The 68,978-nt window shown below is 35.9% G+C and overlaps 4 protein-coding genes, 1 long non-coding RNA gene and 1 other non-coding gene across 17 annotated transcripts; 5 read left to right on the forward strand and 1 right to left on the reverse strand.

Moving 5' to 3' along the window:
- The first annotated feature begins 480 nt into the window (after positions 1–480).
- On the forward strand, positions 481–560 carry TRNAL-UAG. The gene has a single exon. It is a non-coding gene; the product is annotated as a tRNA-Leu (tRNA).
- Positions 561–11,573: 11,013 nt separating this feature from the next.
- Positions 11,574–18,844, forward strand: LOC121264920 (cold-regulated 413 inner membrane protein 1, chloroplastic-like). Of its 3 annotated transcripts, XM_041168292.1 has the most exons (7): positions 11,574–11,890; positions 11,990–12,115; positions 12,785–12,880; positions 16,623–16,687; positions 17,196–17,265; positions 17,381–17,509; positions 18,429–18,844. In XM_041168292.1, the coding sequence occupies exons 1-7, from the start codon at positions 11,733–11,735 to the stop codon at positions 18,499–18,501; spliced, it is 717 nt and encodes a 238-aa protein (XP_041024226.1). In that variant the 5' UTR covers positions 11,574–11,732; the 3' UTR covers positions 18,502–18,844. The 3 variants fall into 3 exon arrangements, with proteins under 3 accessions (XP_041024226.1, XP_041024228.1, XP_041024227.1); XM_041168294.1 differs by lacking the exon at positions 12,785–12,880; XM_041168293.1 differs by lacking the exon at positions 18,429–18,844 and having other exon boundaries at positions 17,381–17,647.
- On the forward strand, positions 14,680–15,815 carry LOC121264921. The gene is made up of 2 exons (XR_005940578.1): positions 14,680–15,131; positions 15,408–15,815. It is a non-coding gene; the product is annotated as an uncharacterized LOC121264921 (long non-coding RNA).
- Positions 18,845–19,261: 417 nt separating the features above from the next.
- On the reverse strand, positions 19,262–21,736 carry LOC121264919 (carbohydrate-binding X8 domain-containing protein-like). The gene is made up of 4 exons (XM_041168290.1): positions 21,573–21,736; positions 20,338–20,874; positions 19,855–19,897; positions 19,262–19,766 (listed from the first exon to the last, which is right to left on the reverse strand). The coding sequence occupies exons 1-4, from the start codon at positions 21,631–21,633 to the stop codon at positions 19,556–19,558; spliced, it is 852 nt and encodes a 283-aa protein (XP_041024224.1). The 5' UTR covers positions 21,634–21,736; the 3' UTR covers positions 19,262–19,555.
- Positions 21,737–27,663: 5,927 nt separating this feature from the next.
- On the forward strand, positions 27,664–41,749 carry LOC121266066 (putative uncharacterized protein DDB_G0277255). 6 transcript variants are annotated; one of them, XM_041169773.1, is made up of 10 exons: positions 27,664–28,114; positions 28,923–28,966; positions 29,243–29,360; positions 29,458–29,584; positions 36,156–36,796; positions 37,226–37,508; positions 37,583–37,862; positions 39,149–39,307; positions 40,485–40,943; positions 41,226–41,749. In XM_041169773.1, exons 1-10 carry the CDS (start codon positions 27,907–27,909, stop codon positions 41,511–41,513), a joined length of 2,607 nt encoding a protein of 868 aa, XP_041025707.1. In that variant the 5' UTR covers positions 27,664–27,906; the 3' UTR covers positions 41,514–41,749. The 6 variants fall into 6 exon arrangements, with proteins under 6 accessions (XP_041025707.1, XP_041025705.1, XP_041025706.1 ...); XM_041169771.1 differs by having other exon boundaries at positions 27,666–28,114; positions 36,156–36,829; positions 39,152–39,307; XM_041169772.1 differs by having other exon boundaries at positions 27,666–28,114; positions 36,156–36,829; positions 39,152–39,307; positions 41,229–41,749.
- A 1,344-nt stretch (positions 41,750–43,093) lies between these two features.
- On the forward strand, positions 43,094–57,766 carry LOC121266067. Of its 5 annotated transcripts, none has more exons than XM_041169776.1 (9): positions 43,094–43,240; positions 43,446–43,599; positions 43,790–44,746; positions 46,512–46,700; positions 46,997–47,088; positions 55,423–55,482; positions 55,568–55,637; positions 56,992–57,195; positions 57,327–57,766. In XM_041169776.1, exons 3-9 carry the CDS (start codon positions 44,030–44,032, stop codon positions 57,708–57,710), a joined length of 1,716 nt encoding a protein of 571 aa, XP_041025710.1. In that variant the 5' UTR covers positions 43,094–43,240; positions 43,446–43,599; positions 43,790–44,029; the 3' UTR covers positions 57,711–57,766. The 5 variants fall into 5 exon arrangements, with proteins under 5 accessions (XP_041025710.1, XP_041025712.1, XP_041025711.1 ...); XM_041169778.1 differs by having other exon boundaries at positions 44,030–44,746; XM_041169777.1 differs by lacking the exon at positions 43,446–43,599.
- Positions 57,767–68,978: the final 11,212 nt, after the last annotated feature.

Consider the following 68,978-nt stretch of genomic DNA (forward strand, 5'->3'; position numbering starts at 1 on the left):
AGGAACTCCATTTAGGGCTGGTTTGTTTACAAATATTCTCATATCATCTTATTATTACAATTTTTTCAAAATTTTAAATAAAATACAACAAAAAATTCAACTTTTTCATATTTCATAATAAAAATTATATTTTAATAATATTTTATTTAATTTTCAAGTTTCATTTCATTTCATCTATATAATCGAATGAAGCCACTTTTAAGATTCTTATATGAAAATAATGAGACTTAGGTTACATTTGAGTATTGAGAATTTGAGGTATTCTCAAGTATTATGTGAATAATAGTAAAAAAAGTAATAATATAATATTAAATAGTAGTAAATAATAATAATAAAATAATAAATAGTAATTCAAACAGTTCCCTAATCTCTTCACACTGTCTGCGCTCTAACAGGATGGATTATCGTATCATTTTTTAGTTAAATGTTTTGAACACATATATTTAACTGTATTAATATTAGCTTATAAAACTCGCACACGACAGTTTGGCCGAGTGGTCTAAGGCGCCAGATTTAGGCTCTGGTCCGAAAGGGCGTGGGTTCAAATCCCACAGCTGTCAATTGTAATTTTTGCCTCTAGTTTTGCCCTCCAGTTAAATGGGCTCCCGTTTTGCCCTCTGCTCGATCTTTTTTATTTGCATTGTCCGAGAAGAGCATCCCAATTAATCTTGTGAGTGTACAGATCTTCATAGTTTTCTACAATTACATTTTGGGTAATTTAAAAAAAAAATTTCGAGTTCGAAGACTCTAGAGGTCATTTGCACTCAATAGGATTTAAATCTGAAACCTGAGAGAAAATATCTCAAACTCAAAACTTTTATCTGTTTGGGTTGAGAAATCATTTCAACTCATCTCATCATTACAATTTTTTCAAATTTCTACACAAAATATAATAAATAATTTAATTTTTTTAAATTGCAAAATAATAATAATATTAAAAAATAATATTTTAATAATATTTTATTCAACTTTCATCTGAAACCATTCCATCTCATCTCTAAATCCAAGTACTTATGACTTGCCACTTGAGCCAAGGTTTTTATTACGTTGAGATGAGCTCATTTCAGATTTACGTGTCTTTTTATGAAGAGCGGTGCTACTCTGCCGCCTGAGTAGCACCGCTCGTTTCTACCTCTTGTTGCTTTTTAGTTTTTTTTTTTTTAATTTTCTTTTTACATTTTTAATATATTTAAGTATTTTTAAATAATAAAAAAAATATATTAATATACTTAAAATTACTTCATTAATCATTAAGTAAAAAAAAAATTACAGCAGTATACTAGAGCGGCATATTTTGAGCGGCATACAAACTTTTCCCTTCTACGAAACATAGAATCAAGTTTTGTTCTGTGCTTAACTTTGTTGGGGTCTTGTCATCTTTCTATCCAAAATCAAAATACCTCAAAATCAAAACTTTTATCCGTTTGGATTGAGAAATCATTTCAACTCATCTCATCATTACAATTTTCTTAAATTTTTACACAAAATATAATAAATAATTTAATTTTTTTAAATTTTAAACTAATAATAATATTAAAAAATAATATAGAATCAAGTTTTATCCTGTGCTTAACTTTGTTGGGGTCTTGTCATCTTTCTATCCAAGGAATCAAGCTGAGAAGTTCAGACTGAGGGCTTTAATGCTTTTAGGAATTCCATCACAGATGACCCTAGTTTTTAAATCAAGTTCCCCAGGCAATCAAAGTCAGTAAACGTGACACCCAACTCCAATATCCTAGAGGTAAGAACTTCACTGATAAGCACTTTACATAATGTGCGATAATTTACTGTTGTCTAAAATATTTATAAAAACAATAATAAATATTGTAAAATTTATTTTATATAGTTATTTATCTTCTATTTAAGATTTTTTAAATTTTATTACTACTTTAAAGCCTCAAATTTAAATATATCAATACTTGAGATCCTCAAATTCGCACGATTATCACTAGATTCACTACAACTTAGTGATACTTGCTATCTTGCCTTGTACCAATTGTAATTGAAAATGGCAATGTTAGAGTGATCGAGAAAGGTAATTCCTGCATTGTATTGATAATGCAAAATGCATATTTATTTTTTTAATAATTTTTAAATCTTTTTAAATATTTAAAAAATTATAAACGTATTAAAAAATATTTTTTTAACTATTAAAAAAAAGAGTGAGAGAAAGAGTGAATCGATAGCTTCTAGCTTGTCAGTGAGAAAATAAGATTCCAATTGAAAATGCAAGCTTTAAATGAGCTTGGAAATTCCGCTATTTACTCGTTTGTTTTTAAAGATAAAATGAAATGAGTTAAAATTAAAATTAAAAAGTTGAATAAAATATTATTATAAAATATTTTTTAATATTATTTTTATTTTAAAATTTGAAAAAGTTGAATTGTTCATTTTATTTTATATAGAAATATAAAAAAATTATAATGATGAGATGAGAGGCTTTTAAAATTTTTAAAATTTTAAGTTTTAGTCTTGAAAATAAACTAGGAAAAAAACTTATTTCAGTGTATTTGACCCACAAATTGAGGCGCAAAGCAATCTTATGCACGCCACAAACTCATGCCACTTCTAAGTGAGAATCTTCTTCAGGAACACATGCAACTTGCAAGTGGCTGAAATATTATAAATTTTGGAAAAACGAAAAATTCATGAAATTGTCATGTTAAGAATGAAAGTGGTGGAATGAAATTTATTAAAAATAGAGATTTTTTTTTTCATGAAATAAATTATGTTATGCTTACCAACTAATATAATATTCAAAAATGATAGAATGCATGACAGGAGGAGGGCACGAAACAAGGACGGTTCAACCAACCCGACTTGAGTTTCAAATATTCCGACCCAACCCGAATGAGTGTACTTCTGAAAAAGGAATTCCGTAGTTATTTCCGTTATCTGATTACTCGACCCGGTTAATATAAGTGAAGAAAAGAGAAACAATGTTCAAGCCAAATCAAAAAAAATAAGAATACGAGCCTTATTCTTGAAAATATGAGATTTGGAGTTTCATTCTACCAAAAAAAGTATGGATTTATTGGGACTAGTGGAGGGAGAGCTAATTTTTGTGGTTTCCTTGCAACTTGATTTGTTGAGTTTCAAACATTGTTTTAAATATCATACCGTACTGGTCACTAGTCCGGTACAAGTATAACATATATTTCGTACTGGCCGATATTTAGACATTTAATTTAATTTTTTTTTTTATTTTTTCAAACTACAAACTCATTTTTTGACCCACAATTCAGACTAACCTATTTATAATTTATATATATGTATTTATATATAATTTATTCATATATAGACTATTATTTTAGAATATATTTTTTATATATTTATATATATAATTTATTTCATATATCGACTATCCCGAAATGGTATCGGTATCGAAATATTTTGTTTCAGTGCCTTGACCGGTACGGTATTCAAAACTTTGGTTTCAAATTCGTAGCTTCCTTTATCGATTTGAACCCAGCTAGTTGCAAAGGACCAGGACACAGAGTAGCAGGTTGTTGAGGGACCCAGATTTCAAAATTGAGAAGATACGAAATCGAATTTGCAAAGTTATTGGTTTAATTCTAAAACTGAAAATTTCAGCCCCCAATTTTCGTGTTGCCTTATCGATTGTAATTCCTTTTCTATCTTCTCTCTCATCACAGTTATTTCGGCATGAGAGATATTTCCAAGGACACCAACATGGTGGCGACACTCAAGAGCTCTTTGATTGGCGATCGCGACTACTCCTTCTGGCTTGGCGTCTAAGAAAGCAAGGCTGGTCTCGGTCTGAATTTTTTCGGATAATGGGTAATACCCTATGAAAAGCTAAATGGGTGCGGAAACTCTGTTTCCAATTTTAATTTTGAACACAAACGGGTCGGGTGAGTTCGGAAAAAAAAAAAAAAAAAAACCGGGTCGGGTAAGCGGGTTTTTTGTTCACCCTTACACGAAACGCACGAAATCCATGTCAACGCTATGAAAAGTCTGTTTTACCCTTATATAAAAAAATCCATTTCAAATTTTCACAAACAAAATCATCCAACGAGTTAGGAGGAGGAGCTTGCCCACAAAAGACTCATGGAGGAAGAGGATGAATCCCTCGCTCAGGAAGAGGGAAAGAACACGTGAGGAAGAACTCTACCAAGAGGAAGGAAAGAACATGGGAGGAAGTGGATGAATCACTTGCCGACATAAGACTCACCTATCAGTGAGACGCGACGAACAAGTGACGATTTTCCTTTGATATTCGATTTCTCGTATCTTGTGAACATTGATGAGATCGTATTAGGTTCTCTCATTATGAACAATTAGGGTTTCAGACCACAAATTTTGATATTTCTCATATTTTGTCTATAATGTTTTTTGCCCATCGGGGGTTTTTGTATAAGAGACAATTTTGAAGAGGTTTGTACGAGAGAAAGGGGAGGTTATATACGAGAGAAGGGGTAGTGTTCTGTATGAGAGAAAGGAGAGAAAATTTGGAGTTGGTTTTTTTAAATCCAAGTCAACATTTTGCCATTTTTCATGTGGTGTATTTCACTTAAAGGCTTCTGTGTAATACTTTGAAGCAACTTTTTATTTATTATCTATAATAGAGTTTTACTATCATCATCCTCACATACTACATGCTATACTTATTTTTATTTTTATTTTTTGGTTTTATCCTTTTTAAAGTAATTGTTTCTACTCATCATCCATATATCACACATTTACTAAGAGAAAAAAATAAAAAAAATTATGTGTGGTGTGAGGATGATTAATAGAATTTTTCTATTGATTATTTAGAATATATCATATCAATTAATAAAATTAGAAATAATAAAATATCAGATAAAGATTTGGATTGCAAAAGTATTTTTAATTATATTTTTTATTTAAGCTTGAAAATGTGGATTCTATTAAAAATAAGTTAAAGAAATTTAATTTTATGATAAATAAGATTGAATAAGCATAAATAAATACGTCTAAATTGAGAGTAAGGAAACTATTTCACTCATCTCCCAAATTGGACTTCGTATTACTGGGCTTTTCACTATTAACATTGCCACCGTAAAGGAAACAATGACCCTCCAAGTGTTTGTGAAAATGCCATACACAGAATATACAGAGGAAACAATGGAAAATGTTTTACTGTTTTCATTAATGTTCCAAATACAAGATATGCCTCTATTTATAGAAGTAATGAATAACAAACCAGAATAGTCTTTCCACTTAATACATGACATCTGTCCATTCTGTTACAAAGTAGCAGTGTTCTAGAATATTACACACTTAGTGCTCTGTTGTTGTGGAATTTGTTGCTGTGACGCCCCAACTCCCACGTACAAAAACAAGGGAATCTTGACGTCAGGATGGTGACAACACGGTCACGCATCCCAACGAAATATGCTCAAGTGTGTGTGCAACATGCAAAGGTACACAATAAAAGTCGCAGCGGATAATATAAATAAGTCAACTAAGTACCAGAAATTTAATACAAATATTCAACACAATTTATCTTTAAAAATTATACAGTCATCCCAAATATAATACAAAAGGTAAATACAGTAATTGATAAAAACATAACTCACTAAACAGGAGCAATCCCAGATCACTCCTCCAACGGAGCCAAGCTAAGGCTCGTCATCATCATCTGCATCAAAATCTGCGATACCATAAAATGGTACCACAGGTAAGTATAAATCAAACAACTCTCGGGATAAAAATACATTAATGCAACCAACAATATGACAAAATACATTTGGTCATAAAATATCATTTTTTCCAGAAAAATGATTATTCCAACACACGCCGAAAATCTCATTTTGGCCCAAAAATATAGTTTGTCATTTTCCCAGAAAATGATTCACACAAACAACTCATTTATCGGACACTGTAGGCGGGAATCGCAGGCGGGACTCTACCACCGTCCCTGCTTACCACCATCCCTACCGCGTGCACCGTAGGCGGGAATCACAGGCGGGACACAACCACCATCCCTGCTTACCACCATCCCTATCGCGTGCACCGTAGGCGGGAATCGCAGGCGGGACTCTACCACCATCCCTGCTTACCACCATCCCTACAGTTCCTTTACACACAATGAATACTTAACAGAGCACTGTAGGCGGGAATCACAGGCGGGACACAACCACCATCCCTGCTTACCACCATCCCTACAGTCTCTTTTCCTTTTACTCACATGAGAATCCAATTCCAATAAACACATGAACATGTATGCAATCATGCGAAAACCCAATTTTCTTTACAAACATGATCATAAGTGCAATATGCGATGTACATGAACAAGCCATAACCAACAACCAACAACCACAATTCACAATGCAAACAAACACACAACTCCGTCCACAATCCATCTGACCCCCGAAACTCCTCGGACTCAGTCCGGCAAAACAAACCAATTCACAGATAATATGTATTAGTGCAAAAATATATTTAAATCACGAAAGTTCTTAAGGAAAATACTTACAGTGCAATATAACAATTTCCGAAGGATCACGAAGTTGAAAAAGGCGACGTTTGAGCAACACCACAGTGTAAAATACACTGTGGCCGTGGGTCACAAATACCAACTTTCAAACGGAGGCAAACGAAGACCCAAGATTGATAGGGTAGGGCTTAGGGAGGTCGGTGAAGCCAATGGTGGTGGTGGTTTGCCGTGGGTGGCGGTGGAATGGGCGGTAGAAGACCAAAATGCCTAAATCGGAAATGTAGATGGTGGAGCTTCACCGGTGGCGGATCGGAGCTGGGGTTGGGTCCAATGGGTTGGCAAGAGGTCGGGGATGAAGTGGTAGGAAGATGGTGGCCAATGGCGGTGCGACGGCGGCGCAACGGCGGAAAGAGTGCCGCGGCTTCGTGGGCTTCGTGGGGGCTAACGGCGGCACGAATGGAGGTGATATTGGTGGGGTAGGAAGGCCGGCGGCAGGGGAATGCAAGGGACCGGACCACCGCCGACGGACAGCGGCGCTGGGAGGGGACGTTAGAAACGGGCAGAGGAGAGGAGAGAGAGAGATCGCACGGGAGAGAAGAAACCGAAGGAAAATAAGGAGAAAAAGAAAAAAAAGAGGAAAAGAAAAGGAGAGGAAAGAAAAAGAGGGGAAAAGAAATGAGGTCCAATCCTCATAACTTGGGTCACAAAAATGATCTAACGGAAACGATTTTAAAACCACAAGTTAAATAAAATAATTTAAACGTAATGGTAAAGTCAAACTGAAATAATTAAATCCCACGGTAATTAATTTAAATATTAAAAGTAATTTAAATGCATAACAATAAATAAATATTAAGAAAGCACATAAAAATAATTTTCACCAAATTAAAATCATAGAAATAAACTCACTAAAAATCCAACCAATTTTAAAATAAGAGGATAAATTTTTGATTATATAAAAATAATTCATTCAGTAAAAATACACTAAAATAAGGGGTGTTACAGTTGCTTGCATTTGTGATGCCTTAATACCCTCCCGAAAGTCAAGCGACACTGTTTTAATAGTGAGGCTTGACCAAAAAAGATGAAACCGTGCAGCTGAAACTGAGAGTGGCTTGGTAAGGATGTCTGCAATTTGATCCTTGTTGGAAATGAAAGATACCTGAAGAGTCTTTGTTGCCACTCTATCACGGACAAAATAATAATCCAAGTCAACGTATTTGGTGCGAGAATGAAGAACTAGGTTTGCCAACAAGTATGTGGTGCCTAGGTTATCACACCAGAGAGTGGAAGGTTGTTTGAGAAAAACACCCAGTTCTCGTAATAATGATTGAAGCCAAAGAACTTCACACGCAGTATTTGCTACTGATTTGTATTCGGCCTTAGTGGAAAATTGAGCTATTGTTGGTTGTTTTTTTGAACCCCAGGAAATGAGGTGAGTCTCAAAGTACACACAAAATCCACCTGTGGATCTGCGATCATCTAGGCAACCGACCCAATCAACATTAGAAAAGGCTGACAACATACAAGAAGAAGATGGAGAGAAACACAAGCCAAGATTTTGAGTATTATTCAAGTAACGTAAAATCCTTTTAACATATTACCAGTGGGGCAGCCATGGACAATGCATATATTACACATGATTAACAGCAAACGAAATATCTGGACAGGTGAATGCTAAGTACTAAAGACTACCAACCACACTTCTGTACAATTGAGCATCCTCAAATATACAACCATCTAAAGCAGTTAGTTTGGTAGAAGTTGACATCGGGGTAGATACAAGTTTAGAAGCGTGCATTTTGCCATGGGTAAGCAAATCACAAATGTACTTGGACTGAGATAAAAACAAGCAAGAGGACTTACGAGTTACTTCAATACCTAGGAAGTAATGTAAGCAGCCTAAGTCCTTGACTGAAAAATGTAAACTAAGGGATGAAATAAAATCAGAGATGAGGACGCTACTGGAACCCGTGACTATTATGTCATTTACGTAGATAAGAAGATAAATGCAACCATTCAAATTGTTCAAGATAAATAGAGAGGAATTTGACTTAGATCCATGAAACCCTAAGGAGACTAAAGCATCATACAGTTTAGCAAACCAAGCCCTAGGGGCTGTTTCAAACCATAAATGGATTTAAGCAACGTACATACGTGAGTAGGATGTTCTGGATGTACGAACCTGGGTGGTTGGTGCATGAAAACTGCCTCCTCAAGATCACTGTGCAAGAAGACGTTTTGTATGTCCAATTGGTGGAGTGGGCAGTTTGAGGTAATGGTGACGAAGAGAAGCAAGCGGATGGTAACGGGTTTCACGACTAGGCTGGAAGTTTCTGAGTAATCCAGGTCGAATTGCTGATGAAACCCCTTGGCACAAGGCAGGCCTTGTGGCTTTCCAAGGAGCCATATGCCCGATGTTTGGATTTCAGAATCCATTTGGAGGCCAAGACGTTATAGTGAGGGGATGGAGGAACAAGTACCCAGATTCGGTTTTGAATTAAGGCTTGGAACTCAAGATGCATGGTTATACTCCATTTTGAGTATTTGGAGGCTTCATAGAAGGAATTAGGTTCTTCATGTATGATTGAAGAGGATGAAGGGCTGAAAATCAAGGAAGTGGTGAGGGAAAGACTCGGTTTTGGTGGAGGCCATGGTATTGTTCCATCTGAGCAAACCAATGGGCGATGTATGTTAGACTTAGCTCTAGTGACCATGGGATGTGGAGTACAAGAAGAAGAGGTTTTTGAGATGAGTGATGGAGTAGATGAAGGAGAGACAGGGGAGGATATTGTTGTCGAAGGCGATGAGGAGTTCGTGTTTGAGGGAAAGGATATCGAAGCCCTAGATGAAGTAGATGGGGAAGTGGGTCTGGGCTGAAATGGGCTAAGAGCAGGAAGTGGGCTTTGTGATGTACTAGAAGGCGTGGGTGAAGTATGAGGAATTAGAGGGTAAGACAAGGATGGGCCGAGATGAGGGATAAGAGGCCCATGATCTGAGGAAGACTAATTGGCAAACAGAAAAATAGTCTCATTAAAGGTTACATCATGTGAAACATAGATGCAGCCTGAAGGGATATGCACACAAGTAACCTTTATGATCTGGGTTGCAGCCCATGAAGACATACAGGTTGGACCTATAGTCCATCTTATGTTTATTGAAAGGTCTTGAGTTGGGCCAGCACAAGAAACCAAAAACTCTTAAAAAAGAGTAGTCTGGTGGCCCATTAAGACCTCATATGGAGAATTATTTTGAAGAATGGGGGTGGGCATCCTATTTATGAGGAATGTGGCTGTTTGAGAAGCCTCAGCCCAATATTTTTAAGGCATGGAGGAATGAGCTAAAAGAGAGAAGCTTGTTACAACAATGTGTTTATCTCGACGTTCTACACTCTCATTTTGTTGGTGAGAGTAGGGGCACATGATATGGCGAGAGATTCCAATTTTCTAAACGATATTATGAAGTGGTTGAAACTCACTTCCCCAATCGGATTGCACTGAAATAATTTTGGATGAAAAATAATTATTAACATAATTAGAAAATGCAAGAAATAAAGTGGAAACACTAGATTTTGATTGCATAAGAAAAATTCAAATATACTTGGAAAAGTTATCCACTATAGAAAGGTAAAAACAACATCATTTAGAAGATAAAATTGGAGCTGGCCCCATACATTAATAAAAAGAAGCCCAAAGGGCTTAGACACTTGGGTGGGAGAAATAGGATGAGGCAGGGCATGGGCATTAGCCTGTGCACACGCTGAGCAGGGTGGAAGAGCATGGTTGAAGCCTTGAAGGTGGGAAGATGAAATCGATTCAGAGTAAGTGCCATGACCCGAGAGGAAGGGTGACCAAGTCTGAGGTGTTGGAGGAGAGTGGTTGTTTTTGTGCTGATTAGTGCTTGAGGTGTGGGAGGAGATGATGCAGCGACGGTGGATGATGTAAGAACATACAACCCTCCTTCAACGCCTAAAGCACATTACCTGGTGCGAGAATCCTTCATAACAAAATGATCAAAGTGAAATTCAAAGAAAACATTCTTGTCTTGACAAAATTGTTTAACTGAAAGTAAATTTCTAAATATTGAAAGAACATGAAAAAGTTGAGTTAAGAGAAAATTGCAGCTGAGGAATGAAGTTGAGCAGAGCAGACGTTTTGAATGGGCAGTGAGGAACCATCTTCGATGCTTACTTGGTCGGACCCTTGATAAGAGACAGAATCAAGGTTGAGATTGTTGTAGTCTAGGGTAAAATGATGTGTAGCTGCGGTATCAGGAAACAACTCGAGTTCAGTGGCATGGATTGAGGTATTGCAGTGAAGTGAGCAGCCAAATTCGATGGTGGTGAGGCCTGGTATGAGTGATTGAAACATTGATAACAAATGAGGGCAGTGTGCCCTAGTTTATGGTAGACCTGACATAAGAGCCGAGTATCAGATTGATCGTTGAAAAAAATTTGAGGATGGACCTGAGCCACGAGAGGAGTTGTTTTCCCGACCAAAACCACGGCCTCAATGACTACCACGAAAATTATTATGACGGCCTTGTCCAGGTGAGAAGAGGGGTCAAATGGTTGTATTGTTGACTGAAAAGGAAGTATATGAGAGAAGAGAGTTGGTTTGATGAGAGACTCTTGACTCATGATTTATGAGGTAGTTGTAGAATTGCTGAGGGGTAAGTGGGTCTAGACGAGTGGTTAAGGAGGTGACCAATGAATCATAGTCTGTCCCTAGCCCGCTAAGAGATAGATAGTGAATTCCGAATCAAAGAGTGAATGACTTGCAACACCAAGTTGAGAGGTAAGATTGTTTACTTTATTGTAATATTCTCAAATTGATACGGATCCTTTCTTAAGGATAGCTAATTGAAATTTAAATGTTAAGTTGAGCTGAATTCTTTATGAATAGTAGTAAGTTGAGTAGGTAAAGTGAATTATGTGGGACTTATCTAAAATAAATTTAGACGTGTTTATATATTAAGATGAGAAATTAAAAAAAATTATAAATCTCACATATACAAATGTATCGAGTTAAAAAATATTATAGTTTCATATATAAAATTATTTTAAATTGAGATAAATTTAATAATTTAATAATTAAATATTTAGATATTAAATTTAACATAAAGTTAGTCGGAACTGATTTCATGTCAAATCATTGCAATTAAACGGAGCTTAGTGCTCCATCTGTACATTCTCTTACACAACAGCATTCTAGAATATTACCGACGTGCTCTGTTGTTGTGCAATTTGCTGTTGCGTTTGTGATGCCTTTATACACCGACACTGTCTTCGATCTCCAGCAGTAAGAAGATGGCGCCTCTCTCTCTCTCTTCATCTGCGCTCAGAACTTTCTCTCCCTTCAACAACAGCACCAAGGGATCTCTATCTCTTGACGCTCCGCGTCGCCCGCTCAAGCTCTTCTTCGATGTCTCTCGAAGCTCTGGCTCACTCAGCTACAATCCCCTCAGGTACAGGCTTATAGATTTTGGATTTTCCAGAATATTACATCAAGTTTCCTTTTTTTTCCCCCGGAAAATAATCGAATTCGCTCCTTTTATTTGTTGCAGGTTCTCGGTGGATTATAAGGGAATGGTGATGAAGACGGAAAAAAGGAAGAGGGGACTCGGTGCGATTTGTTACTCTGCGCCTCTTGCTCGTCATACCCTCCAGTGGATCTCCACCGTTTCGTCTGCGTAAGCCTCTAAACATAGTCTCGTACACCTTTCCGTATACTCATACGTACTTCTGCGTACATATGTACGAGTATATATCTTACCTGACATCATTTCATCTAATCATTATAATTTTTTTAACTTATGATACAAAATAAAATAAACAATTCAAAAATTTTAAATTCTAAAATAAAAATAATATTAAAAAATATATTCTAATAATACTTTATTCAATTTTTTAATTTTAATTTTAACTCATCTCATCTGCGAAATCAAATGAGACCTTAATGGAGGAATTTTGATTTGCTGAAATTACAAATTGTTTTTTTTTTTTCTCATCAGAAAAAATATATGATTTCCTACGAGTTTGTTTTGTCGTTGCATGCAAGCTTGATTTATTTACTGTTTTCGAATGCAGCTATTTTACATAAGAAATACACGACTGTATTTGAAGTAAAATCTTGGCGTCGACCTGTAAGCAAATGCTCTTGTTGGCTACTTATCTTTGCTTGTGAAAAGCAAGTTACAATCAAAATTATGGTCCTGTTATAATTTTCTCGACTTGAAGTGCTTCAAGAAATTATACGTAGCACTAATGATTAATAGTTTTATAGTTTGAGCATTTCCACAGAAATATTAGCATGTACTCGCTTCCTTTTTTATGCTGATGGATGTTAACTACTTTTTTAGGGTGTTATTGGTTGCCAGTGGCACTGCTGTTCAGAAATCGTTTATTGTTCCTTTAATTGCTCTGCAAGCTCCAGCAAGTATCATCTCATGGATGAAGTGAGCCTTCCAAAAATTTCAACTGCCTTTCTCTTATTAAATAGAAACACTACAATTCCGATGTTTAATTGATTCACTGAAAGTTAATTGGGTTTGTGCTTGCTGGTTCTTAAGTTTTCTCCCATATCATTACTAAAGGTATTACCAAAGCTATGTCTGAATTTTCAGAACTCATTCTTGAGTTGCAGCTGATTGATTTACCTATGGCGGGATGGGATTTCACGTGGTCAATGGGAGAGCATGGTCCCGTTTGGACAGATTCTTGGTTTCGGTCTCTTGGGAAGCATTATTTCCGGAGTTAAGTTAGAAAAGATTGCAGAGAATAGCTTCTGATCATTATCCTATTTTGATGGATTGTGGGGGCATTATTAGTGGGAAAAGACACTTTAAATTTGAAAATGTGGTTGGAGGATGAAGGTTTTGTTGAAAGAGTAAGAAGGTGGTGGGCCTCATATCATTTTACTGGTACTCCCAGTTTTATCTTGGCTGGAAAATTTAAGGAGCTCAAAAAAGACTTGAAGAGATGGAATGCGGAGACTTTTGGCAATGTTGAAAATAATAGAAAACTTCTTATGGAACAATTGCATAGTTTGGAGGAAAAGGAGTTGACGGGTTCAAAGGAGATGAAGAAAGGGGTGGTGGCAGAAATTGAAAAATTAACGTTTATGGAGGAAATTTCATGGAGGCAAAAATCTAGAATTCTATGTCTAAAGGAAGGAGACAAATGCACGAAATTCTTCCATAAAATGACAAATTCACATCAAAGAAGTAATGCTATTGAAGTTCTTCATGTAGGTGATAATGTGATTTCTGACAAGGAGGAGATTGAAGATTATATTGTGAATTTTTATGAGAAGCTTTTTTGGGAAGAATTTTCATGGAGACCTAAGTTAGATGAGCTGGTCTTTGAAACCATTGATCATCTTACTGCAAATTGGTTAGAGAGATCCTTTGAGGAAGATGAAGTTCTTGATGTGGTTAGAGGCATGTCTAAGGATAAGGCTCCGGCCTGGACGGTTTTTCCATAGCGTTTTTCCAAGCATGTTGGGATATTGTGAAGGATGATATTATGAAAGTTTTTGAATAATTTCACTCCTTCATGAAATTTGAGAACAATTTTAATAAAAATTTCATTGCTCTCGTTCCTAAATAGGCGGGTGCTATAGAAATGGGGGATTTTCGCCTTATTAGCTTGGTAAATGGGGTGAGATCATATCAAAGGTGTTAGCTAACAGCCTAAGTGTAGTTATGGATAAGATTATAATGAAGTCTCAAAATGCATTTGTGAGGGGAAGACAAATTCTTGATTCAATCTTAATTGCTCACAAGCTTTTGGAAAGTAGAAAAAGGATGGGGCAATCTGGAATTTTAGTCAAATTGGATATGGAAAAAGCTTTTGACTATGTCAATTGGGATTTTCTACTCTACTTGCTCGGGTGATTTTGGTTTGGGGAGAAGTGATGCTCATGGATAAGACATTGCATTTCGACGGCCATATATTCTATTTTGGTGAATGGCTCTTTGGTTGGATTTTTTAATAGCTCCCGTGGTTTGAGACAAGGAGACCCTTTATCTCCTTTCCTATTTGTCTTAGTTATGGATGCTTTTAGTCATATGATTGAAGTGGCTATGGAAGGGGGTTTTGTGTTAGGTTTCAAGGTGGATGATGTCTCACGGGGCAACATTACTGTTTCACATTTACTCTTCGCAGATGATACTTTAATTTTCAGTGATACCAACGAGGATCATCTTCGAGCTTTAAGAGCTTTATTGGCTTAGAATCAATTTAACTAAAGTCTGAAATTGTTCCAGGGGGTACAATCAGAAATATTTTGGATCTGGCCAATATTTTAGGATGTAAGGTAACTTTGTTACCTATGAAATACCTTGGGTTACCTCTGGGGGCCCCTCACAAATCAGTGTCTATTTGGGATGGGGTGATTGAGAAGATTGAGAGGAGATTAGAAGGTTGGAAAAATTTTTATTTGTCAAAAGGGGGCAGAGTCACATTGATTAAAAGCACATTGTCTAATTGACCCACATATTTACTCTCCCTCTTTCCTTTACCTGTGGGGGTTGCTACAAGAATTGAGAGGATTTTTCGGAATTTCTTATGGGATGGTAATGGGGAGGAAAGAAAATATCACTTGGTGAGTTGGAATAAGGTTTGTATACCGATGTCATGTGGAGGATTGGGCATTCGGAATTTAAAGCTTTTCAATAAAGCTCTTCTTGGGAAGTGGCTTTGGAGGTAAACCCCAAGGGGTTGGCCCAAGTAGTGAAGACCTTGGTCTTGTGGTATCATTTCCTTCAAGGTCCAAGGGTCAATACCTCATAGGTGCAAACAATCATTTGGGGTCACACCCACTAGTGAAAACCAGTGATTTAACCACTTTCGTGTAAGGAAACTTCCGAGGGTGCGGTACACGGGACTGTGGTTTACTTTGCAGAGGTGGGTCCGAAGGGCCTTGTCTTGGAGAAGTTCCCTGACATTAAAAAAAAAAAAAAAAAAAAAGTGGCTCTGGAGGTACAACAATGAGAGTAATGCATTATGGAGGTAGATTGTGGATGTTAAATATGGGAGGATGTGGGAGAATTGGTGTACTAATGAAGTAAAAGGGGTGTATGGGGTGGGTTTGTGGAAGTCCATTTGGTCGGGATGGGGGGATTTTGTCAAAAACATTAATTTCAAAGTTGGGAACGGGACAAATATTAATATCTGGCATGATAATTGGTGCGGGGATTCAGCTCTTAAATTTGTATTTCCTAATCATTTTTGGATTGCTAGAAACAAAGGGGCTGCAGTGGCTGACTCTTATCAGTTATCTAATAATATGTTGCATTGGAATGTGGAATTTACTAGAGAATTACAGGACTGAGAAGTGTGTGAAGCTGCTGATTTCTTTGTAAAATTATATGTTACGAAGATCGATCAGAATAGGGACGATAGGCTATTGTGGGTGCATGATTATAATTCTAGATTCTCAGTGAGATCTTTTTACAAGGTGTTAAATAGTCATGGTGATAAAGTATACCCCTGGAAATATATCTGGAGAGCAAGGGTGCCTAGTAAAGTTGCATTTTTTTGTTGGCTGGTGTCTCTTGAGAAAATATTAACCACGGATAATTTGAGGAAAAGAGGATTATTTGTAATTGACTGGTGTTTTATGTGTAAAAAAGATGGCGAGTCTGTTAACCATCTTTTCCTTCATTGTGAGGTGGTGACGAAGCTGTGGAATGAGATTTTTGCAAGGGTAGGCATTGCTTGGGTGATGCCTTTGCGTGTGGTGGACTTTTTGGCTAGCTGGCAATTCAATGGGATGTGGAGGCAGTGCAGCAATGTGGAGGATGATACCCTTGTGTTTGTTTTGGTGCTTATGGTTAGAAAGAAATGGGAGGTGTTTTGAAGATTGCGAACGAAATGTGGGGGAATTCAGGGATTTTTTCTTTAGCACTAAAAGTTTGTGGGTGAAGAACCTTGTAAGGGATGGGAATATTTGTAATGTTTTCCCTTAGTTCTGTTCTGCGATAGCTTGTATTTAGGTGTACTCACTTGTATACATCCTGTGTACTTGGGCTATGGCTATTTACTTGGAAAAAATTCTCTTATCATCTATAAAAAAAAATAGTTTTCTCCCATAGCACCTAATAGCATTTATCTTATAGATCAACTGATCAGGGAATCCTTTTAAGTTTCAAATGTGTACATACCTTTTTAAACTTACATAAAAAAATTTTGCAGGGGAGAATATGGTATTTGGGCTGCATTCCTGGCACTTCTTGTCCGTCTATTCTTCTTCATTCCTGGTAGGTCCTGTTGATTTATAGACTACACAAAGTTGTTATGAGTTATTTCTCAAAACTTCATGATATGGTATTTCGGACATTAATATACAATTTTTTTTGCACCTAAGCTTTGGGTCTCTTTATGTTAATGTAAAAATAATATGTTTGAATATTCTTATGACAAAACTCAATCCAGTATAGTTTATACTACTTTGCTACTTCTACAAGATTCCCAACTGTGATTTGGGTTTTGGGCCAAAACATCTGGTTCAAGAACTATTAAAGCAGGGGTCATGGCTTAATCCCCGTTGAGAAAAAAAAATTATGAAAAATGTCACTGTATATTTTTATGATGAGAAATAAACTTGCCCAGAAAAACAGTTGAGGAATAAAAGCAAAGAATGAAAAGAAATTAAAATTCTTGGTTAAGTTTGCACTTCACATTTCTTGCTCTGTCTTTTACTCTCTGTTATTGTCTGATTTAGAGAAATTTCTAAACAGTCCTATATTTGTCTTCTTTTGTTTCTAGGTGAACTTGAGTTACCATTAGCGGCATTACTGTTGGTGATTGTAGCTCCTTATCAGGTTATGAACCTACGGTATGTAAAAAGCATTGTTTGAGACTAACTGAGATAGTAATCGGGCTTCCATAGTTTTTTCTTTCCTTTTAAGTGAGCTTTTACAGTTTTTATGTTGCATTTTTTTTATTGGCAGTGGAACTCAGGAAGGCGCTATTATTTCCTTGGTAATTGCGGGATATTTGGCTTTCCAGCATTTCTCACGAGCAGGCAGCATGCAGAAAGCATTTGACCAAGGTTCAATTGTTGCCACCGTAGCCATTATTTTCCTTACTGCTGTATCATGCTTGCTTTTGTTCTGAATTTCATGTAAAATTATAAATGCGTTATAGTCATCTGTAAATTATTGAACTTGTGACCCCCTCTCGCTTAAAATAACATAATAATCATATTTTGTGGACCATTCTTTCTGTTTTGTTAGATGTATGAGTGACATCTTTAATAAGCACAGTAAATATGCTGAATGTGTAATTATGTTATTTCAAATGACAAAGTATTCTTGACCCGTGTGGGATTGCTTTCAATGTTTCTGGGTTCTCTTACGCATTACTTTGGCTGAAGTCGACTTCTCCATCCCGGGTTAATTCTTGCAAGCTCTTGAATAGATTACAAAAAGATGTGGTTTCCTTATATTGGAGAGAACTATGCCTAAAGTATATCAGTATATTGTTCTCTCTCTCATGGGTGATAAGGCAGGCAGTTTAGAATGCACAATCCGTGCATATTCTCCAGAAGTTGGGAAAATCATCTAGTGGCATACGCCCTATGTGCAAGAAGTCTATTAATTTATTGCGCACTATTATATAAAACCTAAGCGATGGATTTCCTGAGGTTTATCACATAATCAACTTCATGGTTGTTGTGGTTGATCAAATTGACCCCTTAGCAGAGAATGCTGTCTAAAGGGACACAACTTTGTATTGGGTTACTGGTAGGTTTGACATATGAAATCAAAGCATACAAATTACGTATCAAGCATCTGGTTTGCATACATTTTGGGGCATAAACATATCCTCTTTAGTTGTGATACCCTATTCCGATAAGTGATAAGGGAAGGTAGTCTATTGTAACACCCCAATAGAAGGTTCAAAGCACATGCTCTATAATCTAAAATGATTAGTCAATGATACAATTGGAGTCTTATTGGGACTTTATAAAGAGCAAAAAATTTTCCTTCCCAACAAAAATGGCATCAGAGCCTTATCCCAACAAAAAATGTGGGACTTGAGCCGTGCTATTTACGATGGACTGGCCTAACGAGGACATCGGGAATATAAGGGGGGTGATTGTGATACCTCATTTTGATAAGTGATAAGGGTATGTAGTGTAAGGGATTCAATATTGTTTGGGAATGAGAAGTTCTTGCTCTTTCTAATGTTCCAGTGAGGCTCCAATTGTATCATTAACTAGTCATTTTGGAGCATAGGTCATGTGGATTGGGCTTTCCATTGGAGGGCATACATGCATAATGCTTTTATAAAATTACATGTTGTTTACCGTATGTACGAGTAAGGGTATGTTACATTAGTGTGTGATGCAATACCATTTGAATTTTGGAGGTCTTTGGTTGGTGAAGTCTATGAAAATTCTGTGGACTGGAGATACCGCCTGATCCTGAGCTAGTTCCTTTTTGTCTGTCAGAAATGCATTTGTTCATTTTTACCATTCCAAATGTAATTTCAATTTGCACCTTCATTTCTTGGGATCATTTCAGATCTAGTTTTACACAGTTTTGTATCTTGCCGACTCAGTAATAACTTTACAAGGCATAGGATTTGTTTAAAAAGAAAAATTGGAATTTGGAATTTTTTGTTACTATTGTCTATCCCTAGTCGTCCGTGTCGCAGCTACCTCAGTGTTTATTAAATAATCATATAAACTACTTTTTTCTGTTATTTTGAATGCACTGAACAAAATTGTCGTATTTCTTAGAAAATATCTCCAAGTTCTTTTCGCTCTTCTTGGTCTGTAAATTAACTGATGCCGTAGCTGATTTCGAGTACAGGCTCTTCACTGCTTGTCTAAATAATTTATTTTACTAACACTGCAGAGAAAGTGACTATGAGTCTACTAGTACAAGAACCTATATATTTCTTTGCTCTTCTGCGTTTTCTCCTGTGCTTCTTAGTCCACTATCAGGGATACATATGTAGCTAAGTAGAAATAATTTAATGGCGAGAATGAGGCGTTGAGATAACATAAAATCTCAATGTCAATTCCAAGTGCCTCCTTGGAATTCATGAGTATATGCTGGCATGCTGAGGGAATCGCCAGCTCGTTCTGGAGAGTAACTGAACTTGGTTTCCTTCAGTTAAAGATAATATGCAGCACGGGCCCCTACCAGGGCAGTTATGGTGAAGAGCATCAGTGAACAATAGGAGACTGAGCTGGCTGAGTTAGGGCTCTCTGTTGGTTCTGAGCCATATATTGTTGATCCACCGGGTATACTCATGGTCGGTGTGGGTGGGGTCATTGGGACTGTTGTTGGGGTTGGTGGGGTCGGGATGACCGGTGAGCTTATGCTGTTGATGGTAAAAAAAATGGGTTAGATTTTCCATTGCCTTAAGCTTTGACACGAAAAATGAAATTAGCAATGGTTATGAAGATTACCTGGGTGTTGTCGTGGATGATGCATAGTGACAGCTTCCACTACCTGTAAAACGCAGAAAGAGAGGGAAGTATTAGATGAATCATATTATAGGTATATGCGAGAACAATTTTTTTTTTTTTTTTGTTAACGAGAAGGGGAGCACTCATTAAGATAGTGCCAAAGTTGCAATTCAGTTTTAGGGGCAGAGATAAAAGCGTCGGAATTAATTAAATATGGCAAAGGAGTTGCAAAACTAAGGTTGGCCAAAATTTGTGAAAATCTTCACCAGCAGTATGAGAAGTCCGAGAAGAAATTAGGATGTGGAAAAAGTATTCAAGTTAGAAGTAGCCATCTATACATACTCAAGAATTCTGTGGATTAATTTTTAAGAAGGGAAGTCATATCATATATACCAATTAAAAAACAAAAGATGATAATCTGTTGTCTTTTGAGCAGAGATAAAAGACATAGATGGTGGTGATTATATGAAGAACATTTCTTACTCGGGTCAGTGTAGGTAAGTTGTGCCGTTCCTCCAAATACACAACTGGTAGGTGCTGGATTTTTATGGTAGTAGTCGTTGAAGGCATATGAAGCGTGATCACGCAGAGTGTTTGGGTTGTAACAGCTTGATCCTGGTTGAATTGCCGAACAGTCTGCTCCTCCATAGCCACAAGCATAGTCAATAGCCACCTGTAAAGCTGTTTCTGAAGCTGCTTGGCTTGCAATGCACCAAGTACCACCTGATGATGCTGGAGTTGTGGTGGTCGGGGTCGTGGGTGTTGTGGTGGTCGGGGTCGTCGGCGTTGTGGTAGTCGGGGTTGTTGGAGTTGTGGTAGTCGGGGTTGTCGGAGTTGTGGTTGGATCTGTTATCGGTGCCGGTGGGGATGTAGGAATTACAATAGGAGTTGGAGTTGTACCTGGAGTTGTTGGGTTGACAATGGGGACCGTATCCAGTTGTGTAATGGACACTGAAGATGGGAAGAGCATCCGGTTTTGTTGGATTGCTTCTGAAGGAGGTTTCTCTGCAACACTTGAACCTGAAGACATAAAAAAAAAAAAAAAAAAAAAAATCCAGGTCATGATATAAAGAATCTGCTAACTTTGAATCCAGGTCATGTTATAATGCTATATTTGCAGCTTTCTGTCTGAGATATCGGCGATGCAACTGAGGCAAGCTTTAGAATTACAGAACTCTCTCTCTCTCTCTCTCTCTCTCTCTCTCTAGGATGTATAGAGTGATAATTTCGTATAAACTGACGTGAAAATTTGATGTAGAATTATAGGTTCAACCTCAAATCAACAGAAGAACCTAGTCCATATGATGGATAGGTGTGAAAGTACATAGAAACAATTATCGACTCCATATTTGCCAGAATTAACGACCTTATTTAAAAAATGATAAATGCTAAAATGTGATAAAATCTCAACCACTTAATTTGAAATTAGTCGTAAAGATTTAAAGAATGTTGCGTGGTAGAGGACTATAAAAATTCTAGGTCTCTGTGTGTGTGTGTGTTTTTTTTTTAAATACCAAAAAATGAGCAGCAAAACTGCTCTTCTTTGTTCTTGCCATGGAAATCATTTTCTGCTGTGAAACATTTAGATTTGAGATTGTCTAGCAGTTCTACAACTTCACGAGGAAAATAGGCAAGCCAAGCAGCTTTCTAATTGCAACTAGAAAGAACATGAGAACCAAAGAAGCCCCCAGAACAATGCATGCATGCAAACAAATCACCTGAGCTGAGGAAAAGGCTGAAGGAAAACAATGCAAGACACAAAAAAGTGGTAGCACCCATCCCTCCAAACTTGTCTGGAACAATGACAGAGAAGCTTAAGATATATATTGGAGGACTAAGAGAGAAGACCCAATAGGTTTTATTTCAAAGAAGAGTTCCATCTTTTCCCAAAGCCTTAATTATATATATAAAACCCAGAGAATCATAGATTTCTTGGATCGTAGAGAGACGAAAAGAGAGAAGAAAGAATATAAGAAAACTTAAGAAAGGAGGCATTGGGTAGATGGAAGCTTCAAGCAAGAGAAGGTGCAAAAAAGAGCAAAAAAGGTTTCTGAAGAAGGGACAAGGGCAAAAGGGGTGATCTGTTTTGGAATTTAAATCTTAAATGTTTGTGCTCATATACTACTGATCCTCCTCCTCAGTGTGATGTTGTGCTATTTTCCTCTCTCTTTTACGGTTCTCTTTCTACTGTTTTTATGGTACTAAATCAAAAGCTAAAGGTGGAGAGAGAGAGACAGGAGTAGCTCTTATGTTTAATATATCTCATCGGCTGAATCAAACAGCCTGAATCAAACAGCCTCTTTCCCTCAGTTAAGTTCACTTCGTTAGTTTACTTTGCTTTGCTGTCTACAAATGCCAACCACCTGAGGTGTTGCCCCCACCCCCACTAAATTATTTTATTTTCTAAATGATGTTGTTCGTCTTGAATTTTGTCATCTCCAATCACACCAGTTGATATATTATAGTTTAAATGGCTTCTCATGTAAGTAGTTATTTATAGAAAATCAATTAAAATATGCCACATCAATTCGTATAACTAAAGATGATAAAATCAAGAATCAGTAAGACCGTAAGCACGGATGAGTTTATAAATTTTTTTTAAACACTTTATTCTACTGGTTGATTGTAATTGATTTTAATGGTATGAATGAATATTCATGAATTTCTTGTATCACTAGAACATCATGTATGAGAATTACTCTTGTATATATCTTGTGTACTTGAACTCTTGTCATTTCTTACAATCAATGAAATCTTATTTACCCAAAAGAAAAGAATAAGTAGCACCGCTGTTTTTTCCCCCGCCAATATATTATTAATATAGTAATTAAGTGGAAGACTATAGTACATTCGAGGTAGTTGAGTGACTATTTTAAGCTTCTAAAATCTCTCTTGCGCCTCCCTCTCTCTCAGTAGAAACCACTCCTCTCCCTCAAATGGTTACACACCCTCTCTCCCCTCTTCTCTTCTTCTTCCATGCACCCTAACCTCCATTTTTTCCTGACCCATCCTTCATGCTCTTGTTTTTTGGATCTATCGCCCTCCACTACACACCAAGCCACACGACCACCACCAGAAGCCCCTCCAACCAATCTATCCAAATCAATCAAAAAATCCTTCAATCCCCTCAATGCATGAGCTCCACGCGCAACCTTAGGCCATCTAAGAGTCGGTTTTGCTCTACATCCATCATCAATCTCTTATGTATGTTTGTTCTTTCTAATGGTATTTTACTTTGCTTTTGGCATTTTTCTGTATCACAGTTTATCCTAATCAGAAAGTGTAGGATTTTAGCCATACGACCGAATAATCTGCCATTAACCCTTTCCTTTGTCTAATAATCCCTTTGAGGAGTGTATAACATTGAGGCCCAAAAGAAAAGAAATCCACCAAGAGTTTCGGCTTGGGTTCACAACAACAACTGCTAAGTGGAGCTTGTAGATCAAAGAATTGGAATCGAAAAACAGACCCAAACCACTTAATAAGTTGACTTTATAATTTAGATTCAAACTTGATAAAGATGCCAATCGACATCAGCAACTTTCTAGCACATTGGCACAAGTAGCTAGCATCTGTTGTTTTGTTTCAATGCCTGCATTATTATGATGCTGATCAATTCCAACTCTCTCTCTGAGAAAAAAGCAATTACCATTGTCATTATCAAATAACAGTAGTTTCTTGCAACAACAGAGTTTATTTGATCATGAGTCTAACGTGCTAAAGTATTGTGTGGGCTTACAATCAGAAAATATACTCGTTTGAATTCAAAACTCACCTCAACTCATCTCATCTCATTATTAAAAAATTTTTCAAATTTCCATACAAAATATAATAAACAATTCAATTTTTTCAAATTTCAAAACAGCTTTTTCAAATTCTAACACAAAATATAATAGACAATTCAACTTTTATTATACTATTCACAAACTATCTTAATTCATCTCTAAATTCAAACCACTATATAAAGAAGAAATAATGCTCGATATAGTCATAAGGTGTGCAATTGAAGAAATTACCATAGAAGCAATATAAAATATCCAGAATACCGACAGATCTTCTATTGGATCGCATTCTAAAACAATTGGCCTCGTTTGTTTTCAGGAAACATCTCATCTCATCTCACTTCATCATTATAACTTTTCCAAATCTCCACACAAAATAAAATAAACAATTCAACTTTTTTAAATCCCAAAATAAAAATAATATTAAAAAATATATTCTAACAATATTTTATTTAACTTTTTAACTTTAATCTCATATCATCTCATCTCATCTCTGAAAACAAACGAGCCCCAATCAGATATCGAATCTTTGACAAGTTAGTCGAAAATCTAACAGTAAATACCAAAATGTTAAATCTAAAATGTATACTTATAGTAGAGAGAGAGAGTTTTGCATTTTATTCCCAGCCACGAAAAATAAAATAAGAAGAAAAGAAAACGAGCATCTTCGAAAACTAATAAGAGGATTTGCCTATGAGAGCATTGGTAGTAGTTTATACATCTTTATAAATAAAATCATATTTTTTGAATAATGATTTTGTATATGAAAAAAAACTCCTACATTGGTTCATGTATCTTTGAACTAAATAATAAAAAAATATTATTATTTTTTTATTTTTTATTTGTTTCTTAAAATTATTTTTTTATATATATTTTACAATTAACATTCACTGTGTATTATCAACTTAATACAAATTTTATATATCAAAATCATCTTAATATAAATTTTACAAAATTAATTTTAATGGATAAGAGAGAGAAAAAAATAGTAAAATAATGTTTAAAGAATGAATAAGCACTATTCATAGCTATGCAAAAATTTAGAGATACATAAATTAATATAGATGAATTTAAAGATATTCTTTAAATTTAAAAATAAAGATGAAAATGAAGATGAAGATGAAGATGAAGATGGAGAAGCTATTACCAATGTCATGAGCCAGTATCTGAACCTAATTGCCAAAAGTCCTTTTCCCCACAACCACAGCCCTACAATTAACACCATGCGGCTGCCAAAGAAGCAACTATCATTTGATTTTTTTTTATTTGATTTTTATTTTTTTTCATTCATTTTTTTTAATATTCTTACATTTATTATATGTTTTTTAAAAAAACACAATATCATTCAAAAACACTTTCTCAATCAGGACCCATGTGAAGCGCCCAAGGTGGACCTTTTTTAAAAATTAAAAAAAAATTGACAATATATTTTTTTTTTACTAATGCTATACACCACCTTCATTCCATTTTCATCTTATTATATAAGATGTGACATATTTATCTCTATTAAATGATAAAAATTATCTAATAAATGAGCCACATCTTATATAATGAGATAAAAATATAATAGTAGTGCACTGTCTAGATTTTTTTTTTTATCCAAATTATCTTAGAATTGTTTGGACCGTATAGGAAAACCCAAATTTTAGTAGGGGTTTCAAACCAATCCAAGGGAGGCATGAGGATCGAGGGTAACCCAAAACAGGCCGGAGATTTATTTAAGACAAACCCAAGAGCCTGATGTCTCCCTCTAAATGTCTTCTGATCACCTTGTTGAGTATTTATAGTACCCAACTTCTTAGGTTGTAAATGAATTAGTCTATTTGATAGTTTTTTCGGTACTTACTCAGTTAAACTTGAATCAAATTCGACTCGTGAAAAAAAAGTTCGTCCATAAAAACAGATACCCGCTCGATTAGTAAATGACACATACCTGAAAAAACTTGACTCGACTCGACTCGGCTAAGATTCGTTAAGACCCACTCGTTTATGCTCAAGTCGACTCATTAGCTAAACTCGATTAAAACTCTTTCATATATTGATAAATATATATATATATATATATACACCTATATATACATATATATATATATTAACTAATAATATAAGTATATTATTTTTATAATTAAATATATAATATGTAGCCTAATTACTTATATCTATATATTAAATATACTTCATAATTATGTTTTATAATTTGTACAATAATTAGTCGATAAAATTTAATAATTTCATATATTAGTATGTAAAAACTACATATGAAATAGATATATGCTATCATAATGTGTATGTATTAATAATATATGTAGGCATATAATATATTGTTATTATTATGTATAAATATATCAACTAGTTAGATATTAATCATTTATAAATTTATAAAATCTTATAATTTAAAAGAGGTTTTATTTGTTGTATAAATTTAATTTTAGTTTTTTTTAATTTAATTTATTAATTATTAAATCTTATTAAAAAAAGTAAATAAATAAATAATTTGAGTTTGAGCTCTAGCTCGTTTGTAGAATGAATTTAAATTTGAGATGGAATTGATAGTTTAGTTTATCGAGTTGAATTGAAACAAAAAATGAATAAAAAAAATCGAGTTCGGCTTGTCGTATTTTGAATCGATCTGAGATTAGCGAAAGAGTGATTCGGCTTGTCGTACAACTTCCTAATCTTGATTACTTTATTTTGATTATTTTCACCTATGCATTAATGGTGACACGACGTGTACAGTTTCTCTCGTATTATAAAACTTTTATTATTAAATTGATACATAAAGAAATACTCAATAAACCGTTTACATAATAAAATATGGGAAATGATATTCCCACATCCAAAAGTCACACACAAAAGTCACTGATTGGGTTTATTTATTTATTTATTTTTATTTAAAAAAAAACTTAGAGATAATGAATTTTTTTTAATGATTTAATGATCTTTTTCTTTTCTTTTTTAAAAAAGATTTTGTAAAGAGTTTAAAATAATAGTTGAAAAAAAAATTAGCCTTTTAGGTAGAGAATCTCGGTGGGTGTAGCATCTCACTCATAAAATATTTATATATAATAATTTAATTTAAAAGATAAATTTTAAAATATAAATCTTATAAATCACATCTTATTATTTAAAAGAAATAAAATACAATAAAATACAAAACAAAAGATGATAAAATATCAATAAAACCCCTAAAAATGTAGAAAAAGGGTTAAAAACACCAAAAATAAGGAGATAATGTGTTTTGCCTAGTCAAGATTGTGAAGTGATTGTGAGTTATTTAATTTCATTACATAAATTAATTTTTAAACTGAAATTAAAGTCAAATTTGGAGTTTCTCAGACCTTGGTTTAGAGTTTGACTCTAACAAACTTCGATTCAAATTAAAGTAGAAATAGAAAAAGAGATCAAAACGTCAATGTTTTTGTAAAATGGTCTTTCTTCTCAAAGAATCACCAACTAACTTAACCATAATAAGAAGATACTCTTCCTCAAATCAACCTGATGAGGTCATTTTTTTTTAAGCTGCTGCTTCTATTTCTTAGATATCAGTCTCTGACATTCATTCTATTACAAGGAATTGGGCAGACCATCTTCTTAGCTATTTGGAATTAGAAGGTTGGTTTTCACTTTTTTTGCAATATATATATTTTTTTTTCTCAAAAATTGCATTATCTTAATTTATTTCTAAAATTTTATTCTATTTTATTTTTGTATTCTATCTTTTTGGGTAAAAACAATTATTTATTATTTTCACGATTTCTCGGCCTAATTTGTTTTTACAATTTTTCTTAATTTATTTCATCTAATTATTATAATTTTTTTTAAATTTTTACATAAAATAGAATAAAATAAATAATTCAACATTTTTTTAAATTTCAAAATAAATATAATATTTAAAAAATATATTCTAATAAAATTTTTTTTAACTCCTAATTTTAATTTTAACCCATATCATCTGAAAACAAATGAGGGCTGAGTTTCTATCTTATCAAAAGTTATAATATTGCAAAAAAGGTTTAAAACAAAAAAAAACGGGGGGTAAGGGTAGAAAAGAGAGACACTGAGACCAGAGAGTTTAGAGCGAGCGAGAAAGGGTTTTCGGTGCAAAGCCAGAAGGAGATCATCATCATATAGTGACCTTTTTCTTCTTCTTGCCTGCGCGGCGGAACGTAATCCCAGCGAGGTACGAACCGTATCGACCTTTTTCAGATCTGAGCGTCCCAGAGAGAGAGAGAGAGAGAGAGAGAGAGAGAGAGAGAGAGAGAGAGAGAGAATGAGCGGGAGAGGAGGAGGAGGAGGCGGCGGCGGCGGCAATGGTGGGAAGGGAAATAATGGGGTAACGGCAATCCCGGCGGCGTCGAGGAAGATGGTGCAGAGCTTGAAGGAGATTGTGAATAACTGCACCGAGCTGGAGATCTATGCTGCTCTTAAAGACTGTAACATGGACCCCAACGAGGCCATTAATCGCCTCCTCTCCCAAGGTCCTATCTTTTCAATATCTACCTTCTTCCTTTGCAGTTCTTTTTTCTAATTTTTATTATATATAGATATATTGTTTTTAGGTTTTCAACGGGGTGGTATTCTTCCTTTTCTTTTGTTTGTTACTGGGAAAAAGAGACTTTGAGCTTTTTGTTTTATGGGGTTCTGCTCTCTGGATAAGGAGAAGTTTTTCATTGACGGAGCCAAACCGTTGTATCAGCACGACTCAATAATTTCTTGTTCAGAAAAAAATACCCTCTCACCCTCACTCCCTCCGAAGGGATGGAATTTAATCTACCATTCAAGATAAATCTCTATTCTTCTCGTGCGTTTTTAACTAATGGTTTTTTCTTTCTTGTAAGAAAACTAATGGTTTTTTTTTTTTTTTTTATCTTTAGTTTACTAATGCTTCCCTTAAATTTGCCCTTTTCTTGAAAACTTGCGTTGTTCAGCCATGGTTTGGATCTTTTTCCGCTTTAATAACATGCATGTCTGATTGTTACCTAGTTTTTCTCTGGATATTCTTTTTATATAAGGAGGACTACAACTTATCAAAATATATATATATATATATATATATATATAGGAGGACTACCACCCCCAGTTTGCTTTTTGATTCCATATGTTTGCTCCCTTTCCCATTAGGCTTCATCTCAATGTGATATTGGGATTTTGATATCTTATATCATTACAGTGGGATTTGGGAGGTTTGATATCTTATAGCATTACAGTGAGATTGGGGAGGTTGAGGTTAATGCATTGTTGTTGATAATCATACCCGTTTCTCATGTTAAGTTAATTGCTGTGTAGATCCCTTTCACGAGGTGAAAAGCAAACGAGGAAAGAAAAAAGAGGTGGGTGCATGGGATCTTACTTCTTGAAATCTGGAACACCCTCTTGCTTTGCTTCAAATTCGATACTAATGTCTTTCTGCACCGTAATGTTGTACTAGTGTCATTCAGCTGTTAATGTTTTTATTTAAGGCATGCTCAATGTGCTTAGCTTTTCACACCTATTGGGAGCTTGCTTTGGCTGATCAAGGAACTTTTAATCCTTCCTTTAGTTTTCACCATGGTGGTTTGCATGGTTCTTGTTCTTCTTGTTTACCAATCTTACTTTCATTGCTTCAGACTAAGGACCCAACAGATTCCAGATCTCGTGGTGCTAATAGTGCTTCCAATCGTGGTGGTAGGGGTGGCACAGACCGTCATGTTGGACGTGGTGGTTCAAACCAGTATGGCTCTACTGGTATGTGGATGCCACAAAGCAAATCCCATCACTTATTTTGTTGGAAATAGCTGTGAAACTGTGTCAAAGATTCTCACTTAATTTTTTTTTTGGTCAGAGTCTGGTAGTTTACATGGTAAACCTGCCTACAAGAAGGAAAATGGAACACATGCTTATGCAGGTTCTTCACCTTCTGCATCCAGTATGGCAGGAAATAACATGAGTCGGCGACCTCCATTGTACAGGTTCGCCTGGTTATACCTCTAATTTGATTTCTCTTTTGCTTTTGACAATTGAGAATTAGCATTGCAGCAAAATATTATGGGTTGTAATGATCATAATCGTTTCTTGATAAATAATATAGTTTTCATTAGAGAAGAAATGAAAAGGGCTTCCTCCTAATGCGTGGAATGGGTACAAGAGAATTTTACCAACAAAAGGAAGAAAGCTAGAGAAGATCTTAGATCTAAAAGGCTGCAAAGATGACCTACAATCTCCCCACATCTTTTGTACATACAACTCAGTCGGCTTTTTTCATATTTTGCTTCTAAATATCATTTACTGTCGAGGTTTTATCTTATTTATCATATATAGCTGTTCAAAGATGGGAAGATGCTATTTTGATACTATTTTTTTTTTTGATACTATTTTGGGTGTATCCTTTTATATACTTCCTGAGTGCTTGGGTTGCACCTCCTTGGGTCTTCAATAAAACTTACACTACTTATTGAAACAAAAAAAAAAAAAAAGAACCCTTCTAATCTGACCTCCAAGGGAAACTGAACCCCTATGCCTTCTTGTAAACCTTGCCAATCATATTTTGCTCCAAATTTTTTTATTCGTGTAGAGAGTTCATACCATTCTATTCACACCCATCCTATGTAGTGCTACGAAGGGTGTCATTATGGCAGGTAACCTACTACAATTGTTTCTCTATCTCCCACAGTCTTAGTACTTGTTAGAGTACCTCTTAGTGGTCAAAGGGCATACTTGAGATGAGTTGTAGAATTAGACATCCTAGATTATCTAATGCTATACTACTGATAAAAACCTTATATTACCTAAATACACGAATTTGATAGATGGGATTGTGTATTTTGGTTTACTCCCCAAGGGTGGGTCACTGTGTCTGAATGGCCTTGCCCAGGTGAGGTTCAAAATCTTCAAATACTCCCACACACATCATGGAATTGGAGTCTTGAAGGTATCTACACATGTTATAGATTATGTTGAAACAATATGTGGTTATTGTGTCTACTTTTAAAAATCTCTCCTCCACATTTGTTTTCATGAGGTCACCTTGTAGAAGTCTCTTGTTAATATAGAACACCTTTGACTCAATTCTGCACCATATTTAATCTTTACAATGTAGAATCCCCTTCAAATCTATTTTCGTGAAGTAACCTTATGGAAGCCTCTTGTTGAAATTCTCACTTTGTTTCATTATGTGCTCATCCAAAGATAAGCCCTGCTTCCCACCCCTTAAATCCAAAACTAAATATTCCTTGAGAGCTTTTTATTTTTATTTTCCTAACTCAACTCCTTAATAGACTCTTTATTCTACTTGATAAGGTCAAGATTTATTGCTTTCAGCTTCTCATCCTTGAAGCTATAGCTACTCCATTAAATCTATGTACAAACTTCGTCTTCAACCACATGTTCTTAATTTTAACCAGTCCCCTTGCTTGATCAAGGCCACAACTTTCTATAATGGTCGGGGAAAATGTCCAATATAGAATGAGGAATGCCTTGTTCTACATGTCATGAATGCTCCTAAAATCCAATGAAGCTAAATATTTTTCAATCATCGACATTGATGGAGGGCCTTGCAAAAGAATCAATACTTTGTCATTGCTTGTGATAACCACTTGCACTCGAATCTTTTGCAATGGAAACTTTTTTTTTTTGTTTTTTACTTAATGCAATAAAAAGCATAGAGAGGCACAAGCCAAGTACACGGGAAGTATACAAAATGATATACCCAACCAGCAAGAATAAAAGTCCCTTAAATTCTACTAGCATGGAGAATCGGGATCTGTTTGAGAAGTAATCCAAGTGTAGAGATTCTTGAAATTTATGGCTTTTAATCAAGACATTTGAAGGTGGCGTGCTTTCAAGGTTCTATGGGATTATTTCTTAATATCAACGTATGACATTTGATTCCACGATCTTTGAGATTACGGTGGTAGGAGCTAGTTCAATACGTATAGTAGAGAGAAATAGAAAGGGTGATGAAAGAAATGGTTATGGGAGCTTCAATTGTGAAGTGGCTGGAGAATACTTTGGAAGAGTGCATCTCCTGATGGAAAGGAAGGATTTTTATGCAACATTCTGTGCCAGTAGCAGTACTTTCCTTGCCTAGAAGAGTTCGAATTCTTATGGAAAATACCTATTATTTAGTGGAATATGAGGTTAGTGGGAGAGTTATTCTTGAAGAAGCGGAGGGGGAAGGGGACGAAATCGACCAGCTTTGGAACTACGTAAGGCTTGCTTCAGCATAACAAATGGCGGAGAACTTGGCTCAAAAGAATTCGAAAATTGCAAACAAATGTTGTTGGGCTCTAATAATTTATTTGCAAAGACAAAATTAGAGGCACTCTTGTCTCCAAGTCTAGCAGTTTCCATTAGAGGAGATCATAATCGAGGGAAGGAGGCGTTGGCTCAAGAGATAAAAGGGTAATGAAGCACAAGCAGGGGGCAAGATTGGAAATGTAGAAAAAAGGAGATGACCGTTGGTGAGTCAGGCCAGAAAAGACGTGGCGCCGTTTGCCATGACCTTGAGGAATGAATTCTTTGCTAGGGTGGGCTTAGCTTGGGGGATGCCGAGAAGGTTGATTGATCTCTTGGCTTCGTGGTAAAGGAGCCAATTTTGGTGTCGGCTGTGGCATTGAAGGTGGTTGGAGGTCAAGTGGTTTGTGATGCAACAACTTGGGATTATGGTGATAGGCATGCATCAAAGTGGGTATTAAACAAGGCTAGGGAGGTCCAATGGTGCATAGGGCTCTCATGTGAGGGTTTTGAAGACCAATTCATTGCTCTACTTACGGCAATTGAAGTTGGACAGCCCCCTTCATGCTCAGTTCCCGAATGTACCTTAGCAAAGGGGAGAGAGAGCGGCTTACCTGGTTGGTAAACTATGATGCAAAAGTAGAGAGTGCTAGTTGGGAAAGAACATAGGGTCGGGCGACAAAGGTGGTTTATGGAGCTCAAAAGTGTCTAATGGAATGTTAAGGGGGCTGAATAAGTTGGAGAAATGCCTCAAAATTCGAAACCAACTTTGCGATTTGAAAGTTGACACTTGACATGCTATGTTTACAAGAGACAAAGTTGGAAATTTATTGTTGCTTTCAGAACAATTTTCTTGGAGACCAATTCTAGAAGGACTTGCTTTTGACTCTGTTGACTCACAAGAAGTATGGTGGCTCCAATTCCATATGGTTTTTCTATGGCTTCCTTTCAAGGAAAATTGGGAAGTGATCAAAGATGAAATGGAAGGTTTGGAAAAGGCCTCAATGCAACCAACATTTCTGTCATTCCAACAAAATCGGGTGTGGTAGAGGTTATAAACTCGTCCCATTAACTTGGTGAGTGGGATGTACAAAATCCTTTCAAAGTTCTTGGTGAATAAATTGAGCTTGGTGGTGGAGAAGATTATATCAAAACCCCAAAATGCCTTTGTAAGAGGCATGCATATTCTTGACTCTGTGCTTATTGCTAATGAATGTTTGGACAGTAATCTTAAGGCGAGAGAGCTGAGGCTTCTATGCAAGTTAGACATGGGAAAAGCTTACAATCAAGTTAATTGGAGATTCTTGGATCACATGCTCGAGAGATGTGGTTTTGGTGTGAAATGGTGTGCGTGGATTAAACATTGTATCTCAACCTACTTATCCAAAAATAAAACCATTGCATCTCTACCACTTGTTTCCTTATCTTGGTGAATGGCGCGCCAATGGCTTTTTTAAAAGCTCCCAATGCTTGCGACAAGGTGATCCCGTAGCCCCATAAATATTTCTTTTTGCAATGGAAGCTTTTAGCAAAGTGATTTCAGGTGTCATGGAGGGTGGATTCCTATCTGGATTCTCAGCAGAGTCGGCCATTATTGGTACTATCAACATATCCCATCTTCTTTTTGCTGATGACAAACTTATCTTTTGTGGGGTTGCTATGTCATATCCAAGCTTTGAGGGATCTCCTTTGCTTTGAAGCGATTTCCAGATTGAAGGTTAATCTAGCTAAATCAGTAGTTCTAGTGGGGAATGTTCCTAAAGTGGAGATTATGGATGGAATATTTTGACCTCCCTTTGGGTGCTCCTTTGAAATTGAAATCTATTTGGGGTAATAAATTGGCTAGTTGGAAGAGCATGTACTTATCCAAAGTTGGTAGGGTCACACTTGTTAAAAGTACTCTCTCCAACTTGCCAACCTACTTCTTGTCTTTATTCCGCTTCCCACTAAGGTGTCCCATTGCATGGAAAAACTTCAAACAAGATTTCTTATGGGGGGATGGATGATGAATTCAAATTCCACTTTCTAAAGTGGGCCATGTTATGCTCCTCAATTTTAGAAGGTGGATGGTAATCCAGAATTTACAGATTTTTAATAGGGCCTTATTGGGTAAGTTGTTATGGAGATACCTACAAGAAGGGGGGCTTTGTGGAGGACTTTCATAGAATCAAAGTATGTTGGGGCATGGGGAGGTCCGCTTTGTGGTGGGTGATGGGACCAAAATTAAAATTTTGCATGACATATGGTGTGGCGATAGGGCCCTCAAGGATGCTTATCCATAAATATTTGGCATAGCATGGATGTAGGAAGCCTTGATTGCGGATCTTTTAGACATATCCAATGGCATTCCCCATTGGAATGTCACCTTCTTTAGAGGTGTGCTCAAGATTGGGAATTTGATGCCTTTTCAGAGTTCTAAAATTGTTTACTCCACTAGTGACGTGTTAATCAAGATAAGATTTCTTGGCATCCCTTTGAGGTAGGGAAATTCACCGTATGTTCCTTTTACAAGAACCTTAGCATGCATAACACAAGTCCATTCCCATGGAAGAGCATTTGGAAGATGAAGACTCCCCTAAAGGCAACCTATTTTGTATGGATTGCTGCCTTGGGGAATACTTTCACATTAGACAGCCTAAGGAATGGCTGAATGGATTGATGTTGCATGTGCAAAAAGAGTGGGCAGTTCATTGAGCATCTACGACTTCATTGTGAGATTGCTATGACCCATGGAGTGACTTCTTTGCTAGAGTGGGACTTGCTTGGGAGATGCCGAGACGCCTGATTGATCTCCTAGCTTCTTGGAGAGGCCCTTAAGGTAATTCATAGATTGCGGCAATGCGGGAGATGGTCCCGTTATGCTTATTGTGGTGTCTTTGGAGGGAGATAAATGAAAGAAGTTTTGAAGATCGTGAGTGGTCAATAAGAGAGCTTAGAACTTTCTTTTTTAATACTTCATCCATTTGTCAATTGTAATTGATTTTAATAGCATGTCCTTTCATGAATTCCTTTTATAGTGGGATCACCATGCATGGGCGACACATTTGTATATACCGTGTACTTGGGCTCTCGCCTATTCCTATTTCAATAATTTTTTTACCTTACCAATAAAAAAAATAATTAAGACAATGCATGGTCTTGAAAACTTTGAATGTTGCATTCTTGCCAAATGCACAACACTAAGCATAAAAAGATCATCCTCCAAACATCTGAATTTCTGTGACCACCACAAGGATTTCTTCAACATGCCTACAACTCCATCCTTTGAGGATGCAGTCAAGCCCCAAAGTGCTAAATATTGATGCCCATAAGCTCCTAGCCAATTCACAATGTAGCAGCAAATGATCAATGATCACTATTTTCCCCATTTTGCTGGCACATACAACTCAATGCTACTCCGACACTAGAATATGCTTTTGACACATTTCATTAGAATCTTGCCTAAGGCAGCCCTCCCTACAAAGAAGGTACCCTTAAAGCATCTTGTTTATCTAAATATAATTCTAGGAAAATGAGGAGGCAACTGGAGGGATGAGTACTTCAAAAAAGGACTTACCCTCGAAGTTGTGTCTTTTGTATGGAATCCTGCATGTTTGATCATCTTTGCCTTTTCTCCACCCAACAGAATACAACTGGCTGAAGAAATAGGTATGTAGGTTAGAGAGGGTCCTCAAAGTAACCCAGCCAAAGTTGCAACAAACTTTTGCAAGGGAATTTGACAACATTAAAATCAGCCTCCATGGATGAGTACTTTTTTCCCTTGTTTTCGTAATTATTTTGTAATCAGTTCTTGAATTTTATAGTTAGCATGCTTAATCAGCCTCCATGCATGCATACCTTTTACATCTTTTTCCTTAATCAGTTATTGACTTTTATAGTTGGCATGCTTTTGGAGCCTTAAAGTATTTAGTGAAATTAATTTATAAGAAAAGAAGATTTGCTTTTGCTTTCTAAATTTGCTTGTTACTTCTAAGGAGGCATGCCTATTGAACATTGACCCTATGAACTGGTTTGTAGGATTTATTGAAGGTATGCTTGTTGCATATAGCAGGAATATATTTTAAGACATTTTTTCCATATCCTGGAAGCTTGAATTTGTTGACATTGTCTTGCAGATCTCGTTTCTTTAGGCAGCAAGTCAAAATGTTTGATAACCTGTAAAAGAAAGATTTTGTTTACACATTTAAGTTTCCTGCATTTTGGAGAACTTGAATTAACTCTGGACTTGTCCCCTGTGAGGGTTGATTTTATTAGGAAATAATATCTATTTGCAACAGTTAGCTTAGGTATTAAGATTTTTTTTTGCAGTGATTCTGTAGCCATGGAAAATAAGATGTCGACAGTGGACACAAGTGATGGCATATCTTTATCAGCTCAGCCTTCTGGATTTCAGTCTCCCTGGTTGGGGGTGCCAGGTCATGTGTCAATGGCAGACATTGTAAAGATGGGTAGGCCACACGGCAAGGCGTCTAATGTGTCCAATCCCCATATTCAAAACAATATTTTGGCAACTTCTTCTGGGGCAATACTTCATGATTCACATTCATTGCAAGATCATGCTTCCAAGGTTTCGGACATAAATGCTGAGTCAGGACTTGCCACAAACCAGCACCTTCCTCCTGCTGATGAATGGCCTGCAATTGAGCAGCCACCAGCTACTACTGTGTCCTCTGTTGTAGGGGAACCTTCATACTCTGAGCCATATGCAGATCCATCGAATTTACCCTTGGGTAGGGGTAGTCACCATACAAAGTCCCAGTTAGATGAGGTCCAGGTAGCAGAGGATTTGACTGTGGAGGTGCTAAATGCAAGCCATGTTGGACCTGCTTCTGTGTCCAGTAGAAGTTTGCATGAGGAGAATTCTGGAAGTGCATCTGTCTTTGATAATACGTCATATAACGACATGAGTTCCTACCAGCCTCACAAGCATGCTTTGGAGCATAATGAAGGTGACAACAATGATATCAACGTTGCTCTGGCCTGTATTTCTTCTTTCCTTACATTTTTCATTGATATGCATATTTTCCTTGTAGATTTGTTTTTTAGTATTTGAAATGGCCATGTTGTTTTGATGATTATTCTGAAAAAAGAAGTCTAATTTTTCTGGAGATCCACATGCATGAATATGAACTACAGTATCTGCATACCAGAAGCATTAGAACTTCTGTTGGAGTAATCGAGGAAGTTTGTTATTCGTAAACTTAATCCGAACATAATTCTACTGGATTAGTGATTGGAAGGCTAATTTTTTTTTTTCCCTTTTTTTCTTGTTGTGACCTTGAAGTGAACAAGAATAGTCTTTATTAGAAATTCCTGAATGCTTGCTTTTTGAAGAAATTAATGTCTTACAATTTTCTGTTCTATGTTTTCAATATCAGCTGAAGATGATATTTCATCAGTGGCTGCAGACATGCAGCACCTAAATTTACAGAAGGATGATCAGATAGCACTACCTGAAGAGGATAACCCTCCTGTAATAATTCCAAATCACCTCCAACTCCATACGTCAGACTGCTTAAACCTGAGCTTTGGGAGTTTTGGATCTGGCAACAGTGCCGCCTTTTCTGGTTCTGGGTCATTTGCAACTAGGCCTTTGAAAAGTGACTTGGAGGAGACATCTACTGCACAAGATGTTTCATCAATTGGGCATTCAGAATCTAGGTAAGCCCTCCTTGTTGTGGTATCAACTATTTTAATCAGTTGTTTATATTTTTATTAACAAAAGCTTCTTGCAGGCAACCTGAGTATTTTGGGGATGAGCATATTGGAACCACTTCAGATGGAAATTTAGTTAATAGAAATGGTGGGAACAGTTCAAATTATGATTCTCCTTCTGTTTCACAGCCAGAGGTGTTGAAACAGCAGACCCCTGAAGTTGCTCAGGGGAATCAATATACGTTCCCTTCATCTGCACCTGATTTTACATATGAAAGCCCCCAACAATTCAATGCTGCATTTACTCACCCACAGACTAGCTCACAGATGCAGAATCTTGCTTCTTTCTCGAGTGTAATGGTAACAAGATAAACGGCTTAGTTGTGTCCTCAATATGCAATATTACTAGTTTTTGGAATGATGGTTTCATATAATCTTATGTTTGGTTGAGTACAACTTGTTGCTTTGAATCACTTGAGTTGATATTGAAGTAATTGGAGATCATGTGGTGTCTAGATAAAAACATCTATTCTGAAGGTCCTTTTTTGTTGATCAAATTATAAGATTTCAATTCCAATAAAATTTTCACATTTTCAAATTAATCATCGAGGAAACAACATGTGAGATTTACTATTTACCAAAATTTATAGATTTTTGGGGAAAGATAGATGGAAACAGATCTTATAATGCACCAAACTGCCAAAATGTCACATGGATATGCATGTCAAGATGATGAATATTTAGGCAAGTTGCTTGGCAAATAGGTCAATGACAAAGCTTTGTGAAAATTAACATGAATACCTTCTCTTTAATAATGTGGTCATGTGTAATATTCCAGATGAGTATACGAGGTGGTGACTGGGATCTCCCATCACTTGGAAGGGAAAATATTTAGCTGTTTATAATGGTTTCATGGGGCACTAATAGTAACATTTACCAGTCTTTTTGGAGTATAGGTCCAGATGTGTCTTAGGCTTTCCTTAGGTCATTACATCTTGTGTGTGGTTGCCCGTCAAAAAACATGTACATATATAGAGAGGGATTTTGTGGCAGATAATTGAGAATTCCTAACAAAATTTTCATTTTAAGTCATGGTTTATATCAGATTTATCTTTGCGTGCACTTGTTTAAAATGGTTGTTTATGACTTCATCCTGACTGATAAGTGAGGATAAAATGATGAGCTAAATAAGGCTTACTAGACACATCTTATACAGTATTTGACAGCAAATGATTGTGACACATGAAGATTTAGGAAGTCTGGGTTTATGTCCAAAAGGATTTAGGACACTTGTTAAGTGGTTAGAAGCCTATTGTATTTAGAGTAATTTATTATTATTTGTTTTCTAAGTTGTACTTGGGATAATTCTAGACAAGAAATATGTACTAGAGGAATGAAAGAGGCACACAATGAAGGCTTTTTTTTGTCATTATTTTACTGAAGTTGAATCCACTTTTATTCCTTCTCTTTTTGAACTTATTATAATATAATAATTTGTTTCATCCATAGTCTTTCCATTTGTGCTGCTTCTTATGTGCTTTCTGTTACTGCTTTGTTGTCCTATATGTGCATATACTGCTGATCTTAGATGAACAGAAATTGAAGAACTTAACTGTTGTAGCTCACTTTATATATTGCTTCAACAGCAGGCATATACAAATTCGTTGCCCGGCACTTTGCTGGCTTCGACCGCTCAGACTGCAAGGGAGGATCTTCAATACTCACCCTTTCCTGTGACACTAGCAATGCCCACAAAATACAGCAATGTGGCTTCTATCAGTGGCCCAACCATTTCCATGCCAGAGGTGCGCCTCTGCTCTAGCTTATTGTACTCAATTTTTTAAAGTTAGGCTGCTTAATGATAGCGAGCACCCATGTTCTATGGGAGTATAAATTTGAAGTCAACAGACTATAGGATTTAAGTATCTATCTAAAATGAGAATCTAGAAAATGATACTTGTTCAGGCTTTCAGGTATAAAGTCCTTTATTGTGCAACTTTTATCTTGACCATCCATGATGTTCTCCACTTTGATAAGGCTTGAAGAATAGGTATAACGTATTTAACCTTTCTTTTCCCAAGCTGAGATTCATCGTTTGATGCTGAAGTTGGATAAAGATGTGTCACTGTATTGACAAGGCAAATCTGCAGTGCATGTCGTCACAATTTCTATGTGGAGTGCAGTTTAGTTGATGAGGGATATGTAATGACCCAAGAAAGCGCTAACAACCTGCTCTATAGCCTGAAAAAGAATAGTCAATTTGAATTTTCCTTAGAATCACTTGTAAAAGTTTAGTTTTACCTAGCAAGTAGCCAATGTGGGACTTAGCACCTATGAATGCCATTATAGCTTGCTCCACGTGTGTTATTCATATTCCCAATGTAGGACTAGGGTTTACAAACTCCCCTTCTTAAATTCTTGATGTCCTCATTAGAGCCATGCCATGTAATGCTCTAGTATCATATGGTTGGCATTGCTAGATGGTTCTGGTACCATATGTAACGACCTAGGAAAGTGCTAGCCGCATGCGTTATAACCCCAAAAAGATTAGTCAATTTGAAGCCTTCCTCAAGATCACTTATAAAGCCCAATTTGACTCTTAGTAGCCAATGTAGGACTTAGCATCCATGACTACCTACAGACTTTGTGCGTTATTCATATTCCTAATGTTGGATGGGGTGTTATAGGATAATACTGGTCATAAGCTTTCTTGTGTTAGGCCTGGCATCACTGCTGCGCACACACACCTGCATTAGTTAATCAATAGAAGAAATATCAGGGCACGTAATTGTTTCTGTTATCATTACTAGCTGATTTGACATGTTTCAAGAAGCTAATGTTTGTTCAACAATGTTGTATTATCCATAAATACTACCCATAAACAAGTAATGTAATTTGCGTTAGGAAAGCAATGTAGTTCAATAACCTCAGGAAGTGTTAGGTGTGCAATTTTCTTCTGATCATTATCTTCATTCTGTGCAGAGTTTGGGAGCCGGTAATATATCTACACCTCTGCCTAATCCACAGACACTGCCTGGTGCCAGCGTTGCCACAGGACCTGCTCTTCCACAACACCTTGCCGTGCACCCTTATTCCCAACCTAATCTTCCTTTAGGACATTTTGCCAACATGATAGGCTATCCATTCATGCCTCAGAACTACACGTATATGCCCTCAGCCTTCCAGCAAGCATTTGCTGGTAACAACACTTACCATCAGTCTCTGGCCACAGTGCTACCACAATATAAAAACAGTGTTTCTGTCAGCAGTTTGCCTCAGTCTGCTGCTATTGCCTCTGGATATGCATTCGGGAGTTCAACCAGCATTCCTGGGGGAAACTTTCCTCTGAATCCACCTGCTGTACCTACAGGCACAACTGGTGGCTATGATGATGTTAGTTCTCAGTACAAGGATAGTAATCATTTGATCTCACTTCAGCAGGTAATTTCTTTACTGGGCTCTGGAAAAACCATGACATGAAATGCTTACCTTTGGTTCTTTTATGGAACACTCTGGATGTCACATCTGAAAATGATGTTTTCGTTAAAATGATTGCTAAATAGAAAAATAGCTTGGAAATATGTTTTAAAAGGCACGGTAATCGATCTAGAAGGATAATTTGCATGCTGCATGAAAAGCCACCAGTTGTCTTAAAACGGTTTTCAGTTTCTGTATGCATCTTCTTCTGAATCTCAATTCGCCCATTTACCCTTGTGCGTTCAGCAGAGTGACAATTCAGCCATGTGGGTTCACGGGCCTGGTTCCCGAACAGTTTCTGCGCTTCCAAGCACATATTACAGCTTCCAAGGGCAGAATCAGCAGCCTAGTGGATATCGGCAAGCACAGCAGCCATCACAGCATTTTGGTGCTCTTGGGTACCCAAATTTCTATCATTCTCAAACTGGGTTATCAATGGAACATCAGCAGCAAAACCCTAGGGATGCAGCCCTTGGTGGCTCCCAAGGTCAACCATCTAAGCAGTCTCAACAGTTATGGCAAAACAGTTACTAATCTCTCAGTGACCTCCTGGTTTTTCAGGGTCTTGTAATGAGTGTGAAAAAAGGCCAATCACAGGCATTCCACGGCCTAATAATTTCAATGTTTCATTAGTTGGTCTGAAGAGACCTCGACTGGCTGCTGGCCTGTGCCACTGAGGTTGTATTCTACTTATTTGTCTTTTTGCTTATGTTTAACCTAGGAAGACCGCTTGCTAATTTGAGTTAGTGAACAAAGTCGATTCTCTTTCACTTGTTTTTGTGTTCTCTCTGTCGTAGTGGAAAGTTTTATTACTATTATTCCCATCCCCTTTCTCTGTTTCCTGCAACTTCTTGTTAATCGACATCTTTCTTTGGGTTAATCTATCAAGTCATGTGACAAATATGACGTGTCAGAAAATAGAAAAACAACATTTTTTTAGTTAATACGTTGAACATAAAAATTATAAAAAACTCGGTTTAAGTAATTTCTTTTTAAAAAAATGTTTAATTAAAAAATTACAAAATTTCCTAACTAAAAAAAAAAAATTTAAAATCCCAACCATAAATGTTGAGTTGGGAAAATCGATGTGCCTTTTTACAAACCGCAAAACTTATATACCGGATGAAAAATAATTAATACGTTACTTTTTACAATATTTTACAAAATAATATTTTAAAAGGAGGGGTATTTTGTAAAATATTTTATAAAAATAACATTATTTTATAAAAATATTTTTATTTTACATCATCTGTTATGAAATATATCGTGAAATATGTTGTGTGAATACCATTACTTAAAAAATTATGTTTTTCTTGCTTTCAACAACTACGTGCATTATTATAGACTTCAAAAACAAAATTCCTATTACCTTCATCTTTTTGGACCCATAGGGGTATTAGTAATCCTTAAATTTATCATTGTTAAAAAATAAAGGACTACTAAACCAACAACTTGAGATAATGTTGTAAGAGTAATGATATATTTACAATTTTTTTACAATTACTTTACAATTTTAAAAATACTATCAATTTTACCTAGCTACCCTCAATTTCACAGAGCTTTAAAATAGTTGTTAAGAATTTTTTTTTTTCATGTTTCAATAATGATATAATTTTGAGGAAAAATTATAATATCAAATCGGTGTGTAGAGAACATCTAATAAAATATTTATTTGATATAATTTGATTTGGAAGATAAATATTAAAATTTAAATCTTACAAATCAAAATTTACTATTTAAGTAATGTGAATGGTATGTTCTGCACACCGATGTGAGGGTAGAATAACTCAATTTCTAATTTTACTCGAGTTATTTTAATGTAAACAAATTTCCAATTTATTTGAACTTATTTAATAAATAAGAGATATGTAGATAAAGCAAATTACTTTTTTTGTTTTTTTGTTTTTTCCCTTTTATCTATTCCTATCTATTTACTTGAGATCATTGATGATTTGATCGGACCACCAGTTTATCTACCTTAGAAAAGATGGTTTTTACTTTTACTGTAAATGGTTTTTGTTTTTCAAATAATATAACGATATTAAAATATTGTTGTGATAATTTAATGATATTTCCTATAAACCAACCAGAGCAGAACGGCTGTCCGCCTTAACAAGCTTAATTTGCTCGTCGCAACAATTAATAGCGAGTAGCTTTACTGATTCCAGCACTGATCCTTCTGTGCCTGCCACGGTGCATGTTTGCTTAACACCTACTCTCTCTGGAAATTCGTTCGCTTTCCCCAGAACCTTCATTCTCTGGTAATCTCGTTTCCTAATTCCTTCCTATTTTAATCTTTCGTAGTCATTTCTTTATTTATAATCATTGGCTAGCTGCCTTTTTTTTTTTTTGCTTTTTAATAATGCACTTGATTTGTGTTGGCTTTATTCGTTTGCATGCTTACTTGTCCAACTTTACCTATTAGATAGTTTTCTTATGATGTTGGGCGGATATATTTTTCATAAGGACAATTCTATCAACCGAGATGAAGAGGGGAAATTTGAGGATCCAAAACAAGAGCCGATAGAATTACGAGAATGGTGGAAAAAAGTATGTACAAAAAGTTGTGTAGTTGAGGACCCTTGTTTCCATTTTACGTGTCCCTGGACAATTTCCAGCGGTGAGAAATATGTTTTTTATTCTTTTAAAGTTGTTAAATGTGAATTAAATGATGGTGGTGGAAAATAAGCAATTCTTGAAGAGCCATGGAGTTTGACTTCTGTTGAAATGGTGAAATCTGTTTTAAATGTTTTGAGTTTTGTTTCCCACACAAGCTTTCAAGCCATTAACTTGGGATGACCCTCTTGCAGCTAACCTTTATTGTCTCCAAGTTATGCTACCATATTTGACTTGTCAAGATGTCAACACGAGCTTCTACAGATGTTAGCCTCAATAAAGCTGTTCCAGAAAATAGATGCTCGCGAGCTTCTTATTTTGTGTGAAGGGCAGATAAAGGGCTGATTGATATTTTTTATTCCTTGTTTCCTGTCCACCGAATGTCAAGAGAATATAGATGTTATCCGATGGTTTCATTTTGTATATTTGCATAGATGAAACACATGAAGAGTGTCACGAGTGACAACCCTTCTACTTCCCCTGGCAATAAAATGAAGAAACCTGGAGGCCATAAAAATTATTCTAATAAAGACGACAATGTGCAAAATGATCTTTGGACAGATGGGCTCATTTGTGCTTTTGAATTCGTCTGGGGGCCAAAAAAATCAATTCATTCAAGATCTCGTTCGAAGATCCCATCACGATGGCAAGTGGATGGTGAAGATTTAAAGATGCAAGTGCCTGCAAATGGAAAAGCTGAGTCTTCTTCCCCGACAATAGATGGGAACAAACTATTAGAGTTGTATTCCTTAAAAGAACTTGGAAGCAACGAGACTTCTTCTTTTGATGACTACAAATATGTTCAGACCCATCAATCAAGCCAATGCCAGGGTATAGAAAGACTTGAAGGTAGTCATTGGGTACCAATTGGCTGGGCTAGAATTTCAGAACTTGTTAAAACTGTGCAAGTGGATGCTGAACTGTCCTTGCCGGAGTTTGAGTCCATAGATGATGACTTAACTGTTGCAGATCTAGCAGCTCCCTATTGGGAACGTCCAGTAGGGCCCATATGGTGGTGCAATGTGTCTGCAGGTCACCCCTCGGTTCAGGCATGGCTCAGCAATTGTCAGCTGTTACATCCAACTGTAAGTTTAGCTCTAAGAGATGAAAGTATCCTAACTAGCGAGAGGATGAAGCACCTTTTGTATGAGGTAGATTTCTTTTCAACTACATGACATTTCCAATTTTATTGGTATGCCTAGTTTCATGAATTACACAACATATATTTCTAGTAGCATGTAGCACATGATCATTGACCTGAAGCTATGATAGGTAGCGAGATTCTCATGCAGATAAAGAGTGCTGAACTATTAATAACCACTTATATTTCTGGTTTTTTGTTTTTTTTGTTGATAATCAAGGGTGTTATCTCTTGTATACAACCTGTGTACTATGGCTGCGCCCCTCTGCACTTTTAGTGAAATGAATTTACTTAAAAAATATTTCCGTGCGAGGGGAAGCCAAATATGAATGTTGTATTTTGGATGAACATGGGGTTTGAATAATTTCTAGGTGTATGATTCATTCTAAGAGTTTTTATGTTCTAGGTAAAATTTCTAGATATGTGAGTGTGTGACTGAACCTTGTATAAAAGTGTATGTTATATAATTAGAATATATTGTCAATCAGTTGCACAAAGTCCTATGTAAAGCACAATACCAGTAGTCTGCAGATTTCTCTGTTGTTATCTTGCCCTACCAACTCTGATAAATTTGCACTCTTTTTCCTTTTTCATTGGTAAGTAGACACACAACCCTTGGGTCTTGATACTTCACACTCCACCCAATTCTATGGGGAGGAAATCTCACTTGAACTAGAACTCATTGGTTTATATAAGTAAGTACTTGTTACATTAGTTTCACATCCTCTCCTGCCGCTTAGTAGTGAAATTTGTTTTATTCTCTTTTGGCAGTATATTTTCCTTTCTCTTTTTAACTTGTCCATCATGTATTTGCCAAAACAAATGAAAGCAACCTAACTTATGATATCTATAAAGTAGTGCTAAAATTGGAAATAAAATTGAGCAAGAAAGAAGATGTAGAAGTTAACACCACCTTAAAAATTTTACACTCAGAGTAATGCTTCCGTAAGCTTTATATCCATATTTACATGGAGTTATTCTATATAGTAACAGCACAAACAAGAAAAAAGTAATATTGAGAATTCAAATGATCTTTTTGACAAAAACCTCTTATAGCCAAAAAGCTAATGCCCAAATGATAACACTTCTAGCCATATGCCCATGCCATATGGGTCTAAACTTCGAATACTCGAATGTGTGATTGCTCTTATGATGACATGATGACATTGATGAGCTATTAATAATCAAAAGAATGTTATAGCTAAATTAAATAACTGATTGTGTTGCTGAACTCAGGAAGTCAGGTCTTGTTGACATGTGCAATTGCTGAACTGACCGTCAATAATTGCTTCATTCTTTGTTGACAGTCCCTCCCACCCTTGCACTAGATCACATATAAGGAAGTTGAAATGGCTTTTAGGGATTGCACATGTTTCGAACTGCTTCTAGAAAACTGAAAATTTTGAAGGATGCATACCTAACATTTTTTTGTAGTTTTTTTTTTTTTTGGGGGGGTGGGGGGGCTATTTTGCACCAGTTATCATTGATGGAAAATTTTGATGGCTTTTGAGTTTTACAGTCAGTCTTTATCTAAGGGTTATAAATATAGCTATTAGATCAATATCTGCACATTGAGCCAGTTATTACTTGCTTATAGTACTGTACTTCATAAGTTGAATGAAATAAATAATTGTAATTTTTTTTTGATCGGCGAAATAAATAATTGTAATTTCTTCAATGAAAAATGTTTCAAAAGTTCATGAATTGTGGCCTTCAAACTTTTTTGAAACTCTGATCGTGTTAGATTCTTTATTGGGCTTTGTACTGTTATTCAGGTCCCAGTTAGAGTCGCTGGGGGGCTGTTATTTGAGCTCTTGGGACAATCAGTTGGTGTTCCTTTTGTTGATGAGGATGACATCCCCATTGTTCTTCGGTCCTGGCAAGCACAAGACTTCCTAATAACGGCATTGCACTTAAAGGGAAATGTTTCCAGAACAAATGTGTTGGGTATCACAGAAGTTCAGGTTGTTCATTCTTGAAAAAAAGATATCTTTAACGGTCTCAAGGTTTATGGTTTGAAACAGGGATTGATTTACATCCAGGAGAGGGGGAGCAAAGTTAATAAATTGTCACCAACTTTTCTACTTCTTTGCAGGATCCCCAAACTTTTGACAAATTATCTACATATCAATCCAAACATATTTGTTCCATTTGGCCCTTCCCATTAAAATATCATAAGCTTTCCCTGTTTGCAAACGTGCAGAACTTTACTTTTTACTCCATTTTTACATCATTGATTTGGTGTGTTGCTTTTGTATAGGAGCTGCTTTCTTCTGGAGGTTATAATGCACCAAGAACAGTGCATGAAGTCATTGCACATTTGGCTTGCCGCCTTACTCGATGGGATGATAGGTAATTATAATATTGCTAGATTACTACTTTAATGACGCATGGACATTGATGTAGATTCATGTATTTAATTTTTACTGCTTCTAGGGTTGGCTCAAGTGGTAAGGGCCTTGGTCTTGGCAGTATGTTCCCTCCAGATCTAAGGTTCAAGCCATTGGGTGCAAACAATTTCTAGGGGCCACGTCCCATTGGTGAAAAGCCAATGATTTACTCAATTCGTGTGATGGGGATGCATTACGTGGGTCTAGGATTTAACCAGGTTAAATATATCTTGTGTTTGAACGGTCTCTGGGATTCCTCATCATCAATGATATCTCGTGAGTTGTGTGAAATGTCCCCATTTCCCCCACTTATCAGAAAAATATCTCCATTTCCACCCTTTTCTTTCTAGCTATATTGTTACGTATATGGTAATTGACATGAGTGGCATGATGTGTACAAAAGTAATTGACATGTATTGTGGATCATGAAATACTCTTCTAAGGTTGCTGTCTGTTGATATAATCTATTTAATCCGATGGAAAAAAATCTATTTAATCTTTTTATCAATTGACACGCGAAGAAGTACCTCAATGCTCCTTGACATGAAGCCAAACTCTTTGTTATGATCTTGGCAGAGGTTTTGCAGTTTTCTACTGGTTTTTATGATCTTTTAATTTACTAAACTTTTGTTTTGTCTTTGGCGGGACTGCTAATGTAAATATACAACTCAAAATACAATTTATTGGCATTAATTGATATAATGTTTTTGGTAGATCTGTAAGCAATACATCTCACTGGGGGCTTGTTTGTATTCCATTTAGTCCTTGTCCTATTAAATGTGGAAGAGAACCTACCTTAGTTTACAAATGAAAAACGAATTCAGGACTTTATCCCATACTACAGGTAACCTATTCTATGAATAAAGCTTCTTGATTACCTACAAAAGTAATGGACATGTATTATGGATCATGAAATACTCTTCTAAGGTTGCTGTCTTGATATAATCTATTTAATCTTATGAAAAAAAATCTATTTAATCTTTTTATCAATTGACACGTGAAGAAGTACTTCAATGTTGCATTCGTTAAGCTTTTTCCTAGATGGAAGCCCTATCGGTACACAAAACATGCCGATAGATAGTTTGGAATTATTATCGACCCAATTGGAGACCCCATCTGTGTATGTTAAACATCATGAGAAACTACCGGAAGGTGGGGCTGTGAGGAATGTAGACCTTGGGGAAGACAGTGCCGAGGGGTTATTGCAGAGGTTTATAGAGCCCAGTGCTGACATAGTCTTGGTTCCTGAAACCCAAGGGAGTACTCATCCTTCTGATAATGTGGTGGTCAATATGGGTAATTTGGTCGAATGGGAAGGACAAAATCTGTTTGGAGGGGAGGGAGATGTAGGTGATAGGGAGCCATTTCCGCTAACCTGTTTGTTTCCTAATGAATTTGAAATCTTTGATTGGGTGCTCAAAAAGGTTAAGGATATTCAACGTGTTGTGGGAATGGAGTACGTGGGTCATGAAGAGCAGTTTATGGCCCTTCTCATGGCCATTGAGGTTGGCCGTTCTCAGTCCAAGAAAGCTAGTTCCAAGAAACAGAGGGAACTTAAGAGACTTACATGATTGCTGAATGAGGGTAGCTCAAGTCGTGATAGGAACAAAGGGATGGGTACATATGTTTCTTTATGAAGCCAAAAATTGTGTCTTGGAATGTTTGCAGGATGAATGAGGTTAATAAGCGCCTTCGCATAAAAAATTTGCTTCGGGAATGGAAGGCGGATATTGTGTGTTTACAAGGAACCAAGTTGAAGTTGGTGACTAGAAAAATAGTGAGAAGTGTGTGGTGTTGCCCGTATGCGGATTGGGTGTATTTGGCTTCAAATGGGGCATCGGGTAGGATTCTAGTGATGTGGGATAAAAGGGTGGTGGAGAAAATGGAGGAGTTTGTAGGGAATACACAGTGGCTTGCTCCTTTAAGATGGTGGAGGATAATTTCTTATGGGCGTTTGCAGGTATATATGGACCGAATGCTGACAATATCAGACGCCGTTTGTGGGAAGAACTTGCGGGAGTTTATAGCTGGTGGGACCTCCTCTGGTTCATTGGTGGTGATTTTAACGTGGTAAGGTTCCCTAGCGAAGATTTGGAACCAGTCAGATTTGTCCAGCCATGGCAGAATTTTCAGATTGCATTTTTGATTTGAATCCGGTGGATCTCCCACTGATAGGTAGGCCCTTTACCTTGTCGAATAGTTAGACGTGGTCTCGATTGGATAGATTCTTATTATTGCTGGATTGGGAAACTCACTATCCGGAGGTATGTCAGAAGAGATTGCCACGACTCTTCTCGGATCACTTCCCCATTTTGTTGGATGGAGGTGGTATTCAAGGGGGTTGTCGTTATTTCAAGTTCGAAAACATGTGGCTTAAAAGCGAAGGCTTCATGGATAGGGTAAGGCAGTGGTGGTCCTCTTATTAGTTCAATGGTAACCCTTCTCATATACTTGCATGCAAACTAAAAGCTCTAAAGAATGATTTAAAGCTTTGGAATTTTCAAACATTTTGAGATATAGGGGTGCAAAAAAGATCCAGGATGGAGGAATTACAGAACTTTGAGAGGATCACCGAAGATAGAGCTCTCACCTCAGAGGAAGTCTCACGTAAGGCAGAACTTGTCTCAGAGTTGGAAAGAGTATTATCCTTAGAGGAGATCTCGTGGAGACAGAAGTCAAGGGCACTTTGGTTGAAAGAAGGGGATCGAAGCACAAATTTTTTCTATAGTGGCTAACTCTCATAGGAGAAATAATACCATTGAAATGCTAAAAATCAATGGTAGTGAAAGCACGGATGCTTCTGAGATCCGAGAACATGTGGCGAGTTTTTATGAAAATCTATTTACAGAAGGCGAGGGGTGGAGGCCAAAATTAGATGGACTTGGTTTTGATTCTATTGAGCCACAGACGTCTTGGTTGGAAAGATCTTTTGAGGAAGAGGACGTATATGAAGTGGTCAGAGGAATGGTGAAAGATAAAGCACCAGGTAGGGCTGAGCACCGACAGTTTCGGAGTCGGAGGGCCCAACCTCCGACTCCGACTCCGACTTTGTCGGAGGTAGAATCCGATCTCCGACTCCGACTCCGACATGTAGAGAATCCGACTCCGATCCGACTCCGACTTGTCGGATCGAAGTCGGATTTTTTGACTTTTTTTTTAAATTTTTTTTGAACTTCATATTTGACCCACTTTAAAAAAAAATTGTGGTCTTTCAAATTTCAATTTTCTCAAAATTACAATCCAAACTTATTAAACTTTTTATTATAATAAAAAATACAACTAAATAAAACAAGTAACATACTAACATACATTCAAAAAATAAAAAGAAAGTCATATTTTTACATGTACTCCCATCGTCCATGATTCCATATCCACATCCAACTAATCACTACAATAAACAAAGGCACCGTATACGAAATGAAGATTAAAAAAAAAGCACCGTATAGTTACTATAGTATACTATTATAATTACTATGAATCTATTTTTAATTATATTATATATATGATATATATTATTATATATGAATATTAAAAAAAAAAGGCACCGTATATGAAATGAAGATTCAAAATATAGTATTACTATTTTATATATAATATAGTATTAATATATTATACTATTAGTCCATTACTATATCTTATAGTATAATTACTAATACTATAGTATCATACTATTAGTATGTTAGTGATTTAATATTATATATATTAAATCTCTAATCTCTTATACTTGATATATATATTAATATATATAAATATTAGTAATACACTAATAGTATTAGTATATTAATATTAGTATTAGTTATACTAGTAGTGACATTAGTTATACTAATAGTTATATTAGTATTAGTTATTATTAATACTATATATTATACTAATAGTGATATTAATACTATATATAGTTATAATGATTAGTATAACTACATTAGTTTTAGTTATAGTGATTTAACATAACTATATTAGTATAAGTTATAGTGAATCAGTGATTTAGTGTAGGTATAATACTATAAGTTATAACTATAGTCTATAATAGTATTAGTATAAATATTAGTATTAGTTAAAGTGGATTACTAATAGTATTAGTATTAGACCATAAATCTAATTAATATACTAATGTATATTAGTATTACTAATATATTTATCAAAAGGAATATGTTGAGAATTTATTAAGTCAAAAAATATAATTAATACAAGATATTGTTATATAAAATTTATATGAATAATACTTTAGTTATTATTCATTAGTATTATATGTTATTCTAAATTTATAGATTAGTGTTTATCCATTAGTATTACATGTTGATGTTATTATGCATCTTAGTGTTTATAGTATATTATATATACATTAGTATTACATGTTATTATATTTATACATTAGTAATTTAGTGTTACAACTTACATGTAACATGGTAGTAATATTATAAATTTGTAATAGTATGATATTTACATATAGTCATATACTAAACTATTATTATTTATTAGTCAATTTAGTCTATATATTATAGTATAAATATATTATTTAACTAGTATATTATTGAGTTTAACTAACTATATAAGATATAGTTGTATAAAAGTTAAATGATTAATATATAGAAAAACACATATATTTTTTATAAAATATGTATAAAATCGGAGGCGGAGTCGGAGGACCAAGTCGGAGGCGGAGGCGGAGGCGGATCGGAGCGGAGTCGGAGTCGGTTCTTCAATGACTCCGACTCCGACTCCGACTTCCAATAGGGAAAAAACTCCGACTCCGACTCCGACTCCGACTTGTCGGAGTCGGAGCGGAGCCGGAGCGGAGTCGGATTCGGAGTCGGATTGTCGGATTTTTGCTCAGCCCTAGCACCAGGTGCAGAAGGCTTTTCGTTGGGATTCTTCCAAACTTGCTGGGAGGTTGTGAAAGAAGACATGAATGTGTTCCAGGAATTATTTTTGGCGGGGAAGTTCAAGAAAAGCTTGAATGCTACATTTCTTGCTTTGATCCCGAAAAAGACTGGTGCATCGGAAGTGAAGGACTTTAGGCCCATTAGCCTCATAAATGGGGTATACATAATCATTTCCAAAGTGCTTGCAAACATGCTAGGGGTGGCCATAGGTAAGATAATCTCAAAACCACAGAATGCTTTTGTAAGGGGTTGTCAAATTCTAGATTCTGTTCTAATTGCCAATGAATGTCTGGATAGTAGGTTAAAGTCTGGTATTGCAGGGATTATCTATAAACTAGATATGGAGAAGGCAAATGATCATATAAACTGAGACTTTCTCTTGTATTTATTGAAGAGATGTGGCTTTGGAGAGAAATGGTGTATGTGGATCAGATGGTGCATTTCAATGGCAAGATTCTCAGTTCTAATCAATGGCAACCCAGAGGGTTTCTTCAACAGCACGCAAGGTCTAAGACAGGGAGATTCCCTATGCCCCATTTTATTTATTATCATCATGAAGGCTCTGAGTAGGATGTTATTGGTTGTAGTCAACAATGAGTTTATGGCTGGATTCTCAGTGGGTGATCTGAATAGGGGCCTTATCTCGGTTTCCCACCTATATTTGCAGATGACACACTAATCTTTTGCGAGGCAGAGCAAGACCAACTTCGGGCATTGAAGGCACTTCTCCTATGTTTTGAAGCAGCGTCAGGGCTAAGAGTGAACTTTGATAAATCAGAGTTAGTGGCAGTTGGAAACGTCAGTAATACTCGGCATTTGGCTAGCACACTTGGGTGTAAGGTCGCTTCTCTGCCTATGACATAGTTGGGTCTACCATTGGGGGCTGTATCACGGACTTCATCTATTTGGGATATAGTTATTGAGAAAATAGAACGAAGATTGGCAGGGTGGAAAAGACCGTGTTTGTCGAAAGGAGGCCGGGTGATCCTTATCAGGAGTACTCTTTCTAACTTACCAACCTATTTTCTGTCTTTATTTCCAATTCCAGCTTGTGTGGCAGCGCGGTTTGAAAAACTCTATCGTGACTTTCTATGGAGTGGATTGGGAGATGAATTCAAGTTTCACCTAGTCAGCTGTGATAAGGTGTGCAGACCAATTTCCTCAGGTGGGTTGGGGATAAAGAACTTGAGAACATTTAACCGGGCACTTCTTGGGAAATGGCTTTGGAGATACAATACGGAACCGGAAGCCCTCTGGAAACTAGTGGTTGATTGCAAATATGGTAGGCTATGGGGGGGTTGGTGTTCTAGTGAGGGGAATGGGTCTTATGGTGTGAGGGTTTGGAAGTACATAAGACGAGGGTGGGGGGTGTTTACTCGCCATACTAAATTTACGGTGGGGGAGGGTACTCGTATAAAATTCTGGAGGGACATTTGGTGTGGGGAAGAGGCACTTAAGGACTCTTTCCCATTGGTTTTCCGAGTGGCATGTGATCAAGAAGTTTCGGTGGCGGATCTCATGGTTTGTTCAGGGGACCAAGTCCAATGGAATATAATCTTTAGTAGAGCAGCCCAAGATTGGGAAATAGACAATTTCGAGGCTTTTTTCAGTCTAGTGTACTCTACGAAGTTGTATGGAATGTGCAGTGATAAGTTGTGGTGGACACCTGCAAGTAAGGGTACCTTCTCGGTGCATTCCTTCTATAAGTCCCTTACTTTACTTCCAAATACTCATTTCCCTTGGAGAAAACTGTGGAGGAATAAGGCGCCTCCCAAGGCACTCTTATTCATTTGGATAACGGCCTTGGGTAAGATTTCGACCACCGACAATCTGCGAAAGCGTAGGGTAATTATTCCATATTGGTGTTGTATGTGCAAGAAAACTAGTGAGACAGTGGATCATCTTTTGCTATATTGTGAGACAGCTAGAGCCGTGTGGAGCGAAGTGTTCAGTCGTATAGGGTTAAATTGGGTGATGCCTGCTACAGTTGTTGAGTTATTGGCTAGTTGGGTGATGCCAGGTGGAGCTCCACAAATCAAAGCTGTGTGGAAGATGATTCCTATCTGTGTGGTGTATATGGCGATAGGGTAACGAGCGAACATTCGAAGATAAGGAGCGGACTCTAGAGGAGCTTTGAGCTTTATTTTTCCGCACCTTATTTCTTTGGGCTATAGCTATAGATTTTAATAGCCTAAATGTACATGATTTTCTTGTTTCTTCTACAATGACCTAGATAGGTCTTATCTCTTGTATACCATCTTGTGTACTTGGCTATGCCTATTTTTATTAATACTATCGTTTACTTATAAAAAAAATAGTACTTCAATGCTCCTTGACATGAAGCCAAACTCTTTGTTATGATCTTGGCAGAGGTTTTGCAGTTTTCTACTGGTTTTTATGATCTTCTAATTTACTAAACTTTTGTTTTGTCTTTGGCTTGGGACTGCTAATGTAAATATACAACTCAAAATACAATTTATTGGCATTAATTGATATAATGTTTTTGGTAGATCTGTAAGCGATACACTCACTGGGGGCTTGTTTGTATTCCATTTAATCCTTGTCCTATTAAATGTGGAAGAGAACCTACCTTAGTTTACAAATGAAAAACGAATTCAGGACTTTATCCCATACTAAAGGTAACCTATTCTATGAATAAAGCTTCTTGATTACCTATAAAAGAAAAAATCTGTCCTTTCTCCATTTGTCCGGTCCCACATCTCCTCAAAAACTTGATTAATGCATTGATGTCCATCTTCTTTTCTGTTCTCAAATTGGGTTGATGTTGTCTTCAAGGATGATGAACTAGTAGTTAACATGTGAATTCCAAGAGTACCAAATAAAATATAATAGTAGAAGTAAACTTTATACAATGATGTTTGAGCCAAGTGGTAAGCCTTGGTGTTGGGGGTATGCTCCCCTCATATCTAAGGTTGGCTCGGTGTTGGGGGTATGCTCCCCTCATATCTAAGGTTTAAACCTTGGGATGCAACAATTTTTAGGAGCCACTGACCCTCAGTGAAAAAGCCGCTGATTTACCTGATCCATATTATGTGGGCGAGTTACATGGGTATGGGGTTTGGCTGGGTAAAAAGGCGTGTTGTGTTTGCATGGTCTCTACAGTTCCTCGTCATAAAAAAAAGAATCGAGAGAATTTCGCTCCTTCTCTCACTACACACACACATGTACTCGGGCATATTCACACGTGCCCAGTATTATTGAAGTGCGTTGAGGCTGACGCTTGTAAAATTAGTTATTGCCATTAGAATTGCTCCTCTATCGCTATATGATGGATGTTAAATCTGTCAGTTTTCCTATATCAATAGTTTAGTCATATTTCTGTTTCATCGTGCATAATGTCATAATATTTGTGGAATTGTGTGGCTTTGATTAATGTTTTCTGTTTTGTTTTATAGGCTATTTCGTAAAGACATATTTGGGGCAGCAGACGAGATTGAATTGAAGTTCATGGACAGGTTTTGTTACCTCATTATTTTCAAAATATTCTTTGCCTGACGTTGATGTACTACAATGTTGACCTACAATTTACTCTATGAATAGGAGAAACCATGAAGATATGCAACTCTTTAGTGTAATTCTCAACCAAGAAATTAGAAAGTTATCGAGACAGGTATGTTACTTCTCCTTGCTAGAATAGAGACGCTGAAAATTATCCATGAATATGCCAGCTGGTATATGATATTTTATAGAATTCTATATGTCCTAACTGCTAAGTGAGTAATAAAGTTAGATGAATTCTATGAAGCGACCCTTTCACTTATTTTCCTACTTCTTTCTTTGTGTGGCAGTAATATATTATTACTTTTTTCAAATAAATAAGAGATACATTACAATGAGTACCAAAGTATGCCCCATAACGCCATAAAACAGAAACAAACACAAGCTAAAACAGGGCATTAAAATATAGTAAAAAAAAGGGGTACTGAACCAATCTTTCTAATGAACCGCAAATAACAATTCTATAGTCCTAGCAAATTAGAAGAAGAGTTAGATGAGATTTGAAAAATCACTGGACCGGAATTTAGAGGGATATGCCCAGCCAAGCTTAAGAGAAATCTCTATTTTTCCTTGCATTTTGTACCTTTTTTCTATAAGATAATCGGAATCAAACATCTGAGTAGACAACTATGGATTAAAGTTTTTCACCTTTTGGATTCCTATCATGTATCCTCGAATACTATCCAGCCTATGGGGTACAGACAGGCAGTCCAAGCAACTTTTAAGTAGAACCGCTTTACTTTTTCTCTTTTCAAGTGGTAGAATTTGGCTGGGTGCTGGAGTTTATGTTGAATATCAAATTCCCATCCTGTAACCTGTGACTGAAGCTACAGAAAAAAAGTTCACATTTCCAAGAGTTTACGCATGGATCATCCTATCCAAGAAACCAAAGTGTTGTGGAAGGCCCAAAGATCATGGAGAATGGGATTGGATGGGAATGGCGATACTCCTCCAAAAATACTCTGGTGGAGAGAGAGACAGAGCGAGTGTTGTGTTTATCATGTTATATGCTAGTTTTGACGGTGAGTCAGATTAAGATATATCTGCTTGTTAATTGCTGATTCTTATGTGGATTTCTAATACTATTAGGGGCTTGGTCTTAACGCCCTTGTGAAATTACGGGCTTGGTTTTTACGCTCATGTGAAACAAAGATTTACATCTTTAACATTGGAGGAACATTTGCATTGGTTGTCATTTGCATTATTTTCCGTCTTATGATTTCTTCTTGCCTTATTAAAAAAAATGAATTCTTCTTGACTAAATATACCATTTAAAAAATACGCAAATGACTTATTAAAAAAGAAATTATGTAAAGTGGGAAAAGTCAACTTTATGTGTTGGCTCCATATTTCTTGAACCTTCAATTACTGTCTAATTTCTGTTTGACAGTCTTGTGAGGTTGCCCAGCCACTGAATTTTATATGTACGAAGACTGCAATCTATAATTTTGCAGTTCCTATGACAGGTGATCAGAGTGAAGTGGTCACTTCATGCAAGAGAAGAGACTGTATTTGAACTTCTCCAACATTTGAGAGGAAATGTGGCAAGAAGCTTGTTAGAGGGAATAAGAAAAAGTACAAGAGAAATGATTGAGGAACAAGAGGCTGTTCGTGGCCGCCTGTTTACCATTCAAGATGTGATGCAAAGTACTGTTCGTGCATGGCTGCAGGTTTGTGTAAATGAACAAAACCAAAATCTACACTGAATTTTTTAGAACTGGGTAATAGTTAATGTGGCCACTCATTTCATCTATCTTCCTATATTAACATAAGTTTTCATCTTTGAGAAATATCAATTCAGGATAAAAGCCTTCGAGTAACCCATAATCTTGCTGTTTTTGGGGGCTGTGGCCTTGTTCTTTCTATCATCACTGGGTTATTCGGGATCAATGTTGATGGAATCCCAGGAGCAGAGAGTACACCATATGCATTTGGTTTATTTGCAGCGATCCTCTTCTTCTTGGGATTTGTACTAATTGTAGTTGGACTGGTTTATCTTGGGTTCAAGAGGCCTGTTAAGGAGGAACAGGTTGAAGTTAGGAAGCTGCAGCTGGAAGAGTTGGTTAAGATGTTTCAGCATGAGGCAGAGACTCATGCTCAAGTTCGTACAAGATTTTCTCGGAATAGCTTGCCCCCAACTGCTGGTGACATATTAGATGATGTGGATTATGTTCTCATACAATGATTATATGCTTGTTCTATACATTCTGCACCACTGGGCAGTGACCAGGCTCCTGACCCCCCCCCCCCCCCCCCCCCCCCCCCCCCCCCAAAAAAAAAAAAAAAAAAAAATAGTAGTGATTAATCTTGCTGATTGCTACTTATTTTTGCAAGTTAGACTGGTTTAGAAAAGAGAGTGAAGGATCATGGAGAAGACGACGGATGTGATACCCGAATGTTAGAATGTAATCTTTAATGACTACTAAGAGAATTTTGTAATTTGTATTTAAGACTTGGAACTATTATTCAAATTTTGATATGGTTTACTTGATTCAAAGCTCTCATTGGCCGATAAAGACATGCATAGCCGTACATAAAAATTGGGATTAAGATCCCTCAAAACTCCTATTCGAATTTTAGGGTTTAGATTAAGACAAAGATTGGCGTATCAATTATGTTGTCATAATTAATGAACATTTTTTTTTTCCTTTCATACATTCTTTAAACAATTAAACATTTAAAAAAAATATACAAATAGACTAGTTGTCACTTTTTTAATCATTAAAAAAGAAAAAAAAAAAGAAATTAAAATGCATGAGCGGTCAAATCTAAAGAGCAAAAACATGGGACAAACTAGCATTTTCTTCCTTTACTCTTTTGACTTGTACAACCTGGGATCCGGACTGCAAATATCATTTAGCTCGATCAAAATAAGGCACCTTTTGACTACTGATGGGTCAAATATACACCCACTAACCAGGACCTACGAAATGGGCTTGAGAATTGGGTCAGAATCACTGAATACTAGGAAACATTGGGGTCACGCTATATGGCTCGGAAGCCAACTGAGGTCTATGCCTCCAAGAACAATGTTTTACAGCGCACACACCACCCATCTCAGATATGGCTCGGAGTCCTTCCTTAACGATCCCTTGAAGAAACAAAAAGGCCGTAACATTTATGAAAATGACACAGAGCATCGCTATAAAAAAGACTCCATCTCTCCAGGTACGAAATATGAACTCTGAAAATACATTTTCTTAATAGGTCAAAGATTATTTTAATAAAAATAAGCATAGCTCAAATATACAAAGAGTATACATGAGTCAACACTTATGTTGTATTTAGATGTTGACGTGATTTCAAATGATCTGAGTTGATCTGTGAATAATAATATTTTGTAAATCCTATTGAGATATGTTTGAATGTAAATATATTAAGATATGTATTTGAATGGATGAAATAGATTGAGATGAATTTAAATTTTTTATAGGAAATTGAAATAATAGTGGGTTCCATCAATAAATAATTTAGAATGAGTTGAGTTCACCAACAACCAAACGCAACTAGAATTAAGTTTGTTTGTTTTTGCAGATGATATAAAATGAGTTAAGATAAAAGTTGAAAATTAAATAAAATATTATTAGAATATATTTTTTTAATATATATATATATATATTTTTAAGATTTGAAAAAGTTAAATTGTTTATTTTATTTTATGTGAATATTTAAAAAAATTATAATGATTAGATGAGATGAGATGAGATGATAATGATTGTAAAAATAAATTAGGTAAAAAATCTATACCCTTAAGTAAAAAAATATAATAAAACATAAATTACACTTGTCCAAAGATAAGTAGCGAATGCAATTAAATGGGCAAAGGGTGACATCATATGTCTTCAAATGGTTGGTCAATAAATGTCAAAAGGAAAATGCTTGGCTAACCGAGACTTTCTCTCGAGAGTTTCTAACGATTATTTTTTTTTTATGCTTTTTTTATTTAATGGTTAATGATGTATTTTTTAAAAAGTTTGTAATTTTTTTAAATGTTTAAAGTGATTTAAAAAAATATTTAAAAAAATATAAAATAAAAAGTACAAAATGCACTTATCGGTAGGACTCTCGGAAGAAAGTCTCAGTAGCTCTTGCTGAGTCCATGTCTAGAATTCTAGATGACGGTTGAAAATGACTAACAACCAACATAAGAGAGTCGACATGCAGCCCTAGCCAAAATTAAGGCATGCATGTTCATGCATTTAATACCCTCTAGAAAGAAATGCGTGCCTACAATAGATGACGAGTAATGCTACATACAACTGTGGAGTGTACAAATGCCACCCAATCCTCTTGAAAAAGAGAGATTTATTATTAAAAATTAGATTTATTATTTTTATTTTTATGTGGATCTCGTATTTACTTATTTTTTTAAAAATGATTGTGTGGTGCTTGCATAGTTTACAATTGCAAATAGGGGTGAAAACCGATTAATCAAACCAACTGACAAACTTGCATGATTTTGAGAGTGAGAACCAACCGAATCGGCTGATGAGGAGGAGGAATACCGGCCGGCTCAACGGTTTGGTGTCGGTTTGGGCCCTTTCTTGGGCCTATTTTTTGGGCTTTTTTTTACACTCATTCTAGATCACTTTGGGCCTTTTATGTGCTTTAAAATCTTAATTTGCTATAGTGAGTTTTTAAAGCCCATTTTAAATATTCAAGTTTCATTTTTAATTTAATGTCATTTGTAATGTTAGGTTTAAAAAAAAAAAAAAATTAGCAATAGTCAAATAGTGATGGCGTAAATATATACTAACACTAACCATACTACTTACTAGATAACTAAAAAAATAAAAATAACTTCACTAAATGTTTAATATTACACTTACACATTACAAATAAAAACAAATTGTCTTAAGCATAGCAACCATGCAAGTAAAAAATATAAGATAAATAAATGGCAACAAGTCTTGTCATTTGTGTCTTCACGTTTGTTGCTTCAGCCTTCAATTTTCAATAGTTGTGATGTTTAATTGTACGCCCAACTCTATATAGAAACATTAACAAATAATAAGAATAAAATATCAAATGTTAGTAAATTTGGATTATGAAAAATACTAAAATTAAATTATAATGAAAACAAGGAAAACATTACCCGATTCTACTACGAAATTCTTCACATTATCCATAGATTCTCGGATATCAATTGTTGTTGACATATGTCTCAACCAATTTTGAGCACAAATAAGTGCCTCAACGATTCTTAGAGCTAATGAACTCCGAAAATGATCAAGCACACGACCTCCCGTACTATATGCTGGCTTAGATGCAACCGTGGAAACATGCATAGCCAACAAGCCTTGTGCAATCCTTGCAAGTATAGGATAGTCAGGCTTATTAATTTTTCACAAGGTCAACAAGTCAAAAAATGGGCTGAGTGCCTCACAACCATTTGATAAATACCGATCCACATCTATTTTGGCAATAGTAGATCCCATAGCAGAAGAGGCTTTATATCGCTCGTAGAACCATTTTGTCTCACGTTTTCCATCACCATCATTTATGGTTCTAGATGTCGGAGTGAGCTCATGATCTCGGGTACTCGTGGTAGAACCGACGCAACATTATACTTCGCATACAAATATATTAATACCTGTCTCACACTTGACACCAACTCTTCAGCACGACTCTCATCATGAATTTCCTTCAGGTGGAAAGTAAGAAGCCCTAACTTACTACGTGGATCAAACACAACTGCAATCAACAACAATAAGTTCATTCTATCTAATAACCCCCAATACTTATCATATTTTGTTCTCATATTTATGGTCATGCTCCTCAAACAACTATTATCACTCTTGCTCAGTATAATCAACTCATCACTCTTGCTCAGTATAATCAACTCGTGTTGGAGATCACAAATCTCCAGAAAACTGGTGTTGGCTGTCATATATAAAGACCCAAAAAACCTAGTAGTGGCATCATAAAACATTTCCAAAAACTTTACAAGCACCCACATTGTCTCCCACTCCCTAACTTTAGGAGGCCCCATGTGTCCATCACCAAAGTAAGAGGAAATTGTAATTCTCACTCTCCATACGCCTGAAAGCCTTCTCAAACTTCTCAACCGCCTCCAACATCATGTAAGTTGAGTTTCATCGAGTCCATACATCAAGAGACAACATTTTCTTACAATCAATTTTTCTTTTTCTGCACATTTTTTAAACTTGTCTAATCTTACGGGGGATGAGTGCACATATCTAACCACATTTCTAACCACTGTGAGGGCATCATTACACTCATTCAAACCATCATTCACAATAATGTTCAAAATTTGAGCACAACATCTCATGTGCATATACTTTCCCCCTAACACATTCATTGTAAAAAACTGCTTCAAATATGAAATTGCAATATTATTTGAGCTTTCATTATCAACAGTTACAGTAAATATCCTATCAATGCCCCAATCAAGGAGGCATGACTCAACATACCTCCCAATAGTATCCCCTCGATAAGTAGGGATTAAACAAGAATTAATGATTTTTTTTTTCTGTAATTTCCAATCTCTATCAATGAAGTGTGCAATTAGATACATATAATTCATAATTTGTACCAATGTCCATTTATTGGTAGTCAACGAAATCCTCATGACACCATCTTTAAAACACATTTTTTAGCTTTCCCTTTTCTAATTCATACAATTTCATACAATCTCTTGCAACCGTGACGCGACACTTTAAACCAAGGTTCAAGAGACCAACACATTTTCTTAAATCCTTGCTCTTCAACAATTCTAAATGGCAACTCATCAATAATTACCATCTCTGTAATCGACAACCTCACAGCCTCTTCACTATATTTGTGGGTTACAAGACTCCTTATCGTACTATCATCACTCTCTCCAACCCCTCCTCAGGTGTTGCCTTACCTGTCAATTATTTTTGGTACCCATCCAAAGGACCACATTTATGAGGATTTTTAGGACATGAAGGTGAATGATTTTGCATGGTTGAAATTCTGTTCATCTTTGAGTGGTAAGCGTACATCTTGTCACAATAATTGTACTTAGCCTTAGGATTATCCACATGACAATATGATTTATTTTGATCCATTACAAGGTTACACAATCTTAAATTTTCATTAGTTATTACAAAACATACTTGATATGCCTATTTTTGTCTTACCTTAAACCCTAAAATTCGAATAGGAGCTTTGAGGGGTCTTTATCCCAACTTTTATGTACAGCTATGCATGTCTTTATCCACCCATGAAAGCTTTGAATCAAGTAAACCGTATCTAAATTTGAATAATAGTTCCAAGTCTTTATTGCAAATTACAATTTTTGTAACACCTCACTTGAAAGGTCCATTAAGACTTGACCTTAGCTTTCTTAATCCTAGTTATAAGTGTAAGATGATGATTATATTTTTGGGAAGAATTTAGGGATTGTTTTTTTTAACTTAAGAATCACAATTTGGGTTTAGCTAGAATTATTGGAAGAGTTCTAGTATTTTATTTTAGGATTTACTACCAAGAAGCCAAAAGTGGAATGACACTTGGCATTATTAGTGGGCTTAGCATAAATTAGGGCTAAGTATGGATGGATTTAGGGGTAAGCCAAAGAGTGTTTAATCAAGGTCCCTCAATCACTAAGGAGGTGATTGACTAAAATTAGGTGCCATAAGTCTAGACCCATTTGGATTATAAGGTTTTAGGCCCCTCTTAAAGAACCTTAGAAATTAAGCCCAAATGTGTAGTAGACTTGAAGCCTTTCGGCCTAACTTAGTGAGAGTGAAGGCCTTTGACTAAACCTTAGAAATATATGTTATTTGGACCCAAACTTGATAGTCCTTTGAGGCCTTAGATGAGCCCTCAAATCTGGACATAAGGTCCATTCAATAACCCCCAACCAAGCCCACCTCCAAGGCTTATACAAATGACCCAACAATCCCAACCCACAAGGCCTAAAAACCTTGTCTTTCATTTTTATCCTTCTAATTGAAGCCCACATACACCATACCATTAGTTTTCCTCAAGCCCAAGATGTGTCTCACGCCCTTAGGGTTTCCACCTACCCATGGTTAAGCTTCTAACTTGAGTTAGAAGCACTAATCATCTCACACATGATTAGTAACCTCTAAACCATGCTTTTAGCTTAATTTTTCTTTAATTTATTTCCCACATTTATAATCTGAAATTTTTGGTTTCTATTGTTGATTTGCATTATTCGTAGACTAACTTAAAAGATTAGGCTTGACCCAACACATGTCATTAGGAGCCAAGCCATGATAATGCCCAAATGAGCACTAATCGGCACCTTAATGCATCACCATGTGCACTTTATCAAACTAGCCCCTAGCCCACGCCATTTCTATCATATTTTCAATTGTAATTTCACCAATCACACCTCATCACATCACTCAAGGTTTAGGCTTATCATTGGACGAAATACCTCCAAGAAACCAAACCGAAATCCAACCATTTTCTTAGCAGATCTAGTTGTTACCAAACCGAATTGCCCTTAGTTTCTTCAAGAATTTTTTTGCTCTTCTTGAGCCACTCCACATGCCACCACCCCTTCCCTCCAATCCCTTAGAAGTACTTCAAATAATCGTGGCATTTTGACCAAGCTTTTCTACAAACAATTGCCAAAACCGATTAGTAATGGCACATTGAACCACTCGGTAATCATCTTACTTCATTCCCTTCCATGTGCTGCACACACATTATCACTTGGCAGCCAGTCCCTCCACCTTCCACCACCTGAAAAGGCTATCAAGAAGTACACATCCATTGAGAAAGGACAAGAAGATGAGGCAAGCAAGTGATGAAAGCAGGACAGTTTTTGAAGACCCAACACGACGACAATCTAGCATGATCTCACTTGCCATTCATTTCATTTTGGTTTTGTTTTTTCCGAACCAAACCAACTCCTGCACCCATAGCCTCATTTTAGCACCTAAAAAATGTAGAAATGATGGGAGTTTGAACACTATTCACTAGCACAAGTGATGATACAAACTGAAACTTGCATCACCACACCTCACCACCCACTTCAACCAATCCCAAGCCCCTTCATCATCCAAATACAACGTCCCCACCCTCCTTGAAGTCTATAAATACCTCCCTCACCTCCTCCCTTCCTCACACTACTCCTCAAAGCATTTCTTCTAGTGTTCATGAGAGCAAACACTTCTTGTAGGGTCACGAATTATTGTAAGTTTTCTTGCCTTATCTTTTGTTAAGTGTTAGAATTATATTTTAGGTTTTAATTTATGGCATGATAATGTGGTTTGATTTAATTAAGATTTACCATGCTAAGTGCAAACCGGGTCAATTTGGAAGTATTGGATGAATAAATTGTTTTCGGAATTTTTAGCTATGACATGTCTTGATATAATTTATATGATTCAATAATGTCTTAGAATTAATTTTGAAGGTTTAAATTTGAGGTTTAAATCATTCCATGATAGGCTTTAAATTCATATTTTGTGTTGATCATCTAGCAAACATCGGTTTTGCTTAGTTTATGTTTAACTTATGGAGTTTTGATTAATTTACCTAGGCTTGAATAATGTGCATTTATAAAAGTCTTGTGATTCAGATAAGAATTAAAATGCATGATTTGATTAAATTTTTAAAACATCTCTTGGTAAATAAAGCTAGAAACATCATGCATGCTTAATGGATGGTCTAGTGATAATTAGGTCTTAAGCCATATTTAACTGTCGGGATGAATTTGTATGACCTGAGCCTAAGATTTTAAATTATCCCTAAGGTTGTATTCAAGGTTGCATTTGGGGAAATTTGAATCACACATACATCCATAGAGGTTTCTAAATTGAAATCACACATAGGCCTTAAAAGGATGCATGCCACGGGTTGGGTGTAATTGACATAGTTGTGATTTGAATCTTGTAATTCTAAGGACATAAATTATTTTAGAACATAGAAAATATGAATTTGTAAAATTTGGTGAATTTTGGGGCTCATTTGCAAATAGTAAAAATTTAAGGCCCTTAGTAGAAATTTTGTTTAGTATAGGGGCAATTTTGTAAATATTAAAATTTTTGAACCATTTGATTATGAACATATTCCTTAGTGGTTCAAAAATCCTAACTTAAAATAACTTTGATTACAGTCACATCGATTCTCTAAACTTTTGAAAAGTTTGTAAGATGTCCTCTAACTTATACTTTGATAATTTATTTATGATTTATTGATAAATGTCACATTCATGATATAAATTTCATTTGAGCATGCAACACCATGTTCTATGATACTTGCTTACGTAATATGTGTAATTTTCATCATTTGAGCATGTTATACAAAATTGTCATTTTCACATGAAGCATACTTATAAACGCATGTCATAAAAAATATTTTCAAGCATAGCATGAAAACTTAATTTTTGTCACGACCGCAAAGGCTAGGATAAAGAATTATCCTAGTGGAACTCCTCTGTCCACTCTAGAGTGAGTAAAAATTGAGTGGTAACCCCTGAGTTGATGAAGAACAGTCAATGGGCTTCAAATGGTTCTTTCTAAAGAATACTAGAGCGAAGTCAAATTTTATGGCACTTAAGGCTGATGGGTGCATATATTATGATGTTATGTTACCAATGCATTGAGAACGAGTCTGCAGACAACGTAATTTCAACATGAGTTGTACTACGGTCACCAGAAGGTACTCATAGTGCATATGTGGAATTGTGATGATACCATAGGTTATGATGTTAATGTTAATATTAAGGATAATGTTAATGATGGCTTAGTGATGAGGAAATGTTATGTTTTGAAAGTTGAATTGAAAATGTTATCTATAAGAAAATGTGCATAAAAAACGATGGTTTTTCGTATGACTTGAAAGATTTTTCTAAAAAAGCTTGATAAGAAAATAATACAGATTTCTCAGCATGCATTCATGTCATATTTATCATCTGTCATGCATAATTTATCATTGTGCACGTTAGTTGTTAACTTACTGAGATTTCAAGTAAATATCAACCATTGTGGACCCACTCTCAGTAATTTACTTACTAAGATTTCAAGTAACAAGATCAGGAGATGATGGACAAGATGGACCAGTGGATACGATTGGTTGAAGAGGAGTTAGACCCTGATTGAAGATTAGATCTCAAATGAATGTTTATTGCAATAACTCTGCATACGATAGAGCATATGAGAGAATTGATCTAACTAATTAGACTTGGCTTAAGCAAAAGTTTGGGGGCGTCACAATTTCTCTTAGTAGTAATTAAAGATTACATTCTTACATTCGGGTATCGCATCCATCATCTTCTCCATGATCCTTCACTCTCTTTTCTAAACCAGTCTAATTTGGAAAAATAAGTAACAATCAGGAAGATTAATCACTACCTTTTTCTTGGGTCAGGAGTGGAATGTATAGAACAAGTGTATAGTCATTGTATAAGAAGAGGTTGCTGATGAGGAAACTGCTGCTGGTCTTTAGAAGAAACTTGAGAGCCTGTATATGAAGAAGTCTCTCACAAACCATTTGTATATGAAGCAAAGGTTATACACACTCAAAATGAAGGAAGATACTCCTATCTCTGAACACCTAGATGAATTTAGATTATTATGGATCTGATGAATATTGACATTAAGCTTGAAGAAGAAGATCAAACCTTAATTATTTTGTGTTCTTTGCCTATGTCATTATAATTTTGTGAACTCGATGTTGTATGGTAGATATACTATTTTCTTGGCAGATTTGAAATATGTTTTGAATTCTAAATAGTTGATAACTAAGTTGAATTTGAAGGACATAGATATTCAAGCTAGTGGTTTATTTGTTAAGAGTTCCTCCAATGGGGGTAGATCTAGTGAACAAGATTGACAGAAGAGTAGCGATAAATCTACAGGTGGTTCAGAGTCAAAGTTTAAGAAGAAAAATATAAGTGTCATTACAAAAATGAGTGTCCTAGACTAAATAATAAGGATGAAGGTACTAGTTCCTCTAATATTATTAGCGTTGCTGATGATAAGTCTAATGACTCAGATAATGTCTTAGCAATTATCGGCTCTAATAGTCGATTTGGTGACAAGTGGATTATAGACTCCACTTGTACTTTTCATATGTGTCTCAAGAGAGACTAGTTCACTTCCTATGAAACAATCAATGGTGGTTCCGTTATGATGAGAAATGATATGTCTTATAAGATTGTTGGGATTGGTTCAATTAGGATTAAGATATTTGATGGTTTGTCAAAACGTTTTCCAACGTTCAACATGTCCCAGATTTGAAGAAAAATTTTACTTCTTTGGGCACTCTTGATTCTTTAGGTTTCCAGTACACAGGTGAAGGTGGAGCTATTAGAGTCAGAGTAAGGGCTCTATGGTTGTAATGAAAGGAGATAAGACTGATGGTCTTTATTTCCTTCAAGGCAGTACAGTGACATGTGTAGCTGTAGTGTCTATTTCAGATGATTCAGACTCAGACATTATTCGTTTATGGCACATGCACTTCGATCGTATGAGTGAAAAGAGAATGTCTATTCTTAGTAAACAAAGTTTAATGTGTGATCCGAAGTTAGGGAAACTTGACTTTTGTGAGCATTGTGTCTTTGGGAAAAAGTGCAGAGTTCAGTTTACTACAAGTGTTCATAGAACTAAAAGTATTGTGAACTCAGCATTTACTCACGTTTATTGATGATTATTCAAGAAAGGTCTGGGTGAAATAAAAGAGTGATGTTTTTGCTAACTTTAAACTAGGGGTGTAACTGGTCCGGTCCGGTTTTGGATAAAATCTAGGACCGAACCGGTATGTACCGGTTTTATATTTTCAAAACCGATTACGCAACGGTTACCCTTTTAAACTGGTACTTCCGATTTTACCGATTTTTCGGTGTTTTTTAAAATGTAAGTTTCACAATTTGTCATTAAAAATTTGTTTATAAAAAGAAAAAATTGATTTAAAAAATCTGTTTTATACTTTTATTAATATATTAGACTATATAATAGTATTAATATTATACTATTGGTATAGTTATAAGTTATATATTAGTACTAGTTATAAACTATATATTTAATATTAGTATTAGTTATAAACTCTTAGTAAAAACTTGTAGTATTAATTATAACTATAACTATAGTCATTACTCTATATTAGACTATTAGTATTATTTATAAACTTTTAGTGATTTAGTATTAACATTTTATGTAATAATTTATAAATTATAATAAGAAATTATTTCATATATGAATATATATAATTATATATAATATATATAAAATTTCACATAAAAATTTATAATTATACATAATATATAAAACTTATATATATTAATATATATAATATTTTGTATAAAACTTATATATACAATAATACAAATATTATTTTTTATATATATTTTTTATCAACCGGTCCGGTCTGGTCCGAAAAATCCTAAAACTGGAACCGGCTGATTTTCACATTCTAAGAACTGGTCCTGGACCGGACCGGTTCAAAACCGGTAAAACTGGTCCAGTCTGGTTTGAATTTACACCCC

Source organism: Juglans microcarpa x Juglans regia, chromosome 5D, assembly GCF_004785595.1.
Source record: "Juglans microcarpa x Juglans regia isolate MS1-56 chromosome 5D, Jm3101_v1.0, whole genome shotgun sequence".
Taxonomy (NCBI): domain Eukaryota; kingdom Viridiplantae; phylum Streptophyta; class Magnoliopsida; order Fagales; family Juglandaceae; genus Juglans; species Juglans microcarpa x Juglans regia.

Coding starts and splice junctions, on each gene's coding strand:
- LOC121266067 (XM_041169776.1), top strand. CDS start 44,030: ATGAAACACATGAAGAGTGTCACGAGTGACAACCCTTCTACTTCCCCT. Junction 46,701..46,996: donor TGGGTATCACAGAAGTTCAG/GTTGTTCATTCT, acceptor GCTTTTGTATAG/GAGCTGCTTTCTTCTGGAGG. Junction 57,196..57,326: donor CTGTTCGTGCATGGCTGCAG/GTTTGTGTAAAT, acceptor ATATCAATTCAG/GATAAAAGCCTTCGAGTAAC.
- LOC121264919 (XM_041168290.1), bottom strand. CDS start 21,633: ATGGGTGCTACCACTTTTTTGTGTCTTGCATTGTTTTCCTTCAGCCTT. Junction 20,875..21,572: donor CAGCCTTTTCCTCAGCTCAG/GTGATTTGTTTG, acceptor TTATGTCTTCAG/GTTCAAGTGTTGCAGAGAAA. Junction 19,767..19,854: donor TCATCCACGACAACACCCAG/GTAATCTTCATA, acceptor TACCATCAACAG/CATAAGCTCACCGGTCATCC.
- LOC121264920 (XM_041168292.1), top strand. CDS start 11,733: ATGGCGCCTCTCTCTCTCTCTTCATCTGCGCTCAGAACTTTCTCTCCC. Junction 12,116..12,784: donor ATCTCCACCGTTTCGTCTGC/GTAAGCCTCTAA, acceptor CTACTTTTTTAG/GGTGTTATTGGTTGCCAGTG. Junction 16,688..17,195: donor TCTATTCTTCTTCATTCCTG/GTAGGTCCTGTT, acceptor TTTTGTTTCTAG/GTGAACTTGAGTTACCATTA.
- LOC121266066 (XM_041169769.1), top strand. CDS start 27,907: ATGAGCGGGAGAGGAGGAGGAGGAGGCGGCGGCGGCGGCAATGGTGGG. Junction 28,115..28,922: donor TAATCGCCTCCTCTCCCAAG/GTCCTATCTTTT, acceptor ATTGCTGTGTAG/ATCCCTTTCACGAGGTGAAA. Junction 28,967..29,242: donor AACGAGGAAAGAAAAAAGAG/GTGGGTGCATGG, acceptor TCATTGCTTCAG/ACTAAGGACCCAACAGATTC.